Raw genomic sequence first — 72089 nt, 5'->3', positions numbered from 1 at the left:
ATAGTGGCGCGGGACCAAAATTTTGACGAGTGAGTTATTATTTTAATATTTATTTAATGTCTACTAGATTTTTTAAGGTTGTATTAAAGTTTCATTAAGAAATTTTGAAGTTTGAATGGTTAATTAGGTGAAAAGGACTAAATCGTAAAAGGTGTAAAAGTGAGTATCTATTAGTGTAAAGAGCTTAATGGCTATGGAGATGAAATCTAAAGGATTTAAATATTAATTATACCATTCTTAAAGTTAGTGGACAATTATAGGTAGGATTTTGTTAACTTATAAGTTAATAACTAAGGGTAAAGTGGTAATTTAATAAATAATCTTAAACTAAAATAAAAAAATGGATACCATCATCTCTGATTTCCTTATCCACTATAAATTGAAGAGAAAAACACCATTAGAATAGGGTTGAGCATTCGTTCAAGCTTTTATCTTGCATGTAAGTGAATTTAAGCCTTGTTTTTAATGATTTTTTATGTTTTTGAGTTCATTTTAGTTTAATCTAGCTAGCTTGGGGGTTAATTTGCAAAACTGTTAAAGGTTGAGGGACTTGCCAAGGTTGATTTTGAGTATATTTTGAATTTATTTGATAGATTATTAATCTTAGTTGTTAAACAAACTTGTTTTGTTAAGTGATTTTTGATGAACTTTGAAATAGGAATTAAATTGTTGAAAGTGTAAATCCATGGGTTTTATTGTGAATTTTTGATAATTATGGGTTGTTCCATGGTCCCTTATAGTTTTGGTTAATATTTTTTTAGTTAAAATGGTTGAATTTCAAGTTATGAGCTTAAGGTCTAAATTATGAAAAGTTAAAATATTAGGGGTAATTTCATAATTTTACATAAATATGAATTATGGATTGGATTGAATACTTGAAATACTTAATTGAATGAAATTATCTATTTAGATCAAGATAAACCACAATCAGACTTAAATCGAGGAAAGGCTAAAGTTTCAGATTAGTTTACAACTCTACTTCTACGACCATAGTTATTGAGGTAGGTTCGTATGGATTATGATCTTATTAATGTTAGTTAAATTGATTATTTGCTATGTTATGTTAACATAAATGGACTTAAAATTGTATATGTATTGATGTATGAATAATTAACATATAACAAATCCCGTTTGAGCCTTAAGAATTCTTAGGATACGAATGACATTTCATTAAGGATTTCATGTTTCGGGTGCTGGTCTTGAATGTCCTACCGATGGTTAAGATCCTGCATTTGTTGCGGATTCTCCACAACTCATGTGAGTAGCATCGTGTAACTTACATTCCAACCCACAACTCGTGTGAGTTATTGAAAAGAAAAGGTTACAATTATATGGAAAGGCACACTATGTTTGTGAACATTCTCATGTATCCTATGTAATTCTAGATGGTTTAATAGATAAGTAAAGGAAATGACACAGTAAGTATACAAATGAAATGATTCATGATCATCTGAAAAGGTTAATGAGTTAAATGATGTGTATATGAAACTTATTTACTATATGATTGAATTCATTTGTATCATGGATAAGCCTACTAACTTGTGAGTGATGGTGTTTGTATAGGCTTATACTAAGCTTATGGTCTTGGTAATAACATTATGCATATTTTATAATTTGTCCTAAAGAAATGGTAAGTTAGGTTTGAATTTATACTAGCTTACTAAGCACTCGTTCCTTACGTAGTTACTTTCTTTTGTTTTATAGATTATCGGAAGCTCGATTGGTTGGAAGCTTATCAAGGATCAATCACACTATCTGTAACGCGTAGGTTTGTGCAAGTGTACACAGTCGTTATCAAGTAATAAGTAAGTATCGAGTTATCATCTCCACAGAGATTGTATTTGTGCTAAGTCAGTTAATTTGTAAAATTATATTAACAATTTGGTTAATAAAAACACAATATAGTTGAAAAGTGGTGATTAAAATATATTAAACTAAATGCAATGATCCCTAATGCCAATTATCCTAAGTATGCAAACTATATGATTGAAAAAGATTTTAGTAAAATTAAACACAATTTTGCAACAATTATAACATAAATAAACTAGGACAGTTACTTTAATTAAACTCAATTTATTATCAACATGCTTAACAACATTCGGAAAAACATTCCATGGCAACTCGATCTTTCATGAGTTTGGAAACCACATTAGGTCCTTTCGGAATCATTTACTTAGTAAATATGCATTTTACTGATTCTTATTTACCAAGGGCTTCTTAGCATTCGTGTGAAGTAACAGGGATGTGTTAGGTTTGAAACAATTTAATCACACAAATCTAAAAACTATGAAGATAATAGAGCTTGATCAGGGTTGTTATGCAACCTACAATTTAATTGGGTCAAGATCTAAATTGAGCATGCACATTTCAATTATGTGTCCATTAACCATCGTCTGGTCAGGATCGCTCAGCTAATTCAAGTGCATTCCAATCACGTATGAACGAAATACAGACTTGATTTTAATTGAAAACATGATCGATTGAGGCACAAACATTATAAGCATGAATCAAATAAATATTATTTAATCAAAGCAATCATCCTAGCTTAAATAAAATTAAGCTAACATTGTTGTAAACAAGAACAAAGAATACATAACAAACATCTTTAGATTAAATTAAAGAAAAGAAAGATTAAACCCAATTTAAAGTGGCTGTCACCTAAGACTTTGACTGACGAGGCTCCTTCGCTTCTTTGCTTTGCTCCTTTGCTGATGGTTCTCCAAGGTGGCCGACCAAGGGTTCTTTAAGATGATAATTTTGCTAAAAATCCTTATGCAAGGATGATGATAGGCATGAGGGGGAAAGATAGCTAAGAGAGTTGAGAGGGGAGAGAATGATGAATGAGTGAGGGATGATTGAAAAAGTGAGAAATGAGCTCTTATTTATAGGTGAGGCAAGGGGCTAGTTTGCTAAAAATAGGAGTGTCCATCTTTTGAAACTTCTTCCAAGGATGGATGGCCATGAATTGAGGAAATGTGGTTGATTCTGCTTTATTCTTAGTCAATTTGAGTGCCACCACAACTCAGAACGAAGACTCGGTCACTAGCAAATCTTCGGGAAAATATTTGATTCCTTTAACTCTTCAAGGACCTTGTGTAATTAAACTAAAAATTGATTTATGATCTGCCATGTGCATCCAAAAATTGGGTTGACTTGGTCCCAATTTGGACAGTTTTGCAATTAGAAGAAAACTCACAGACCTGTCAAAAAATAGTAGATAGTTTAGAGAACCAAATAATATAATTTTAACCACTTCAATTAATTAATTTACTTAATTAATTAAAACCCAATTTATTAATGAAATATTTAAAATAAATTATTAAAAATAAATTTATAGTTTATTATTTAATTTAATCATTCATGGCCCACTTTATAGCTTAAAAATATAATATGCTCAAACTAATATAAAATAAGCCATTTTATGCATGAAAACTATATAATAAAGCATAAAATCACATTTTAATAATTTCCATGTCCTAATTTCAATTTTTCGATATTTCATTAATTTATTAAACAATTACTTGGTTTTAACAACAAATTTAAGTAAAATGGTGATGAATTATATAGGAAAAATCCTATATATTTCTCAATTTACACTATCCAACAACTATTTCAGTAGTTTTTGAGTAATTTGGCCTAGGTTATATATGGCATGTATATGATCTTTTGTAATGGTAGTTTATGAATGTGTAAACGGTTGATTTAGTATGTTTATGCTTTTGAAGTTTATGTTTGTTTTGATGAACTTTTAATGCTTGTTCAAGTTAGGTCATTTTGGTCATTCTTAAGTGCTTGTATATAAGACTCTTTTGGTATGTTTGTGATGGCTTAGAAGTGGTCATTTGTGTTATCATGTGGTAGGTAAATGAACTAGGTTTTGTACTTGAATATGACATTAGGGACTTGTTTTGGTTAATGATGTTTTGATTCAAATCTGGTGCCTTTGAATGGCATATTGGTTAGATGAAATAGGATATTTGAAATGGTATGTTTAGGTGTGTTTAAATGATGTTTAAATCTCTTGAATGTGTGCACAAATGGAATGGTTGGTTAGGTATGGTTTGGCCTTGAAATAGCTTGAATTTAGTGTCAATTTATGGATCACACAGCTTGGGACACGGGCTGTCACATGGCTGAGTGACACACATAGCCTAGCTATACGGTCGTGTGTCATTTGTAAAATCCTAGTGTTATAAGTCAGTGAGTTATACAGTCTAGCACATGACGTACGACACAGCCGTGTATGGCAAGTCAGAGAGTAACACGGCCTGCGACACGACCGTGTGACCTTACTTAGTGAGTTACATGGGTGAAGACACGGGCTGGGACACGGTCGTGTGTCTTTTTGTGTGATTGTTACACGGCCTGGTTTATGTCACACAGCTTGGCCACACAGTCGTGTGATCCATGTTTTCCAATTTTTGCAACTGTTTTTTTTTAAATCTTCTATTTTGTTTCAAATTAGTCTCGAATTGCTTCTAAACTATTTTTAGGGCCTCGAAGGCTCGATTTAGGGACCAAATGCATATGATTAATTGGTTTTTAATAAGTTTAATTTATTTAATGTTATGATGTTAAATGTTTCCTAATTATTGGGTAATATTTATAACCCTAATCCGGCAAAAAAGCTGGGTTAGAGGTGTTACAGAGACCCACAAGGCCCTAAATTTCAATACTGAGTTGGGTATCGCAATATCGAAGCCTAACACAACAAAAAGTGACTGCATGAGTAGTTTTTGTCCAACAGCCATACCAATTAAAATTAGACACCTAGGGGCATTTTGGTCCAAAAGTTAGGGTTGAAATAATCTATTTAAATCCAGTTTTGGCTGAATGAAAATTGGAGCTTTGTACTTTTGTTTTTATCATTTTTCCCTTAGTTTTAGGTTAGGGTTTATTTTCTTTTTCTTTTTCTTTTTAGTTTAGGTTTCCTCTTTTCTTTTTAGAGTAGATTTTAATATTCTACTTTCCTTTCTTCTTTATTGTTAAAGATTTTGTAAACAAGGATGGACAAACTCTTGGGCTTCAATAGAACTTCATCAATTGAATGAGAATTTTCTTAAACCCTTTGCTTTCATTTTATGCATACCATTTGTTTGATAAAATGTTTGTTTGGGATTTGAGTTTGAATATGGGCTAAATTTGTTGGATGGTTGATTGTTTGGTTGTTTGTTAGCTTAATTTGTTGATTATTCTTGATTGATTGGTTGTTTTATTATATCAGAATGCTTAATATGCTAGAATTGACGCCTCTAGCGGAAAACCTAGATAAATGAGACAGGAAGGAGAGCTTATCCTTAGATAGTTCGATATGATGGTGTCGAGTAGTGAGACCAAAAGGTAATCTATATGCCTAAGTGGGACCAAGAGGTAATCTTAGGTGGTATCTTTGAGTCTAGGATGAGATCGGAAGGATATTTCATACTAAAAGTGGCAACTAATACAATCGGTATAGGTTCATTAGTTTAATTAGCACTCAACTAATCAACCGACCATCGTTTAATCATTTACATTATCTAAAACATTTGGAAGAAAGTTTAGCTTAGTTTAATTTTAGTTTATAAATAACTTTATTTGAACTTACACTAATAATTTCCAACTCGATTAGATTAGTAACTGATTAACTTGTAATTAACTTGATAAACACATTTCCCCACTTGAATATCCTTTGGGTTCAACCCCTTGGAATACTTCATGTTCCATTAGAACTATAAATATTACAACTGACATTGTCCGCTTGTAGTTAAAACCCGCTCTTTAAATTGTTTCATAAAATTGTTCATTTTTACGCGCAAGCGCGTGGCGGGTCAGAAGACACGGATTTTGTTCCTAATTTTGGAAATTTTCAACTTCATTGTAAACGAGGGAATTGTTCTGGGGCGTTACATTTCTAGGAAAGGTTTGGAAGTTGATAGGACAAAGATTGAGGTTATATATTATTAGCAGTAGATTATGTTTTGAAATGGGTGGAAGCGATAGCATTACCTACAAATGACACCAAATTTGTGGTAAAACTATTTAGGAAGAATATTCTTTCAAGATTTGGGACAACTAGAGCCTCATTAATGATGAAGGATCACATTACTGTAGTAAACAATTGGAATCTGCACTAGCAAAATATATTGTTAGACATCACATTACTAATACATATCACTTGCAAGCCAGTGGCCAAGCAAAGGTTTTTGATCGTGAGGTAAAATAGATCTTGGAAAATACTGTGAATCAAACTAGTAAGGGCAGGTCAACAAGGTTAGATGGTGCATTATTGGCTTATAGGACAACTTACAAAACTCTTTTGGGAATATTCCTTTATTGTTTGGTTTATGGGAAAAATTGTGAGTTGGAAAAACGTTCATATTGGGAAGTAAAAGAACTAAACTTAGAGCCTAACTTGGCTAAAGAAGAAAGATTGTTCCAACTTTATGAGTTAGAGGAATTTTGATTTTTGGCATATAAAAATGTGAAGCTATAGAAGGAGAAAAGAAAATTACACCATGATGCCATGATAGACAAGAAGAGTTTTGCACCAGAATAGCAAGTACTTCTATTTAACTCCAGGTTGAAGTTGTTTCCAAGAAAGTTATGATCGGGACGATCAGGACCTTACATTGTCAATCGTAGACTCACTTATGGAGCCATGGAATTGATAGCAAAAGATTACCAACTTTTCTTAGTCAATGGGTAGCAAGTAAAGCAATATTTTGGGGGAAATTTTGATAAATTCTGTGAAATACAATATTTAATATGTATTGTTCCAGAGAGCAAAAAAGGCAAGGTAGTTGATGAAGAAGATAAGGATGTAGGATTCTGATGCTTAGTTATGGTCGAAGTTTAGAAAATTTTTATTGTGAAAAAAAATAGTTTATTGTTTCTATGTAGGCCACCCACACAAAGTTCACACAACATTTTTGAGCTTTAAAAAAAGAGAGGAGGAAGTCCCTAACACACCTCGCAACACGTCATGAATAAGAGAAGCCTTAAAACTCTTTCTATTAAGATGGAAACACATTGAGAGCAATGTGCATTTTAAAGTGTTGGGGTGTACATAGAATTTAATTGTTTTGTTTGTGTTTAATTATTTTGTTTGTGTGGTTTATGCTTTTAAATGGTTAGCTTTAACTGCATAGTGCTTGAGCCTTCATTAGTGCAAGTGATTGGTCACTCGTGTAACGGTATTAGTGAATTCTTATACACATGTAAAATTTGGTATGATAGTAGAAGAATTTTCTTCTTTTAGAGTTAAACTAGTTAGTTCAGATTATTACACCATGTAATAGGGTAAAGTTAATTATTGCCTACTGAAACTCATACCATATGATGAGTAGTTGTATAGATGGAATATATGTATTTGTCTTGAACTTTAATATAGTAGTGAAATCATAAAAAGATCATGAATTGAATTCATAAATTTTGAAATGTTTAAGGATGACCTAAGGAAAATGATCGGTTAGCTAAAGCCTAAATGAACTCACCTATATGCTATGAACCCTTAGCACCGTGATTTGAGCCTGTTTTTTACCTTTATTTCTTAACCTTTTTGCTGAGACATTGAACTAAAAATTTGTGTATAATCATCCTATCTTTGTCCCATTTTTCTTTTCTATGCATGGAATTAGACATCGGGCTATATATATTAAGGGTAAATAGAAACATAATAGGGGCCTTAAAAGAAAGAATTGTGAGAAAGCTAGTGAAAATGATTTGATTCCATAAGTAAATATTGTGGATTGAGTGCCCCATATGTCAAAACTGAAGAAAAGAAAAGCTTAAGTAAGGGATGAAAAGAGCATAGAATGGACAAAATTATTGAGACTGAAAAAAATGCTAATATTAGCTCAGAGTTGAAAATATTTTTGGTCACTCAGTAATACACAAAAATGCTAAGCTCTCACACTTATGGTATTTGAATTGAATTTATCTAGCAAGTTGGAGAAATAAGGTGGTGAGGATATGGGTTACATTAGGGGGTGATTAGGGGACAATATCATGTGTCAAACTAATTCTTGTGCTTGAACCATGTTGATGCTCATTTTCCTTGAAACTAAACTGTCCTTAAGCCATAGAACATTACAAGCTAGGAAGTCATATATGACATTGACAGGTCAATTTATGGATGATTGTCATGTTATTTGTCTGAGGAAGCGACTACTTTAGGTTATTTTGGTATCAATATTATATGTACATAGTGAATTTTGATGGAATCAAATGAAACACAATAAATACGTATGATTACATGTTCACCTATTCACTTGTTCATGTTGTAATTCTTTGAACTCTCATGCTTTACTGGTAGAAGTTGTGAGTTCCCAAAGTACCATACCAAGGTTGCATGATAGAAGAGTCATTTTTATTGTCTATAACTTTGACTAAATATCTTTACTAAGCATACTCAAAGGTCTTCGTGTTGCATGTTTTCTGTTAGTCGGTGTGTTCGCTTAAGGATAAATAAAGACTAAAGTATAGGGGAATTTGATTTGTTATAATTTAATATGGTAAATCGAGTCCTTTTTTATACTTAACGTGCTTCTAATCAAGCATTTTGAAGTTATTCCAATGGCTTTATCATTTATGTGCTATTTATGTTTTTGTTGAATAAAAGAAGCCTTGTAGGATTTTTATCGACTAATGCTGAACTCAATTTGAATTTTTTTTCGAATCAAATTGAATTAAGTCAAAATATTTTGAGTCAGCTCGAGTCGAGTTAACAAATCCTATTATTTATACTCAATTTTGCATTTACATGGACCGATTATTTAACTAGTAGACGAAGTACAAGATTATGTAACCATATAAACAATATGATGGTTTTGCCTTTTAACTTAATGTGTAAAAATTTATCAAAACGACGTAGCTTTGCCTTTTAATTTAATGGTTTTGACTTTTAACTTTAGAAAAGGTAAACATTTATCAAAACGACGTAGTTTTGCCTTTTCTAATTCAGATTTTTGGATAACCCGAATTGTGTAATTCATATTTGAGTTAAACCGAAAAACTTAATTTTTTATTCGAGTTGATTCGAATAACTTGATTAACCCAAATAACTCGAACTAATTAATTCAAAATTTAAAATTTTTACTGAATTTTTTGAATCAAATCAAATTTTGCTCACCCCTAGCTAAAAGTCGCAACATCAACAAAGTAAAGTCGCAACATCCATGAAAGTAGCTATAGGTGAAAGTCGATCATAAAGTTGTAGCAAACTTGACCTGTCGCCAATTGTGGTGGTAGTTTTAGTACATTTTGGAACTCAAGGAGCTTGTTTTATAGGTATTTTATATTTATTTATTGCATTTTTAGCTTTTGTAGTTTAGATTTAATTACTTGCAAAATAAGTGTTTTTACGTAATAATTTGTGTAGTTGACTTATTAGGCCAATACAAGCATTAGGTAGTTCTAATCAGTTTATTTGAGTGTACAGGATGTGTATTTCTAAGCCCAAAGCCTTAGGAATGATACCCGTGTGTAGCACAAGTTTCCCGGGTTGCAACATGTGGAAAGGAACTTCAATTCCCATATTTAAGGTTTCGTGTAACGACACACATGGGCTATGTCGAGACACAGGTTGGACGTGGGGCAAAAGATCATCAAGGCTAAATTCATATGCACAATCCATATTTTAGGAGTTTAAGGCTTGTAATAGACATAATTAGGGCTACTAAACACCTCTATAAATAGCAAGGTTATTGCTAATTAGTAAGCAAACCTTTAGGAGGCGTAGTTAGTAGATTTAGGGTTTTAATTAGTTCTCTTTTCATTTTCAAAACAATTTATTTTTCTTTCTTCTTTCGACTTGAACCCAAGTTCTTTTTATTAAGTAATTCAGTAGTTTTCTTTTTCTTTTACTTTTGCAAACATCAAGATCAGTCTATCTATTAACAGATTTCACAACTCAGAGCACATTCTATTCATCCAACGGATAAATTTTTAAACCTTTCTCTTGTTTAATTTAATTTAAGAGTTATGGCATCTAGATCCATGAGAGGATACTTTTCTAGGGAGATTAACGAGTGGATGTGGGAGTAGTTAACAGAAGAATAAGGGTTCTTTATAAGAATTAGTTTGTTTAAATTATGTATGCTTAAACCCTAGGACTAACGACCCTAGGAAGTAATCTATGTTAAACGAGGTCGAGAGATAAGTTTGCCAAGTAAATCATAGTTTATCATAGTGGAGAAAGTGAGGTTGGGAGATAAGCGAGTATCTGTTGATTTGTTAATTAGTAGAGGCCGAGAGGTAATACTAGTTAATTAATAACTAATTCAATCTAAACCTGAATTCTTAAGTTAATTACAACCATTGAAATGAGTTAATCTTTTGTCTGTTATTCTATTTTAGTTTTTTTTTAATTTACCTAGTTTATTTTATGATTTTGATATATTTTATTACTTTTCGTAATATAGTTTTTAATTCCTACTATTTAGACTTGTTATTGTAGAGGTAATTTTTTGTTTAATTCATCCTCCCCTGGGTATGATCCTCGGAATACTTCCTTGTGTTCTATTTTACACATCTATATTACAACTTGACATGTATACTTGCGGATATCGCGATTTAATTTAATATATTTTCTGTGTAGTACTTTCAAGTCAAACGTGCATGCGTTTGGTAGTGGTCACGTTGTTGGCATCGTTGTCGGGGAGGTTTCAACATTAAAATGAATTTTATTTTCTACAATTAATAGGATAAAAAGGAAAGTTAGAAATTATAGATAATTTTTTATTAATTTTGTAACACCCTATACCCGACCCAATCATCGAGCCCAAGTACCAAATGTCACAATTAAACCATTTTACTTAACGACATACCTTTAATTCATTTAATTCTTCGCTAGACTTAATCCTACGTTTACATGCAAATTTAACCCAATTAATTAACTAACCAAAGTTCTTCCATAAATGCACATCATATGAAATCTCTTATTATACGAATAATTAATTAAGTAGAAAAATGTTCTTTACAACATACCCATCTACTGTATATTCCTATATACATAAATTTGACAAATTGGATTCTTTTTAGTTACATTTCCAATCCTCGAGGCTAAGCCTCTAATGGCACCCCTCTATATGCATGATATCGCTTTGAAGAAACCCACGTGGATTTCACGAGGTTTGGTGTAGTCCTTTCCCATAGTTTAACCTTTGATCCTGCATTCAAGGCAAATCACTCATAAGTTCAAATGAACTTTTTGAGATTCCATACATAACTTATTAAATAATAACAAATTAATGTTATGAGAAATAAGGATTAATGCATGTAAATAACTCCATGAATCTCATTTAAGCTCTTGAAGTTTCATTGATGTGGTCGACACCTATAAAATCTTCTTGAATAGATTGTTGGTAGATATATCTGTGGCAGGATTGCTCTAAGTTTTATGTGTCCTGAAGACTCTTACAAGATGTTACACCCCAAGTTTGGCAGACACAATATTTTGGCATATAGTGGCAAAATAATTTCTTTGGCGAAGTGTAATCCACCCATATGTTTCTTTTGGCCTATAGGTGTGGGCATATAGTAACTATCATGTAAGCAAGTGAAGATTTTATTTTAGGATACTATTTAAAGGAAAAGATAGTATTAAATGAAAATAGGTAAGTATGATATGAATTATTGCCAAATGTATAGTAAGCCTTGTTTGTCTAAAGTACTATGCTAGTTAGGTTGTAAACTAACTTGGTTAGGAACCAACAAGATAGACTAGCCTGATATTTATAATGCAGGCTTCTCATTTATAATTCTCTCGAAAACTATAGACCATTAAGAAGGTAAATTCTGAAATGTGTGACACTTGTTAAATTCCACTAGGTAGGATGGGTCATTTATATGGGTGAGAAGGGTTTTGAGAGCGATTTTTCGTCTTCTTCCTTTGAGAGTACTTTCTAATTCTTTTTCTTAAATCCAATGTTATCTTTTCTTCATTAAGCTGGAAGTTAAGGGTTCTTAGTTTAATCAGTGACATTCTATCTCTAGGTAAGTATTACAACTTTGTATTTAGATGTTTTTGAAAGAGTGAGTTTGTATATGATATATGAACAGTAAGTTGTAAGTATAAGGCTCTGCATGGTGGATTATCAGTGATTGAGATGACAGTAATTTGTATGTAAATGAGTTTTAATGGTGGTCCTATGTTCTGTAAGCAGCTGTTGCTGCAGGTTCGAGAAGGATGATTGAGTTTGAAACCTTGAATTACAGTAAGTGAGTATCAAGTGAGTCTTTACCTTGACTCTTAAATGTGAAATGTTTAAGTAGAAGTATATATATACGAATATGAAGGATAAAAATATCTAAAGTAATTGGTAAACATATGATATGATGATATGTATTAAGTTCTGTTGAATAGAATAATGTTTGGTAAGCATACATGTAAGGTCTAAGATACGAGATGTATGAATCAGTAAAAGGTGAAAATCTGGGAAGTAAATATTGAATAATGTCCCTTTATGAAGCCTCTAGTAGGGTAGTTATATTGCTAACCAGACTGATAGGTCATGGTATGAAAACAAGCATAAGTCCATGAGGTTGAGACCACCCATGGTATCTTAATATGACTTGGAAACACTCATGGTGTAGCCTCCAGTAAGATAAAGACTAGATTCACATATCACGATACATGAATGTGTGTATAAGTCCATGTGGCTGAGACCCATGACAAGATATGTTTGTATGTAAATCGAATTGGCAGATCATGATACATGAAATAATGTATAAGCCCATGAGGGAGAAAACCATGGCGTCGTCTGTGAGAGTCCACTGGAATGGTAAATACCTGATTCTGTATGATGCCTTCGTGGCGTATTCTGTATGACACCTTTGTGGCATATTCTGTTTGACCCTTGTGGCATAATCTACTTAGTTTGAATGATGGAATGTGATTATTCTCCCTTATGGTAACTTTTAGCTAAGTTATGATAATTCTTTGGTAAGTAATTCTATGATAAGATTATGACACATTAGAAGTTAATGTGGTTGTGTAAGATCTGTGATTTAATTAAATAAGTCTAATAGGAATTTCTATGTTTAGAGAGAGTATCTGCCATGATAATCTGTTAGTTTGAGATTTGGGTGTATTCATAGATATGAATGAGATAAGTATCTATTAGTCTAGTTTTCCTATAAAATGTAGGGTTGAATCTAAAGTTATCCAAAATTTTTCCATATTTGAGTTGTATAATTTCTTCTTCTGGAATCATATGGAATCTAAGTTATTGTTATCCTGAGTATCTGGTTCTAAAATATAATTGTATGGAATTCACCAGAATGACCGGTATATTTCATTATTAGTAAGAGATTGTATGGTATTCAAATCTGCATAAGTATCCACCAAAACTTTTTGTACCCTCCAGTGATCAGTATCTATGAATAACCATTCTAGGTTAAGAGTATGAGTGATGGGATGGTCTATATGAAGTGGGTTCTAAACATGTATTCATTAAATAGTACTTTTGTATCTGTAAGAGAGAGAATTGGTATGCTAAGCATGGAAGTTGGTGTAAGTGTGAGCCTAAAATTATGGAAGTATTTGCCAAAACAAAAGTAAAATGTTTAGGATGGTAGCCGTGTATGGATATTCACTCGTTGTTATAAAAGTATCTGCCAAAGTAATCCTGAGTTAACTCTCTCTAAGTTCTTTTTAACTTACAAAGGTTATGCTTGTGATTTCGGGAAGCGTGGTACAAGATTGCGCTAGAAGGCATGATGTGGGGAGTACACTAAGGAAGCGGTGGATCGGATTATTATGCAAACAGTGGAAAAGTGGTGTAGTTTAGGGTTAACCCCTAAGATTCTGTCTATAACAAACTTTTATATTGTATAAGTTGTAACAAGTTTGATATAATGATTTACTTTTAATATTTTCCATTGTTCTTAGATATAAAGCCTGCCAGTTAAATAATGAGAAAAATGTTTTCATTAAGAAGTTTATGTCAAATATTTTGATGATTTTTGTTAAGCATTTTGTGTTGTGACATTCGAGATTCGAAATCGGTGAATTGGGTCGGGTTGATGGTGTTACACAAGAGGCTTAAACTTCGTTTCAGATTTGGAGCTTTTCTTTCCTGATAATCTCGCCTCATATCATTGGTTAACTCTGGTGAACTAGTACACACTTCATCGCATTGGTAGATTCTTTCCATTACTCTTTATTATCTAAAACTTTCTAGTAAACTCACGGTATCATTCGGAATTCCCCGTGTATAAACCATAGCTAACTTTGATACTTGTCCATAAGGAAAATCCTTAGGTACTTACCTCGACAGAAAGCTTCTAAATCAACTACTTGGCGGATTGTCATACGAATAAACCCCTTTCTTATAAAACCATATAAGATAATCCAAATAGACATTTCCTTCAACAAGGTAGTCCTTAAAGATATTCTCGTCTTTTAGATAGCCCTTGGCGGACTTCCCACGTAAAATAGTCCTTGGTGGACTTCTCCTCCATTAAATAATATTTAACATATTTCAATAAATAAATAACCCTTAGTAGACTTACCTAGAGCGAATAGCCTTCATGGATGTCCCCCTCATTTGGTATTCCCTAGTGGATTTTACAAAACGGATGGCCCTTGGTGGACATTCCACGTAAGATAGTCTTGGGCAGATTTCCTTTTCTTGGTGACTGTTTTACCAAGAAACACTTAGAAATAAAGTCCCGAGAACTATCTCTCTTTATCATAACCAATGTCAACTTGTTTGTTACCTTTAACAAACCCTTAATGGCGGATGCATATTCGTAAGGGTTCTAAAGAAAAATTAGGTTTCCACGTATATTCGTATACATGATGCTCTCACATATTCCTCTTGCCTTCATGATTGGGCTAGACCTCTTATCAGCACGCTTTCCTGCATTCCCATTAACTGCCGCCAAACGTGAGATCGTTTGACAAGAAGATACCACGCCAACTATATATGAAATTAAAGCAGTGGTGTCTGCAAGTATACGGGTGAAATTGTAATAAATTATTGTGTTATACTGAAACATAGGAAAGCATTCCAAGGATCGTACCCAAGGGAAGATGAATTAATCTTTGAAAACCTCTTTACAATAATAATTCTAAATAGTTATAATTAAATTCTATATTACAAGAAATCATTAAAGAGATAAATATCATAAACTAAATAAACGTTATAAATAAACAATAAAATAAACAAACAACTAAACCAATCAAGAAGATTAACTTGTTTCGGGGTAGTAATTAACTTCGGGTCTGGATTTTAGGGTGAATTAGCTATTAACTAACCAACTAATACCTCCCGGCCTCTAACTGATTAATTAATTGATTGATACTTGGTCATCTCCTTACCTCACTTTCTCAAGCAAGATAAATTACGATTTACTCGGAAAACTTATCTCTCGACCTTGTTTAACTTTTGATTACTTCCTAGGGTTGTAATTAACTTCGGGTCTGGCTTTTTGGGTGAATTAGCTATTAACTAACCATCTAATAACTCTTAGCCTCTAACTGATTAATTAATTGATTGATACTTGGTTATCTACTTACCTCACTTTCTCAAGCAAGATAAATTACGATTTACTCGAAAAACTTATATGTTGACCTTGTTTAACTTTTGATACTTCCTAGGGTTGTCAAGCCTAGGGTTTAAGAACATGTAATTTATACCAACTAATTCTATAGGAAACCCTTAATCCTCCGTTAAGCACTTTCCCATCCACTCATTAATCTCCCCTAAGGGAATTAGCTACTTATTGTAGTCATAATCTGAAACTCAATTGATGTAAACATGTAAATAGCACGAATAAACTGAAAGAGAAGCGAGATGTAGAATAATCCTTATTTGTATCGGTTAAGAGCAGGATAACGAATCTCTCGATCGGGAAAATGAATTCTATCACTTGCAAAGAAAAATAAACTGAATAACTTCGATTGAATAAAATAAATATTTGATTGAAATTGATTCCAAGAGAAAAGAACAAAGCGTTTAATAACAATAAAGGAAAACTAAACCTAAATCCTACTCCTAAACTACGAGGGTTTTTCGATGCATTTAAGACGACTTAGTTACATTAAACCCCTAAGGTTTTATTTATAGAAGTTTTAGTGGCCCTAATTAGATCTCTAGCACATTATAAGTCTTCGTATAAGTTTGATTGCATAGATGAAAATAGCCTCAAAAGACTTGGGTTCCACGTTGTTCCTATGTCACGTTATACACAAGCTATGGCGCGACATGACAATTATATTATGGGCTTGGAAGTCCTTGTTGTGTTTTCGTGACTAGGGAAGCTTAGTTCAAACTTGTAGTACCTTAAAAAATTGAGGGTTCCTACAAAGAAAAGCTAAACACAAAAATATATAATCCACTAAAATACTAATGAAACTAACAAAATAAAAATCATCCAAAAATAGAAAAATCTTAAAAATATAAATCCAAAATAATAATTAAAAAATGTTTAGAACTAGTTGGAATCAGGCCCCTCCTCTTCCTCGTCCTTCTTGCCCAGCGGTAAGAATCTCACAAACATTTCTGGAAGTGGCGTTGACATCATCCTTCCATTTTGTTGCGCAAGGCAAATCAAAATATCACCCATGAAATGCATCCAACACGTTTGCCATTTAGAAATTGTCATGTCTGTCAATCCCATCATCCATGATGTCTGTGCTTTTATCTTCCTTTTAGTAGGCTTTTGGGGAACCATCCTATGTTTTGTTCGTTTTTCAGCTTCCTAATTTTGCTTGCTTTGGAGCTCAACAAAATGGTCGTACCTGTTGTCTCCGCTTAGGCTCTTCATCGGTCGCGTGAATGATTTGACAAGAGACATGGGAACTTTCGCTTGTCTACATAGGGTTGTGATCAAGTGCGGGAGTACATACTTAGCTTGCGGCTCCATATGCATTTTAGCATTTCTTTGTAAATCCAATGGCCAATGAAAATCTAATCTTTCTGTAAAATAGAGTAAATCATAACCGCTCTATACGCGATGATGTTAGAGACATTACGTGTAGATGTTAGGTGGGTGCAAATAAATTGCATTCACATCTTCGTCATCAGAAACATGATGGTTTGGTTTAACTTGAGGGGCACCTCAATGTTGGCATGGCGAGCCCACTCGCCACAACCCTCCGTCAAATAATTAATTATCCCCTCCATATCTAGTTCCTCTAATGTAAATAAATCTAAATTTACTAGATAATCATGGGTATAATATGAGGCATCATAAAATCTTCATATTTTGTGAGGCACAATCAACACCTCTTTTCCCCCACTAGTAACGTGGGTAATCGTCTCACCCTTTTGTCTATGACTCTTCCATTCTTTCAGTGAGGTATAAAATTCATAAATTATTGTGTCGGCCTCTTTTCCCCAAATAGTAATGTGGGTAATCATCTCACCCTACTGTCTACGATTTTTCCAATCTTTTAGGAAGGCATAAAAGTCATAAACTATTGCGCCAATCGCCGGTTTGATTAGGGTTGCGCAAAAGTTATTCCAACGGGGTTATTGCACCAAATCCCAAATTTCTTCGCAGGCAGACATGGTGGGGTCGAACCCACGTTCTTGAATGAATGATCGCACACTTATTTGGAGATACAATCTCACCACTTACAAATTAGGGAAGCGGTTGGCATTAAAATTAATCGGTGCCTCAGTGGTGCATTGTTGTTTCCTTGATGCCATTTTAAAATTACAACAAAATAACAACCCAAATGGTAAAATTAATGAAAAATAGAGTTAAAACATGAAACCTCAAGTTATTATCGATGAAAATCGTTCCTTAACCGATGTGAACTCTACAACTTGTAATATGAGAAGAAAACTAGAAAACTATAAAAGAAAGAAATGAGGAAGATCTTACTTGTAGAATTAGGAGATTGGAAACACGAAAAATCAAAGCTAAAATTTGGGGTTGAGGTGCGACGGCTAGAGGTTGCTTGCTGCTCTTTTTGGATGTTTGAAATATGAGTCTTTTATGTTAGGACCGATGCGTATAAATAGAAATTTCGACAAGCTTTTAACCTGAATATGGTTCAGACCATGCTGAAAAACACAGTCATGTCACACCATAGCATCTGTGTTGTGTGACACGACGGCCTAATTTTTCCCAGGTTCATATCGAGATGGTCGTGTCGCGGTAGGGTGGTATATGGCACCATGACGACTAGTTTTTTTAGGGTTTTGCATTCGAAATGGTTGTGTCCCACATGGTCTTGGTGTGTTGTGACACGACCTTGCTTCCACTTTTTCAGGGTGTGTTGATGTCCTCCGATTGTCCCTTTTTGTCTCAATTAGCTTCGATCTCTCTTGTTGCTCCCGAAAACCTATTTTCTCCTAATTCTAACATGCAATTTAAAAACTTGATTTCTAAAATCTAACTATGAAATAAAAATTTAACTAATTTACAATATTTACAAATTAATTTACGTTTTTGGTTCGATATGTGTGATGCTATTGGACTCGTCCATCGTTCGATTCCAATGGTCCTCAAATTCCCATGCCTTTCCTTTCATTTTTGATATTTCTTTGCATTCTAAGGCTTGTTTTTTTACTTCTGATTCAAAAGTACCTCTAAAGAATCATTTCAATTGTTGTCTATTTAGTAGGAAGTTCTTGCCATCTTTGGTCGTAAATTCCATAACACCATGGGGGAAGACTCGGTCTAACGTAAATGCTCCTTACCATCTTGACCATAACTTTCTTGGAAAGAGTTTTAGTCTAAAGTTAAATAGTAGTACTTGTTGTCCTGGTGAAAAGGATTTCGTTTTGATCATCGCATCATGCCTCTTTTGATCTTTTTCCTTGTAAAGTTTGGCATTTTCATATGCCAAAAATTTGAACTCTTCTAACTCATTTAACTGGAATAGTCTTGCTTCCTTGGCTAAGTTTGGATCCAAATTAAGTTATTTGATTGCCCAATATGCCTTTTTTCCTAGTTCTATTGGCAAGTGACAGTTCTTCCCATAGACTAGTTTGTATGGTGACATACCTAACGACGTTTTGTATGTTGTTCAGTAAGCCCATAGAGCATCATCCAAATATATACTCCAATCCTTCCAGTTTGTATTTACCGTTTGTTCCAAGATTTGCTTGACTTGTCAATTGGATACTTTAGCTTGCTCATTGGCTTGAGGGTTATAAGTTGTGGTAATTCAATGCTTGACACTATATTTAGCTACTGCAGCTTCCAATTATCGACTGCAAATTTGAAAACATTCGTCACTGATCAAGGCTCTCGGGGTCCCGAATCATGCAAATATGTTATTTCGAAAGAATTTCACTTTTTTTTTCATATTGTTTGTTGGTAAAGTAGTCACTTCTACCCACTTCGAGAGATAATCCATCATGAGATGAATATATTGGTTTCCAAAAGAACAAGGAAATGGTCTCATGAAGTCTATGCCCCATACATAAAAAATCTCCACTTCCAAAATCCCATTTTGCGGCATCTGATCTCTTTTTGAAATGTTCCCTGTTCTTTGGCAACTGTCACATCTTTGCACAAATTCGTAGGCAACTTTTTTTATAATAGGCTAATTGAATCTAGATTACAATAACTTTTGTGTTGCTTTCTTCCTTCTGAACTGGCCTTCGTACAGGGATTTATGGCATCCCATTAGAATATCTTCTACCTCTTCCTCAGCCACACAACACCTAATTAATTAATCAGCACATTGTTAAAAAACATATGGTTCCTCTCATGTATATTTTCTCGAATCATACTTAATCTTTTTTTCTTCCCCAATGTTGCGTCTACTAGAAAAATGCCTTGGGCTAAATAATTGATAATGTTTGCATATCAGGGTGTTTTGGAAATCGCCTTGAGTTGAAATAATTGTTTATCAACAAAGATTTCATTAATTTCCATTTTCTTGTTGCCTTGAGCTTCTAATTTCAATCGCAATAGATGATTTGCAACTTGGTTTTCTGTCCCTTTTCTACCAAGATCCATAAGTCTGCTTGTGACACTCCTAACTCGAATCTGACGCCAGAATAGGGTTACAGAGCATTACCAATAATTACAAATCAAATAGACTAAAATTTTAAACATTTCATAACATATTAACAATCACATCAGAATCAATCAAAATCACATATATTTTCCCTTATACAAGCCTCCGAGGCCCTCAATACGCATTAGAAACAAGTCGGGACTAAAACGAAAACTCAGAGAATTTTTTGAAAAACATTGAAAAATTTCAAAGCTGCAGGGGTCACAAGGCCAATGACACGGCCGTGTCTCAAACCGTGTGGGCATTCAAAATAAGGACACACGGTCGTGTCTCGGCCTGTGTCCGTGCCTGTGTAACTCATTGACTTGGGCCACACGACCAAGCCACACACCCGTGTCCATGCCCATGTGGACAAAAATAGGTCATTTTACAAGCCATATTTCTCACGTAATTTGGCATAAATCTACACCCAACATTATGCATCTAAATAAGCCATATTCAGAGATCCAAAACAAGTATAGTCAAGACTTAAACATATGGTATATTCAGATAAAACCAATATGCCATTAAGCACCTCAAATGATAATTCATATAATGTATAATTATGTACATAATTGGACCAAATAAGCCAACAACCTTCCAAGCAATTTGCATCATTTCATGCCACTTAGCGTACTTACCAAAACATACCAAAACTCCCCAGTTGGTACAAATTATACTATTCTAAACTAGCATCAATATACATATATGCCTTCCACAGCAAAACACCAATTCACATCAAACTTTATGACATGTCTAATGTGCACATTCAACAACAATTTCATTTTCCATAATTCAACCACAATTTACACCATATATCAACCATATTAAGACAACTTATACACATCCAAAATATACCAAACATAAGCCAAATAAGTGACCATAATCACAACAAAACATATAGGCTAACATTAGCCAAAATAACCTATACATGCCATTATAACCAAAATTAAACAAATGAAAGTACCAAAAGAGCCGATGGATAGTATGATATAGCTCTAACCAGATTCCAACCCAAACGAGCTTTCGATTCACTAAAAACATAGAATATACACAAAGTAAGCATTTAAGCTTAGGATGTTCGTATAACATAAAATTTAACTTACCATTTTGTTACAAATTAGGTAAGTAAACATAGCATATCCCAACTCAATTTGGCCAAATGCACATAGTCAATGACATTTTAGCCATGTAAAACACATATAATAGCCAATAAACATGGATGAACATAACCACTAAGCAAGTTTCATATACATGTATCATCCATTTCATGTTTCAATATATCATGTAATATCATTTCCATGTATCTCATGTATATACCTGTAATAGTTCGTATTGGACTCATATCATTTCGTAACAGAACATTGCCCATTGAACATTTAGAATATTGTTGGATACTCGGGATAACTCACACATAGTATGCTAAGCTGTAATCCGTTAATTCATGTACATGTATGCTCATAAGAGCTGTGAATTGGTATACTCTTACGAGCTGTAAATCGGTAAGCTCATAAGAGCTGAGAATCGATAAGCTCTTACGAGCTGCAATCGGTAAGCTCATACGAGCTGAGAATTTGTAATCCCTAATGACATGTAATTTGTATCCTACGAATTTCTAAGGTTCAAATGGGACTCGGTAATTCTCGTACGTCATCGGATATGCGATCGATAATTATACATGGCAATTATACAAATTGCATACATATAACTCAATTAAAACATATAAATACACAATTTAATTACACGAACTTACCTTGACGAGTATACGTAGATACAGAGGTGATTAATATGAGATTTTCTGTTTGCCTTGATCCAACTCTGTACGAGGTCTTACTAGATCTATATGGATAAATTTAACCCAATTCAATATATTTCACATTCAATTTAGTCCAACACATATTTTTCACAAAATTACCATTTTACCTTTATACTTTTAATTTCTTTGCAATTTAGTCCCTAGTTCATAAAAATGGAAATTTACTCAATTTTACCACAATCCACTATGGCCGAATATCCAATCCTTAGTAAGCACTATACTTCATTATTACAATTTCACCATGTAATAACAATATTCTTCCTTACTCTGTATAGATCACAACTCTATGTCTAGAGTGCTAAGTGTATTCGCTCGAGTACTCGCTCGTACCATTCAATCCCGATGCAAGTTATTTTACCTTTTCAAAATTAAATAAAGTCAAAAGATATATCATGCATTCATCTATGTCCAGAGTCTACATGCATATATTTAAAATAATCCAAACAGAATAAAATAGTAGATCTACTCAAAATATCACCCTGATCAGCAATATATCAAGATAGATCTAGTAATACCAACCCAAATGAAATTAGCTCATGGGTTGGGATTTAAAATCCAAAATCAGAATAACATTTAACATTGTCATTAACAATTTAGAACTCACAAAAATTAATTAACAGAATGAAGGTCGAACTATAGGAAGCTTTCGCCACTTCAGCTTTCACTTCAGTGCTGCTAAATCGTGCAGGACCAAAGGCTGATTACTCATCCCTTTCCTTGCATTTCTGCTTTGCTCTTAAGCTGCTACCCTCTCCTTTTTTTGTAACGGCCTGATAGTCAGAGGTGTCGAGAAGTGCATTCTTGGGACTCCGTTCCCATAAATCGAACTCGTAAATATTTTAAATAAATATTTACAAAGTTATTTGTGTAGTTAATTAGGTTTTGGTTAAGTGAATTTAATTGAATTAAAAGTAATTAGGTATAAGGACTTAATTATGTATAGGGTGAAAGTTGAATTATAGATTAAAAATTAATTAAAGGGCCAATGTAGTAGTGATACCTATGTTATAAAAATGTTAAAATATGTTATCTTAATAATTAAGTAAATATATCTATATATTATATAATATTAATTAAAGTATAATAAGTATTAAAAGAAAGAATAAAAAACAAAAGAAAGAAAGACATACAAAATTAAAAGAAAAAAAAAGAGAAAGAAAGGGAGAAAGGAGACGCACGACTAGGGCTCTAAATCTTTAAGTTTCAATTGGTTAGTCAATTTAGTCCCCTTTTTCTTGTAATTGGTATGTTTTTGGAATCCTGGTACCTAGGGATTGTCAATGCTGAATAATTTTAGTATTAGAGATTAAATTGATAGATTTTTATGTTAGAAATGGAAATGGATTAAATTGTAGAACAAATTATAAAATTTGAGTATTTGGACTAAATTGTGAAAAATTCAAATTTTAGGGTTTAAGTGAAAATAGGAGTTAAATTTAGTTTAAAGTGGAATTTGTATGAAAATATAGAATTAATTATAAAGAATAAAAATTAGTCTCGATTTAGGGACTAAATTGAAATTTAGGAAAATATTGAGTAAAAATTTAAATATTCAATATGAAATTGAATTTTGTTGTATTGATGAATTTTAATTGTTTTAATTCCGTAGCTAACGTCGTACCGAAATCCTCGACTAAAAAGGGGAAAGATAAAATCAACACGGAATAGCTCAGAATTCACAGTTTTTATTTCTATAATCTGAACTTAGTTGTTAATTGTTATAATTCAATTTAATGCATATGGTAAGTGTTGAGGTGAGTAATTGACATTTTGATAATTGATTGAAATGGATTGAATTGGTAGATTCATATTGAATGTATTGATTATTGAGTTTAAATGAATTCATGTAGATATATGTGATTATATGAAAAATTAGTATTGGATATTGGTTATATCTGAAATGTGAAATTAAACCCTGTTAACTGTATCAGGCTGAGTTGGATATAGATGGCATGCCATAGGATAGGAAGAGTTCAGGGATTTCTTTGACTTCAAGTCGATGAGGCATTGGGTGCCAATTTACTTCGGTTTAACCAATGAGACACTGACTACTTCGAATTTATCCGATAAGGCACTCAGTGCCAAATTAGTGTGTTGGTTGGATCCGTGTATCTGTCCTAGTTAGAGTTGTGTTAATAGGGTAATTAAATAAAATGGTACTATGATTGATATTGGATTATATTGTATGTGAATTGAAAATGGGATAGTGATGTGAAACATGAAAATGAGATACATGAGTTATGTACTCATGAATTGGATATGGAATGGATAATGTTATTTTTTAAATGATATGTGGATCAAATTGTGAAAAGCTATTATATAGCAAGTGATGAGAACTGAGTACGGTATGAAATGATTTTATAACTTTTTCCTAAGATTTTCAAATGTTTCTGATTTGTCTCAAATTGTTTCTAAAGTGTTTTCAAACCCTCAAAGGTTTAATAAGAGACTATATGCATGTTAATGATGAATCATTTTATGATTTTTGAAATGTTTGAAATGGATGATTAGATTACGATTACTCGATAATGCTCCGAAACTCTATTCTAGCGATGGATACGGGTTAGGGGTGTTACATTTTCTCTAGACTTTTTCACGAGTTTTTTTGAAAGAAAACTGCTCTCCAAATCCCTCTCCAAAATCCTCCCTTTTTCTATCTTTTCTCATTCCTCTTTTATAGGAGAGGTCCCCCTCTCTCACTGCACACTTTTCCCCCTCTTTTTCAAGTGTATTTATCTGGTACACGTTCAGCTGGCTGAAAGTGACGAGGTCTGAGTGCTTCGTCAACATATTCCTAGAATTTTCATGGCATTTGTGTTAGCAATCCATCAAAACTTTTTCCATGGAAATATTTCACTTCCTTCATTCACTTCCTCCTTTTTCTCCTTTTCTTCATCCTTCATGCACTTGCTGCATGCAAAAACCAATTCCCTTCTTTCCAATAGTAAAAGTAACATAAAATGACGCTTGAGATACAATCCAAACGTTATTAAGCAATGTTCTAAAAATAACCTAAAAATGGAAATATATCTACTTAAGTACAGGCATTTAATCAAGCTTAGAGGTTCGAAATATAACTTTTTTCAAGAGTTATCACACCCCCAAACATGAGTTCTTGCTTGTTTTCAAGCAGAATATGTATGAATGCATGAATTTGCCACAACTACACAATTGCCTCTTGTATTACTAAACCAAACGAAACATATTTTATACCTCCATTCTCAACAGTCTTCTGTATAAAAAATTGGTTCAAATTTTATAGGTTTGTTAGCATACGAAGTGTAGAAAATGTTACCTAAAATTATAAGTTCCTAAATATTCATGCAATTTTGACTAGAGCAAGCACCTCCTAATGTACTTTGTTTATCTTTCCACTAAACTCAGGTTTTCTTCTCATACTTATTCTGTCATTGCATTATAAAAAATTTTCTCTAAGGAATTCATCTTGTCACATGATTTCTTTACTTGACAATCTCAATGGAGCATACACTAGATTGCCAGGTATTACATCACGCCACAATTGGAATGTAATTCCCTCATGAAGCTAAGGTTTTTGACTAAAAAGATGGATAGAGCAAACAACTACCCCCTTAGCTACTCAGCCTACTACTATAGCGAAGTGCCCTCAAACTATTTTTTTTACTCACTCTTATTTGATCTTGCTTTTCTGATCAATAATACAATGGAGAAAACAGAGTATTACTAGCCTACTCAACAATTTCAAACATTAGAGTGCTTTATAATGTATTTTTAAATTTTATTTTATTTATTCATTTACCCTCAGTTTTGTCATGGTATTTATTATTACACATTGCTAATTTACTGATCTCAGTTTCAAGACTTCTAAGTGTATTCAAAGAAACCTGCTATAGATTAATTGCGATTATACTTAGGTCATTCTACTTTTAGGCATCAATTTTCACACAACTATCCTAAGCTAAACATACCTAATCAATTATCACAATTTCCACAGTTTGAAGATTTATTATCCTCATCGAACATCATAGATAACAATATACTTCTCATGGTCTAACAGTCATTTAGCATTTTTATGCCATGGCAAAATGAGTGATAAAATGATCTAATGTTCAAACAAAATATCTCATGCATGCAATATGTGCAATACACCCCCAAACCTAAGGGATGCATTATCTTCAATGCATGATCAAACACAAAATTTCACTTATGCAAAAACAAATAGATATGTAGAAAATGCAATGAAAAACACATGTAAAAATGAAAACAAAATATGCAAATGAAAATTAAAAACAAAAGCTTGGAAAGTATTTGTGTTGCTTTAGTTGGATCGAGTGGATTTCCTAGTAGCGTGCTTGTAGCGCTGCTTCCATTTGAGCAGATTGATTGGCACCTCTTCATCATCATCATCTGATTTCATAAGATCATCAATCAGTTGATTAATCTCATGATCTTGCTCTAATATGGGTACAATAGCTTGAGGTGCAATAGCAGGTTCCTGTGGTGCAGAAGTTTGACTCATGCTATCTCTTTCCTTATTTGAGTCAATGTTCACCGATTTTGTTTTCTCTACCTCCCCCTTTGTTTCTTTGTTCTTTTTTTCTATAGCGGCTAGATGTGTGGTAGTGTCTATCACAATGGCTTCCACTTCATCCTCATTTTCATCCTCTGGATCTGATAACAACTCTTTGGGAAAAGTAGGAAATGGAGGCATGGGCCTAATAAAGTTTTTCTGAAGAGATTTCTTGATAGAATTATCCCTCCTTTTGACATAGCCCCAAAATAAAGTTGTTTCTTCTTGAGCCTTTCTTAAATTAGTAGTTTTCCTCAGTTGTTGCTTCTCCATCAAATGGAACTGTTGTTTCAACATCTCAAGAACACCGAGCACTTGCTGCTAAAAATAATTGTGAGATGTTGATAGAGTGGCATGGGTACTAATAGGTGGAGAATAGTTTGATGCAGAACCAGATTGTCGTGGCACTTCTTCCCCTGAAATCCCATGGCAGTCTGTTTGGTGATGGCTTTTTTGTTAGGTATTTTTTGCTTATTTGCTTGGATAGGGACATTGACCCGTTGACAAAGAGCAATAATGAGAGATGGAACATTCAGATTGCCTACATTCTTTTGTGCACAACAATGAACTTCTCTAAAAATAATGTTTCCAACATTTATCTTCCGTCCAGTCGTAATAGAGTGCAGTAACAACATGCGTTCCTTTGAAATAGTAGATTTATGAGTTGAAAAGCTAAGGCGAGGTTTAAGAAAATGGTATCATACCCTACAATGAGGCTTCAAACAAACACGATCGATGGTGTAGCAGTTTTTTCGAGAAACTATCCATTTAGTCCTTTCCACGCATAAATCTGCAAGAACTTGATTGAGTCCTCCTACTGTTATTGTCTTGAAAAATTGAGAATGTTCATCAAGGCCTTCAAGTAAACCATATTGTGCGTTGATGGAGTATTCATTGAATAACACCAACACACCACATACATAGATGAAAGCATTATCTGGAAAGGTTAAATGGGTATAAAATTTCTTTACAACTTTCATAAGAACATCGTCAGGATAAAGGCAAAAGAGTTGCCATCCATGTTTCTCTACCATAGAAGAAATTGCTTTAGTGTATCCCATAAAGGCTGCATCTTGAAAAAGAAAGCATTTTCCATACAAAAAGGTCGCTTTGATGTGTTCATGTTGTACTTTTCTTCAGCAACTTTGCTTAAAAATGTTTTTGGAGGCATAAAGGTTGACAGAGATGGCATACCTCGAGCCATTTGAGAAGAAATAGTAACTGTAAAAATAAAAAGTTAAGACCTTTACAGTTATGGAGGAAAAATTGAAAATGGTGAAAAAGAAGAAACTGAAAATAACTTGGAGAAAGAAAATGAATCAACTAGGGTTAATATGACAGAGAATATAGTAGTGACGTGGGGGATAAGATTAGCCTGAATTTATGGCCTAACACAGTAAAGTAAGAATTAGACGGGAAAATAAAAAAATAATATAAAAATTAAGCTAACAATTTGCAAGTATGCTAAGTGGGTTAATTATTACAAAGCTTGGGCCAAAATCTACCTGCAACAAAAGAAAGAAAGAAAAATTAATTAAATCAATAAAAGAAAGAAATCAAAAGCGAATTAATTAAATAAAACTAGGCAAAAGAAAACACTACGCAGTTCGAAGAGCAATGGAATGTTTATCATGAAGTATGGGAGCTCCCCAATAATGCTTCAAACGTAGGCCATTGACTTTGAAATTAAAGCCAGTCTTGCCATCTTTGACCTCTACAGCTCCATGAGGGTAAACATGCACTATCTCAAATGGGCCAGACCAATGAGACTTCAATTTTCCAGGAAACAATTTCAGCCTGGAATTGAACAACAACACTTGTTGTTCGGGTTCAAATTGTGATGACAAAATCTTCTTATCATGTAATCACTTTGTCTTTTCTTTGTATAGTTTAGCATTCTCATAAGCTTGAGATCTGAATTCCTCCATCTCATTCAACTCTAGTAGTCAGTTTTTGCCAGCATTAATCCAATCCATGTTCAATTTCTTAATTGCCCAAAATGCCTTATGTTCAAGTTCAACAGGAAAATGGCAAGGTGTCCCATAGACGAGCTTGAAAGGCGACATTCCAAATGGTGTCTTGAATGCAATGTGTTATGACCACAAAGCTTCATCCAATCTAGATGACCAATCTTTGTGGGTCGAATTGACCACTTTCCCCAAAATCTGCTTAATTTCTCTATTCGAGACCTCAGCTTGTCCATTTGTCTGGGGATGGTATGTCGTGGCAATTTCATGTTTAATCCCATATCTGTTCAAGACGATAAAAACTAATTTGTAGTCGAAATGGGAGCCTTCATCACTAATAATGGCACAAGGTGTATCAAACCTAGTGAAAATATTCTTATACAGGAACTTTAGTATCGATTTGGCATCATTTGTAGGGAGAGCGATAGCTTCAACCCACTTGGAGACGTAATCTACAGCTACAAGGATGTATATATTGTCCCAAAAGGGTGGCAATGGACCCATAAATTCGATTCTCCACACATCAAAAAATTCAACTTCTAGAATATTTTGCAATGGCATTCATACCTCTTTGATAAATTTCTAGTCTCTTAACAACGATCGCATTTTTGGAAAAATTCATGTGTATCTTTAAACATGCTTTGTCAAGAATAGCCAAGTTGGAGAAATTTTGCAGTAGTTCACATTCCCCCCAAAGTGTCCTCCATATAGTGCTGAATGACAGTGGTGTAAAATACTTTGAATCTCATCATCCAAAACACACTGCTGAGTTATTTGATCTGCACAATGTTTGAATAAAAACGGCTCATCCCAATAATATTGATTGGCATCATGGATAAATTTTCTTCATCTTTGACTATTGAGATTAGGTGGCAGTAATCCACTTACTGAAAAATTGATGAAATCAGCATACCAAGGTAATGTCGTGGCAACCAGTAATTGTTGATACGGAAAATCCTCCTTAATGAGTTGAATATTTTCTTCTTCATTTCCTACTCCTAATCTCGACAAGTGATCAGCCACTTGATTCTCTGTGCCTTTCCTATCTTGAATTTCTAGATTAAATCCTGTAGCAGCAATATCCACCAAATTAACCGTAGAATGATTCGTAAAAATTTTAACTTTGGTGCCAACTAAATAGGATATGAATTTGTCAATCGCAAACAACACAACCAATAGTTCCTTCTTAGTAGTGGTGTAGTTCAATTGTGTATCTATCCGCATTCAACTTGCATAGTAGATGGCATGAAACACTTTATCCTTTCTTTGCCCAAGCATTGCTCCTATAGCGAAATCACTGGCATCACACATAAGTTCAAAAGGTAATGTCCAGTCCAATGCTATCACAATCGGTATTGTTACCAGTTACTTTTTCAATACCTCAAATTCTTGCATACTAGGCTTATCAAAATTGAAAGCTCTATTATGTTCTAACAATGCACACAGGGGTTTGGATATCTTCGAAAAATCTTTAATAAATCAGCGATAAAATCTTGCATGGCCAATGAAACTTCGAACCTTTAACTATAGTGGGTGGTGGCAATTTCTCAATAACCTCAATCTTTACTTTGTCTTCGGCAATCCCTTACTATGAAATTTTATGTCCAAGAACAATGCCTTCACAGACCATGAAATGACATTTTTCCTAATTTAGAACAAGGTTAGTCTCTCCACACCAACAAAGAACTAGCTCTAGGTTTTGTAAACAACTTTCACAAGTATCGCCAAACACCAAGAAGTCCTCTATAAAAACTTCCAAAAATTTCTCCACCATGTCCGAAAATATTGCCATCATGTAACGTTGAAATGTTGTAAGGGCATTGCAAAATCCAAATGACATTCATCTGAAAGCAAAGGTTTCATAAAGACAGGTGAATATAGCCTTTTCTTGGTTAGTAGGAGCTGTGGCAATCTAGTTATACCCCGAATAACCATCCAAAAAGTAGTAAAAGGCTTTTCTTGCTAATCTATCTAACATTTAATCGATGAATGGAAAAGGGAAATGGTCATTCCTATTTGCTTTGTCGAACATTTGATATCATATACAAACTCTCCATTCCGTGACAGTACGAGTTGGAATGAATTCATTGTTATCATTGCTAACCATAGTAACACCCCCTTTCTTAGGTACACATTGAACAGGGCTCACCCACGAACTATCAAAAATAGGATAGATTATTCCAGCATCAAGCCATTTGATAATCTCCTTTTTAACGACTTCCTTCAATATAGGGTTCGGTCTTCTCTACTGCTCAAATAAATTTCCATGGCAATCCTCCATTAAAGTCTTATGCATACAAATGGCCGAACAGATTTCCTTGATATCCCTGATTGTCCATCTCAACTCCTTCTTAGATCTCTTCAAAACTTCTAGCAATTGAACCTCTTGATCAGATGTTAATTCTACAAAGATAATTACTGGCAACGTGTTGTTGTCTCCTAAGTAGGCGTACTTTAAATGTAATAGTAAAGGCTTCAACTCCAAAGTAGGAGGGTCGTTCATAGAAGGTTGAGGAGGTTTAAAAAAATGCTCTGATAAATTTAAAGATTCAAAACCCCTCCTTGCTCCATTTTCAAGTTGCTTATCCACTATTAGTTCACTAAGTTCTTCAATCAGTTCCTCTTCATTCAACTCAACTAAGTCTGCTTCATTATCAAAATTGTTCCAACAAAATTATGCCAATTCTTCCTTCAGTGTTGTGTCAATAATCTCAATGTCGTGACAATCTTAATCTATATCTACACACTTCATGGCATCAAAAACACTAAAGGTTATCTACTAGTCATTAACTCTCATTGTTAATTCACCCTTCTATACATCAATTAATGTTCCACTAGTGGCTAGAAAAGGTCTTCCAAGAATAATTGGTACCTCTTTATCAGCTTCGTATTTTAGAATAATAAAATTTGCCGAAAAAATAAATTTGTCAACTCTTACCAACACATCTTCAATTTTACCTTCCGGATGTGCATAGGAACGAGCAACTCGCTGCAGCGTGACAATTGTAGGTGTCGCCTTCCAAATATCCAATTTCCTGAAAATAGACATATGTATTAAATTTATGCTTACACCTAAATCACATAATGCATTGCCAACATAATAATTTCCAATTGAGCAATGAATAGTAAAACTCCCCGGGTCCTTCAATTTCAGTGGCAATTTGTTCATCAACATTTCTTTGCACACTTCAGTGAGAGCAACAGTTTCAAATTCCCCTAGTTTACGCTTCTTTAACAATATGTCCTTCATGAACCTTACGTAATTGGGTATTTGCTCCAATGCTTCCAGTAGTGGTATGTTGATATGAAGTTGCTTCAGGACATCCAAGAAATTTTTGAATTGAAAATCTTGCTTTGACTTCTGAAATCACTGAGGAAAATGTGGCGGTGGCCTTCCTTCAACTTGTTGAGGTTGTTTTGCCATGGCATTCCTATTAGCGACAAGAGCTGATTCTGCTTCAACACGTTTTTGTTTGCTCTTCTCAATTGTAGATTGCTCCACTACTGGTTCTGAATCTGCCTTATGTGTGAAATCTGAGCTATCTTCTTCAACAACGGCATCATTAACAACTCCAAGTAGCTGAGTAGCACTTCTGAGTGTAATGGCCTTGCAATGTTCCTTCCCTTGAGAACTTGAATTTTCAATATCACTCGCCAATGCTCCTTGCTGTCTTGAGCTTAATGCACTGGCAATTTGCCCCATTTGGTTTTCTAAAGCCCTTAAAGATGCAGCTTGACTTTGTATTACAGCATCATTCATAGCCATGTATTCCTTCAATAGAGCTTCAATAAATGAAGATGATGAAGAACTTTGCTAAACATTTTGTAGGGGCATATGTTGATTGTATCCAGGTGGTGCACTTGTAACATTTTGTCGAACAACATTACTGGAATTTCTCATTCCTTGATTACTCTAACTAAAATTAGGATGTTGTTTCCATCCTAGATTGTATGTATGAGAATATGGGTTATTGTTTCGATTGAAATTTCCTATGTAACATACTAAAGTTAGGTTCGGTAGGCATTCATCAAAAACATGATCTTCCACACAATAAACACATATTAATTCTGTTGCTTTCATTTCCTGCACTACAGCTGGTCTCTTCAGTGTTTTAATCATATTAGTTAGGGATGATACCTGAGTTGTTAATGAAGTGATCGCATCAAGCTCTATAGCTCCAGCAACTCTTCTACCAGTACCCACTCTTGTAGTTGGATATTGATAATCATTGTTAGCTATCCTTTCCAAAATCCCATATGCAATATTATATGATTTATCTAGCAAAGTCTCATTGGTAGATGCATCAACTACAATTCGTGTGTATGCATTCAGTCCATTATAAAACATTCCATTTGTTTCCAATGTTGGAAACCACGCATCGAGCATTTTCTAATCATTTCCTTAAATCGCTCCTAAGCTTCATACAATGTCTCATCTTCAAATTGCCAAAAAGATGTAATATCGTTCCTCAATTTGGCGTTCATGTTTGGAGGGTTGTATTGCAAAAAAAAAAAAAAAACCTTTGACAAAGTTCATTCCAGCATGCCACCGTTCTTTACAACAAAGCATTTAACCATGCTCTGGCATGATCTCGCAATGAGTAAGGAAATAGCTTGAGTCTTAGGGCATCTTCAGGAACACCCTACTGCCTAAATAAATCACAGACCTCTAAAAAGAGTCTTAAATACAGTTGCAGATCTTTAGTAGGTAATCCATTGAACTGTCCTACTGTTTGTAGCATTTGAAACATCACTGGTTTCAACTAAAAGTCCTGAACTTGAATATGTGGCTTAACAATCCCTAAATTCAAATCATCCAAGATTGGCACTACATGCTCTCTAATGGTTCTATCTCTATCATCTACCACTTGAGGAATATCAACGTCCCTACCATTCGGATGTAATGGCTCTTCTTTGCCTGGATCATTTCCAATCCTTGCCATTTCTCGCAATTCTTTTCACTTTCTTCTCAAAGTTCTCTCAATTTTAGGATCAAAATAATACTCTTTATTCTTGGGAATACCTCTACTCATAAACTAGCAACAAACTTGAAAAAGAAACAACAACAACTAAATAAGCTCAAACAAACAAAATTAAATCGATAATATAAACCAAAATTTACCAATATTTTGATCCCCAGCAACAACTCCAAAAACTTGTCGCATGTGAATATGTAATGTGAATGTGCAAATATACACGTCGAATCAAGTAATAAAGTGATAAGTGAGATCTTCTCCAAAGGGATCGAAACAGGTAAAAATATGGCTGAGTTATTATGATAAACTATACTAATTAGGCTTATAGCAAAGTAAATAGAATAATGATTTGAAGTGAGGTATTAATGTATGAAATATAAAAATCAAATAATGAATAAAATTTTGTGGCAATTGTACGAGACAAAGTTGAGAGGACTGATGTTGTTGAATGGGAAGGTTGGAATTACTTGGATTATATCTTAATAACATAATAACGTCGTGGAAAAATCTTTACCAAATTACTGCTTAGAGTGTAACTACTACATTCTTCTTCTTTCGAGAGCTACAATTAGACCTATCATTCTAAGTCTTTGTATGTCTACAAGTCTCAAGAACAATACCTAACAATATTCTTCCTTACTTTGTATAGATCACAACTCTATTTCTAGAGTGCTACGAGTACTCGCTTGAGTACTCGCTCTTATCATTCGATCACGTCCCAACTTATTTAATCTTTTCAGAATTAAATCAAGTTTAAGGATATACCATGCATTCATTTATGTCTAGAGCTTGCATACATATATTTAAAATAATCCAAAATGAATAAAACTGTAGATCTACTCAAAATATCACCATGATCATTAATATATCAATATAGATCCAATAATCCAACCTAAATGAAATTAGCTCATGGGTTGGGATTTAAAATCCAAAATCAGACTAAATTTCAACATCATCATTAACAGTTTAGGAATCACATAAATTAATTAACAGAATGAATGTCGAACTGTAGGAAGCTTTCGCCACTCTAGCTTCCACTTCGATGCTACTGAATCGTACAGGACCCAAGGCTGATTGCTCGTCCCTTTCCTTGCGCATTTTCTCTCTTCTTAAGCTGCTACCCTCTCCCTTTTCTCTGGACTTTTTTCACGAGTTTTTTTGGAGAGAAAAATGCTATCCAAATCCTCCTCCAAAATCCTCCTTTTTTTATTTGTTTTTTTCTCTTTCTTCTTTTATAGGGTAGGTCCCCCTCTCTCGGCACACAATTTTCTCCCTCTCTTTCAGGTGGATTTATCTGGTACACATCCAACTGGCTGAGAGTAACAAGGACTGAGTGCTGCGTCAGTATTTTCCTAGAATTGCCATGTCATTTGTGTTGGCAAGCCATCCAACCTTTTTCCATGGCAATATTTCACTTCCTTCATTCACTTCCTCCTTTTTATCCTTTTATTTATCCTTCCTACACTTGCTGCATACAACAACCAATTCCCTTTTTCCCAATAGTAAAAGTAACATGAAATGACATTTAAGGCACAATCCAAATGTTATTATGCAATGTTTTAAAAATAACCTAAAATGTAAATATATTTACTTAAGTACAGGCATTTAATCAAGCTTAGGGGTTTGAAATGTAACTCTTTTCAAGAGTTATCACAAGACTAGCTTAACATTGAATGAACCATGTCAAGCAAGGTTCTATTCCTTCTCTCACCTATGTCATTCTGCTGTGGACTGCCCATCGCAGTTAACTAAGATAAAATCCTATTCTCTACGTGGTATCTTAAGAACTCATCGGACAAATATTCCCCACCTCAGTTAGACTGAAGATTCTTTATGGATAAATCTAATTGCTTTTCCACTTCCACACGAAACTTTCAAAATTTTTCAAAGGTTTTGCTTTTGCGGAGCATTAGATACACATATCCATATCGAGAATAGTCATTGATAAAAGTCACATAATAACCGTAACTTCCTCGGGCACTGATGCTCATGGGACCACATACATTAGTGTACACAAGTTCTAAAGGTTGGTTGGGCCTTGTAACTTTTGCATTAAAAGACCTCTTAGTTATTTTACCTTCAAAGCAAGATTCGCATTGTTGAGAATACTTAAGGGACCATCTTTCATGAGTCTAGTGATTCTTTCTTCGTTAATATGAACAAGTCTTAAATGCCATAGGTACCCCTTATTAGAGTGAGAAGTTTTAAGCTTTTTATTCACTATTTCAGTTTGAAGCATCAAGTATTTATTTGGTTTGATAAAGTAGAGATTACTTTCTATCCATCCATTACAGATTAAAGAAAGATTTGAAATAGCAATCCCTTTATTGAATGTCACGGTATAACCGTCATAAAATAAACATGCTACAGAAATTAAATTCCTCTTAAAATTAGGTACATAAAACACGTTCTTTAAAACAATCTTCCTAAAATTATCAAAGTATAAAATAACTTCTCCCACTACTTCATCTAAAACATAGCTTCCATCTCCGATTCGCAATGAGAGGCTTCTGTCACGCAGGCTTTTCATTTCATTTGTAACACCCCTAACCCGAATTTGTTGCTGAAATAGGGTTACGAAGCATTATCGGTAATTACAAATCAAACAGACAGAAATTTCAAACATTTTATAACATATTAACAATCACATCAGAACAAATCAAAATCATATATATTGTCCCTTATACGATCCCTCGAGGCCCTAAATACGCATTAGAAACAAGTCAGGACTAAATCGGAAACTTAGAGAATTTTTTGAAAAACATTGAAAAATTTCAAAGCTACAGGGGTCACACAGCCAATGACACTCCTGTATCTCAAGCTGTGTGGGAATTCGAGATAACGACAAACGGCTGTGTCCCAACCCATGTCCGTGCCTGTGTAACTTACTAACTTGGGCCACACGGCCAAGCCACATGCCCGTGTCTCTGCCCATGTGGACAAAAATAGGTCATTTTTAAAGCCATATTTCTCACCCAATTTGGCATAAACCTACACCCAACATTATGCATATAAACAAGCCATATTAAGGCATCCAAAACAAGTATAATCAAGACTTAAACATATGGTATATTCACATACAACCAATATGCCATTAAGCACCTCAAATGACAATTCATATCATGTATAATTATGTACATAATTGGACCAAATAAGCCAACAACCTTCCAAGCAATTTGCATCATTTCATGCCACTTAGCTTACTTACCAAAACATACCAAAACTTTCCTATTTGTACAAATTATACTATTCTAAACTAGCATCACTATACACCTTCCACAACAAAGCACCAATTCACATCAAACTTTATGACATATCTAATGTGCACATTCAACAACTATTTCATTTTCCATAATTCAACCACAATTCACACCATATATCAACCATATTAAGACAACTTATACACATCCAAAATATACCAAATAGAAGCCAAATAAGTGGCCATGATCACAACAAAACATATAGGCCATCATTAGCCAAAATAACCTATACATGCCATTATAACCAAAATTGAACCAATGAAAGTACCAAAAGAGTCTATGGATAGTTTGACATAGCTCCAACAAGCTTCCAACCTGAACGAGTTTTCGATTCACTAAAAACATAGGATATATACATAGTAAGCATTTAAGCTTAGTAAGTTTGTATAACATAGAATTTAACTTACCATTTAGTTACGAATTAGGTAAGTAAACATAGGATATCCCAACTCAATTTGGCCAAATGCCTAAGCACATAGTTAATAACATGTTAGCCATGTAAAACACATATAATAGCCAATAAACATGGATGAACATAACCACTAAGCAAGTTTCATATACATGTATCGTCCATTTCATGCTTCAATATATCATGTAATATCATTTCCACGTATCTCATGTATATAGTTGTAATAGTTCGTATCAAAATCATATCATCTCGTAATAGAACATTTCCCATTGAACCATTTAGAATATCATTGGATACATAGGATAGCTCACACATAGTATGCTAAGCTGTAATCCGTCAATTCTTGTACATGTATACTCATATGAGCTGTGAATCGGTATGCTCTCACGAGTTGTAAATTAATAAACTCAAACAAGCTGAGAATCAGAAAGCTCTTACGAGCTGCAATTAGTAAGCTCATATGAGCTTAGAATCAATAATCCCTAATGACATGTCATTTGTATGCTACGAATTCCTAAGGTTCAAACGGGAATCAATAATTGTTGTACGTCGTCGGATATGCGATCGGTAATTATACATGGCAATTGTACCAATTGCATACATATAACTCAATTAAAACATATAAATACACAATTTAATTACATGAACTTACCTCGACGAGTAGACGTAGATACGGAGGCGATTAATTCGAGATTTTCTTTTTGCCTCGATCTAACTCCGTACGAGGTCTGGCTGGATCTATACGGATAAATTTAACCCAACTCAATATGTTTCATATTCAATTTAGTCCAACACATATTTTAGAAAAATTACCATTTTGCCCCTATAGTTTTAATTTCTTTGTAATTTAGTTCCTAGTTCATAAAAATGGAAATTTACATAATTTTAACACAACCCACTATGGCTGAATATCCAATAGGTCCTTAGCAAGCACTATACTTCAATTACTTCACAATTTCACCACGTAATATTTCATATTTTTCAATTTAAACCCTATTTGACAATTTCACTAAAAATTCATTTACAAAAGTTGTTTATCTAACAACAACCATTCATTTTCTATCATCAAACTTCAAAACTCATATATATTCATCAATGGTAAAACCCTAATAGTTAAACAGTTTCACAAATTAGTCCTCGGGCTAGCTAGATTAAGCTACAATGATCCCGAAAACATAGAAATCATTAAAAACAAATTAAAAATGCATACATAATTGAAGAAATTAGGGTTTCCAAAAGTTAAGCTTCAACAATGGCTTCTCCCCTTCTAAATTTGGTTGAAAGCAATTAAAAGAGGATGGCTTTTTCATTTTTTTTATTTATTATAACATATAATTACTAATTTCCAAAATTAACCTTAATTAACTTTAATAATTACAAAATTGCCAAGCCAACATCTACCACTAACTCATAAATGGTCTAATAACCATATAAGGACTTCCACTTTAAAGTTCTATAGCTATTTAATACATTTAGCTATTAGAACTCAACTTGTGCACTTTATGCGATTTAGTCCTTTTTATCAAATTGAACATGTAAACTGTAAAATTTCTTAAAGAAATTTTTATATAGTAATACTATCATGCGGTAAACCATAAAATAATAATAAAATAAAATTTTTAACTTCGAATTTGTAGTCTCAAAACCACTTTTTCAGTTTAACTAAAAACAGGTTGTTACATATTTGAATCCCTGTAAAGAAACACACACATGGTTAGTGGCTCCAGAATCAATAACCTAGTTGTCAATTGATTCTTCCACTAAGCAAGATTCAACTACAAAGAGTTCCATACCTTTGCCCTTTTCGGCTAGGTAATCCAAGTACTCCTTGCAGTTTGATTTGAAATGTCATTTTCTATTGCAGAAGAAACATTTGATCTTTTTAGGATCTTTTGACTTCTTAGCCTTCTTCCTATCCACAGAGGTGGAACCGAAGACTTAGTCGACTTTTTCTTTCCTTTAGCTTTCTATTTCCCCTTAGAGGACGAGGGGCCCACAGCTAAGTTTGCCTCACGTTTCTCCTGAACCAGCTTACCACCATTCAACATCAACTAATAGGATTGTAATTCCTTCATGAGCTGAGTCAAGGTAAGCGCCTTGTTCCCCAAGTTGTAAGCGACCCTAAAACTAACAAACTCCTTGGTTAAGGATTTGAACACTTTCAATTTGAGTGTTCACGTCTAGTTCAACCCCATTGACCTCCGCTTCTACAAAGAATCTCATAAGCTTAAGCATATGTTCTTTGACCGGAGTGCAAGTTTTCTGTTGAGAAATCATCAAATTTGTAATAGCAAATTGTCGAGCTAATGCAACTGGGCCTCCGTACAAATCTTATAAATTTTTCATGATCTCTTTGGTACTATGGACTCGTGTTGCTTTTGCAACACACTACTCATGCTCACTAACATAGAACATCAAGCAATCAAGTCAGAATCTCTCCAGTGATATCTTGCTTTGGGCTGAGCTTCAGGAGGGCACATTTCGTCAATAATGAATTTGTGTTTCTCACAATTAAGAACTATCAGCAAGTTCTATTTCTATTCTCAAAAGTTATCCCTATTTAATTTATTCTCAGTAAGAATGATAATAAGAGGAGTAGAAGACATATTTGAACTAAAAAAATAAATATTTCACTAATCACTATCTTTGTATTAAGCAAATATTTTTCATTTCAGTAATATATCAAGAATGCAATATGATGCATGCGTCTTATATTAAAACCTTGAAAAAAATTCGTTGCTACAATCATTCTCACATCCATCAACCATGTCGCATTGGGGTCCCATGATTAACTAGCAAGAACATAGATTACATCCAATCAGTTCGTGAATCTTAATTCTCAAGACTCCACATGAACTAACGACCTTTTAACATTCGGCTATCATCTCTAGCTTAAATATCGTTTCTTGGGAAACTATTTAATCAGATATGATCTTGAGTTTGTAACCATTGACTCAACACCTATCATGAACATGCTTTCATTTGTGAGTCATCTTGGGATAATCTCTCTGAAAGTCATGCATGACTAGTTGTCCTTAAAAGGAAATCTCATCTAGTGAACCCACATGACAAAGTTTACCTTGGGTGCGGCCAGGGTAGGAACCGGCTCAAAATTTTATCATGCTATCAGTTAGGGACCATCAATGGAGGGTGTAGGTCTTGTTCAAGGGCCTTCTCCCACTCAATATTTTAAAAACATGCAAGGCTTTTTATCCCAATTTTTAAGAATGATCATACAATAGTCTTAGTGGCATTCTTACCTAATCTAAATGACATGCTTTCAATATATACATGGCATGCTATGACAATTTTATAATATTCAAATTCATTTTCAATAATCAATTAATCATAAAAACAAACAATTTTGATTCGCCATAGTTTTTCTTTTAAGGGAAAACTGAAGAAATAAAAGCGAACCGTACACCAGGTAGGGTTCCGAAAAAGGGACGTGAGTCAAATTTGACCGCTTAAAAACCAAGCATTTCTTAGCCAAAGTCAATCCTAGACATGCACCTTCTCATTACCACATTTCTCACAGTTATGGAATAACCTAAAGAAGTTAATAGAACAATATAACAGATTTATTTTCTCATTACCACACTTCTTATTTTTAATCAATCAATTGTGGATCATCTCACATATATATCACAATTATAACATTACATAATATAAATATTATAAAAAGCTATAAAATAGATATATAATGAGATAGGTAATTAAAATAAAATTGTCAGCCAAGGTTTCTATGGTTCTAGTTCTAGAAATAAATGGAAAAATAAAATTAAATAATTTTTTGCCACAAGGCATTCCTTGGGTATTCAACTGCCATCACACCTTTTTCTCGTCATGGACTCCTTTTGAAAAATTACATTTAAGTCCTATATTCGTTTTTGGCTCACAAGAATTCTATGAATTAAAAATATATATGGCCCTACGTGGAGATGATAGTCCACGGTTTATTTCCTAAGAACCACAACCTCGACAAAAAATAATTATATAACAAATATATAATATCACATTCATTCTCGTATATAACTCAAAGCATGCATAAGATCTAAACAATTTCACTTTCTATGTAATCAAATCATTCAAGAAGAAGAGAAAATTATTTTCATTATCTATTTATACTTATAGATAGAACATAACCTAGCTCTGATACCAATTGTTGGAAAAATAGGTTTGACGAAAAATAAATTTAAGGAAAAATCAGAGTTTTAAAAAAATTTTCCAAAACAATATCTTGGTTATGATATCTAAAGTAGTAAACACTTAATCAAATTTGTACCTTTTCGATTCGTCTTGGATGAGTGATTCGATCGAGTAGTCTTCTCCGCTATCCTCAATCTACATCTGTTGAGTGTGAGCTCGTTTCGAATCAGAAAATTTTTCACAAAAATTACCAATGGGGTAATTTTGAAATTCCTCTAAACTTTTAAGTCATGATGTAAATCAGAAAAATATCTTTAGAAATTTTCTAGAATAATCTCTTCTGAGAATTTTCTCTCTACAACTTTCTCTTGAGTTCAAGTGTGTGTAAATAATGACCCAATGCTCTCTTTATATAGGGAGAGTTTAGAGAGCTCAACTATGATTAAACTTAATCACTTTAACATTAAATTAATATAATATTTATCAAGATAAATATTAGATTAAATTTAATATTAAATCTTATTAAAATAATAGAAAGTTTATCTACAAGATATAAACATTAAATTAAATTTAATATTAAGATAATCACTTTAATATTAAATTAATAAAATACTATTAAAATAAGTATTAAATTTAATTTAATATTAAACTAGTTAAATATTATTATTTTTTGGAATAATTAATCTGAAATCAAATTCTCTGATAGAGTCCTAGTAGGAGTATAACTCTTCCACTACTCAACCGCTGGCCACCAAGACACCACTGTTGCAGCCACTGCCACCGTTGTGTTTGATGATATAGGTTCGACACCCTTACGGCACCCCAAGCTAGTTTAACTGTTGTCGATTCAGTCCGGGTCAATGACGACCCGATCGGTCTAGTCTAGCCACTAGTTGGACAATCGAACCGGTTCTACATATTGGGCCCGACTCCACCAGCTTTCAGGTCTTGGTCTCAATTTTGGGCTCCCGAGCCCAATTTACGATCTCAGGTCCAATTTTCAAGTTCAATTAGCCATTGAGCCAATTGTCTGACTTGAAAATTAACTTCCAAAAAGATCATATTAGTTTTAATTAATTTGATTAATTTAATTTTACTGGATCAAAATTAATTTTTTCAAAAATCACTTAGATTTTCCAAATTAATTTTCAAGAAAATTCTTTAATCAAATTCTCTAGTTGAACAATTTTTCGGCCACCTAATTTAATTCCATATCAAATAAATCGACTAAATTAAATTTTCCTAAAGTCGTAGAATTTTCTTCTGGTTCAAATGTAGTCCAATCGAGCTTTGTTGAGTTAGCGGAGGGACCAATCGGACATATACAATTAGGCTCTAGTGATTGCAATTATGTCCAGAAGCATAGTCCTATTAATTCGAAATTACTTAATCATGGAGTCAATCTACAAGAAGTACCATAATTGAAAACTCCTTATTGTATACGCTTTACGAAAGCAATTCATCCAACTGCTTTGTCTAATGACCTCGTCATGTGTGTGTTACCCTCATCTGATATCCTTGATTCCTTTAAGTTAAATCTGTTCACTCAATACAATCCTATTTTATCTCATTGTCACCATTGTGTCTTCTTAATGATTAATATGATCACTGTCAACAAATGACTATGATAAATTGCTCACTCGAGAACAAGCAATCCATGACCACGTTCTATATTTATCAATCCACACAATGTCAATGAGAGGATATCATTAACTCTTTAATTGAGCTATGAATTCCACTGTTGCTAGTAAAGTCATGACATACACAAGTCATGTACCCAACATACTAGCTATGGGCTTGATCGTCTTTAGAGCATAAGCCTCCACTTATATTAAAGCACATGAGTTACATACGCATAGTCAGTGACTAACTCAGGATTTAGGTAAATCACACCATAAACGTCACAAGTGAATGAGGGTAAATAAAAATGAAGTAGAAGAACCCAGATTCTAAATGAAGAAATTCAAACTTGAAAAATATCTTTTTGATTCTCAAAGAATGAAGGGCAATGGATTGATCGAGAAAGATCTCTTGTTCCTTTTATAAGATCGTGTGAATGGATCCGCAGATGTTTGGTAAAAAAAATATTCTCTTTTAAGAATAATCAAAAATGGAAAGTGTTCAATTGGAACATGAAAACTTGACTAAATTTGTCCTAGTTACTCTTAGAGATAGAGTGGACAAAGGGAGGAGATTCTTGAACGAGAAAAAGGACCCAATGACTTCGAAAGAATTGAATGAGGAGTCGTACAAAGTGAAAATCTCATGTAAGGTTCTGTAAAGTGGCAAAAAGGGTGACTTATCTGTCAACTTTTCCACTATCACCCCTAAAAAAATCAAACTCTGTCTTACATAAAGCTGCCAGATTACAATTAACCTCTGGGTTTGAAATCACTGCTTATATACCTGGTATTGGCCATAATTCACTAGAACATTTCTCCGATAACCAAGACTAGTCATCTGCCCAATTGGAATTATAGATGACATAATAATCCTTCTCAGTATTTGAATCAAATGCTCACTTTGATTCTTTTATGAGATTACAGACTCATTTAGGTTATCTACTGAAGTAAGTTCTATTTCTTGCAATGTAAACGTTATTTACAATGTCACTTATCTTCAATTAGAACTTTAGACAATCAATGAGCTAATATATGTTTTGTCACAATTTTGCTATGCATGCAAAATATAAAAGATGTAAATACAAAAGACATAATAGTGAAATGTGAAATTAACCTTATTTATTTATTTATCGTTCAAATAAATAGAAAATAATTACATGTTTACTACAATATGGACACATTTCCCAATATCTAGGGCAGATCTCCAAGAGGTTCCATCCACCGATAAGGTGTGCCCTATAATGCCACTGATGATTTGGTCGCCGTTTTGGTGGGAAGGAGAGATGAACCCCCATAGCTCTTTTATACTGCTTGCAAGCTGTGTGTAGGACGATGGTCTTCCTCGCCAGCTGTTGTCATAGGTGAGGTGAGTCTTCTGGTAGAGATTTGATTCCCCACAAGGCTTACTCTAATCTTTCTACTGTAGACTCTTTCCATCTCTTAAGCCCGTCACAGTCCTTTCAGCCGAGGAACATGGACATGGAGGCCTTAATGGAGAGGGTGCAAAAGGTTGTTGAAGTGGCTGATGCAAGGGCATAGATTGGTAGTAGTAGTTGTAAGACGCTAAGGGCTGAAGGGAGTTCGCAAAGCACTAGAGAGAGTAGTGGTACAAGATTGATCTGCCGAAGGCAAGGCAATGAGCCAGTTAATATAAAGAGGGAAGTTACTTAGCCAACCATCCCTTCCCAACCCAAGACACAATCAAAGTCTGCCACTCCTACGGACGTAACTCCTATTGCCTCTCCTCTTCCTGTAGAGCCTAGGTTCAGCATGGTTTGCTCAATACCACCTTCCTCTCCCTTTGGCTCATTATCCAGATTTTAATAACAAATGGGCTATTTGCTCACATGCCTTTGGGCTAATAACCTCTTAGGACCCTCACCAATTCCTAATTTTAATTCCCAATCTAACAATTTGGCACTTAATTTTGATTTTCTTACAAAATAGTCCTTACCTCAATTTTCGAACTTCTAAATTCTAACTAAATTAATGCAATTTTAATAATGAAAATTTAATTATATCGAGTTATAAAAACAATATGCTACTTGTTTTCGAAAAACCTCTTAATTTAACTTCCTAAAACAAATCGAATTCTCGATTTCCAAAACTATACGAAATTTTTGTCATCGAAAAATTCCAAGCCGTTAAATCAAGACCAAAGGAATTACATTTGGTGCGATAGTAATTTAAACCTTGTTGGTTTGAAATGCAATAGTATAATGAGTTTCTTTTAAATGATGAGTTCAATTTTCATCTTTTTTAGCCTCTTTTGTTTTGTTTTTTTTTTTTTGCATCAAAATAGTCTCAAATTAGTGTTTTTTAAATAATTTTTAAAATTTTAAATATATTTTAGAATTATCTAAATAATAAGTATCAACTTGGGAGAATATACCCAAATTAGGGACCAAACATGTATTTAAACCAAAAGAAAAATAAGAAGAATTAAATTGCTTAAAAATTATAGGAGTACACCATTAATGGCTAATGACAGTTTAGTAATCTAAATGTAATAAATCATTAACGTTAGTGAACATATTGTAATTTTCAATAACATTAGTGATCACATTGTAATTTTTAAAGTTCAATGATAAAATGTAATTTGAACTAGTCCTAAGTGACTAAATGACTAAATGTGTAGTTTATCCTTTCATAAATTTTAGAATTTTTTTTATATTTTTTCAAAAAATAATAGGAAAATTCCCTAATCCCCAATACAACCGTATACATACATGAAGAAGATAACGGAATGGGGTTTAGTTTACAGTGTAAACCATACTCCAGTTTCCAGTTCAACCACCACTCCATTGTCTTTCCTTGAAAACTCATGAAAATTTTAATTTTTAACAATCTATCAACCAAAAAGTAATAGCAATTAATAGTAGAAGAACCAGAAAAATAAAAAAAAATGTCTGCTTTTCATGTCTCAAAGTTAATCATTACTTCGCAAGCCTCAGCAACTTATCCAAAATTCCCCCCTTTTTCTGTTTTCAGAAAATCTCTATCATTCCCTCACTCTGTTTCTCAGTGCCAAAGGAAAATTGCAACCTTTGTTTCTTCAAAATCATCAGAAGCTGGGGAGTTGCCGACCGCTGAAGATGAGTGGCTCAGCAGACTCCCGGATAAGAACAAGCCACTTTACTCTCACAGCTTGCCTTGCATTGAAGCATGGCTTAGGAGCTTAGGGTTTTATCAAAGCAGAGAGGACCGTGCTGTTTGGTTGATTGAAAAACCTGATTGGCATGCCCAGCTATCTCTTGATGTCACTGATCTTTATATAAGGTAAATTTATGGCCTATTTTAGGATTTTTAAGCGATTTTCTTTGTCTAGTGTTTGTTTTTTTGTTTTTTTTTCCATTTTAATTTGAGATGGGTATGTTTATTTAGTTGATCGTTGATTGAGTTTAAAGAATTTCTTCTGTTAAGGGTAAAGTTATCTGGTGTCTTCTTTTTTTTTTTTCCTGCTAAAGGTTGATGTTGTTTAGTTTCTATTTTGGAGCAAACATTCTGTTACTTCTAATGACTACCATAAGCTAACATATAATTTCTAAATTGCAGGTATTGCATCCATGTATAGAATAAGAAGGTTTCATTTAATATTGTTGTGATTAATGTGAAATACTAGCAATAGGGGTTGATAATGACAAATTTTAGTTGACTTGACCAAGTTCTATTTGGTTAAACAGAGCAGGCATTCAAAAAGTAGTGATTAAGGATAGGGATAACGTTTGGAAGGTTTGGCCATTTCTACTTTCTACAAGTGTTAGCAGGATATCATAATCATTGGTGCAAGGATGCTGGTCATGCTTCCTGCTTGCGTATCAACCTTAGCATTAGACTTAGGAAGCAAAAAACCATGAATGTTAATCCCCTTCTTACAGTTCTTTCTTGCACAATATCTCGTTTTTGCATAAATTAAGAGAGTGGGATAGAAGTCCATAAACTAAGAGAAAAAAAGATATGGTGGAAAATTGATGCTCTTGGTTAGAGAGAAAGAGCAAAAGATTTTGGATGTTTACTATAGGTCCTCTTTTAGAGGAGGGCTCAAGTCCCTCTAGACCTTGGCTGATATATACATATCATTGGTTCTTAGGTTGAATCAAGCCTTATCTTCCTCTGAGACGAACTGCTAAAGCAATCATTTCTGTTTAGTCAAAATTCATTAAGACCTTTAAACACAATTGATCTTGCTGCATTTGATCGCTTGATGATCCTGGTGTAATTTAATTAAATGCCCTCAAACATTATATATATATGTCGGGCGGAGCGGGGATTGGAAGGAAATGAATAAAAATAAGTGAAAAGTGTTATACATCATTCTTCCCAACCTCATCCAAAATTTTATCTATGATTGGGCTGAGAAGATTGTATCATGTGCGGCAGGTACTTGAAGAGTGGACCTGGGAATCTCGAAAGAGACGTGGAAAGGAGATTTAGTTATGCACTGAGTAGAGAGGATATTGAAAATGCAATACTTGGGGGACCATAAAGACCTATAATTAGTTCCTCGTCATGTATAACTTCATTACAGCAGTTGCATAGTGTTTTAGATGTCAATTACTTTATCCACTTGCTAAACTTTGAGGATATCAGAGCACTGCAAATTTCCAATCTTATGCGTTTTATCCTTTTCTGGTTGTTATTTTTCCACCCATTTTTTTCATACCCGTGTTGCTGTGATGCCATAGTGATCTTGTCCTAGTTTCTTGGATTGAGCTAAGCAAGTTATGGGCATTTTATGAGTAAATTGTCATGGATTTCAGATTGAAAGATACATAGCCCGTTGTTATTATGATGCTTATTTTCCTATTTTCCGAATATGTGCCACTGTGATAACAGTACAATCTGCAAACTGTGCACGAATAGTCTTTTGTAAAATCAAGTCAGTTGCATTATCAATGGATGCAGCTGCTTCATCAAGCACCAAGATTCAACTTCTCATGCTCCAATTTGATCCATCTTGCCCAACTGCGCGACCACTTGGTCACCATAAAAGGGTAGGATCCTTCAGTATTATTCCAATCTTGTGCCCTCCTTGAAATATGCAACTAATGACTCAAAGAACTAATGGTGCATCAGGCCGATATGTGATCTGTTCCGAGTAAGTTTTCTCAGTATACAGACTGGTCCTATATAATAGAAGTTAACTCTATAATACATAAGCAAAGAAATATGATACCAGCAAATCACAGATATCCACTTTATCCACAGCAAGCCAATCTGATGGAGGAGGATTCTCCTCTATCAATTCAGGGGTCGCGCTTGTTATATACATGTATTGATTAAGCCTTTCTAGTAATTTGCTATGGTGCATTGGTTTTGAACTGGATATACTAGGGACAAATTCATATGGAATTATCCGGTAGCTTAATATTGTTCGAAGACTTTTATCTCTTAAAAAGAATTTTCTTTTTGTGTGAGATAGTTGAAGAGTGACAGTTTCTTACGCTAACCAGAAGTCTAGTAGGAAGCAAACCAATGCAGGGTGATGACGTTTTGCTTGACAAAGTGAAAAAAAAAATTAAAAGGTCGAAAGTAAAGAGGATAGAAAATATTTTTTTTCGCCGTAATTATGCTTGCTATGAAATATAGAAGAAAACTGGATGAAATATTTATTTTCCTTCTCTCGCTTGGTAGGGTAGAAAGTAGAAAGAAAATAAAATAAAATTATCATTTTTATTGACGTTTATTAAGATTATTTTTTTCAATAAGAATTTTCCATACAAAATTTTATTATAATATTTAAAAATAATTATGATATATAAATAATTTTTATATAAATATAAAATATGTTTTTTGATGTATAATATTTACTAAAAATATTAAATCATATTATTCAACCATAAAATTTCCTAAAGTGACTTGACAAAGTGAACTCGTTGCCAACTAAGGCTCACTCTCCACCTATTGGAAAAAAGTTCCCTAAAGTTCCTTTTTCTAGATTCTCAGTGCCCTCTATCTAACTCACCATAGCCTCTATTTGATTACCCTATCTAATGGTTGTTCTAGCTTAGGCCTAGAGTCCAATGGTGGTGAAGGTTGTTAACTAGATTGAAAAGTTGATGGCTTTGCACTATGAATCTTAGAGGTAATGTTTTCTTCCGAGGCTAATTTTGATTTCTTCACTTGTATGTATCATCGTCCTTCCTTATACTTAGGATTGCCCTACTTACAGCCAATTTCTTAAATAACCTTGACATATGTCACATAGACTCATATCTTATCTTGCCACTTTATCAAAATGTGATCTTAAGCTCTTGAATTGTGTAACTCTCTACATCTACATCTTCAATATGAACAATCGTAGGTCATGATATGGAGTGACTCTTATCAAGACTAGGGTAAGGCATCTTTTTCTTAGATCTTTCCTCCAAATGAATGGTTGTGATAGAGGATCGCGCGCGGACCAAGATCGAGTTGCCAAGTCACGGAAAACTCCTATGAAAACGCTAGACGCTTGGATCTGAAACGAAACAGAAAATTAAACTTAGAATCAACAGATCTGAAACGGAACACCCAAAACAATAAAGAATCAACCAAGAATTGAAACACTTATTAATAAGGATTCTTGGAAGCCAAGAACATGAAATTGAACTTCAAGAAAAGTCACCAATCAGCCGAATCTGACAAGTAAACACAAAACAGAAAAATTAGACTCAACAGATCACGAAACCTCAAATTGAAGTAGAACTAGGTTTTGTTCGACAAGAAAAAGAAGAATTATGAATCAAGAACGATTCTTGATGCCCAAGACACAAGGGTGAGTACTCACAATCCTATGACATGCCAATTATATCCAACAGTTCAAGAGATCAAAAGATCAAAATATCCACAATTACACAATTTTAATTATTGATTTAACATACATCATCTCTGTTCACATTCATCAATTTACATCACAAACTTGTTCACAATGCATGCTTATTGAATTCACATTTAATTGCACTTTAAGTGCCACAATAATGCTCATTGAGCCATCATATATCTGACCACATATGTGTGAATTAAAATCAATACATCATTTATCACATACATGTATTCTCACATATTACCTGTCATCATAATAATATCACATTCCACAATTCAACACATATGTACTTACCGAAATTCCACTCACTTCCACTGCATATTTGAGTTATTAGCATGTCTTTATCACTGTCATTTGGCATATGTATCATGCCCACAATACAACACAATTTACAATAACCATCACATACATCTCATGTCACAATATCGCATCATAATACTCAATCCATAATTATTCACATAATCACACATTTTGTCAAAATAAATCAAGGGGAATAGAAAGTTTGCACTCGGAACTTAGGATAGGGGTTTAGGATATTCCTAAGCTCCCAATTAACACTATCAATTGTGTCTTCTAGTAGCGATTCTAAACACTCACCGATCACGCTTTCGCTTAGTCGTCGAAAGCTCAAACTAACTTTTCCTTTCCTTTTGCCTTCCTTGTAGAAGACCCTAATGAATCTGAAGCTTCAAACAAGTAAATCACACATCAACACAATCAACATTCAACCAAAGACTCACCTCAATTAACCAAAAACACAAGCCTAAGCTAGATTCTTTTAAAACTAAAACTTTCGACATAGTAAACTTGAAACTCAATTATCTCAATCTCTACTTATTCCCTTTATCTAAAATTGATTTCATTCATCTAATTATTCATATACGATTGATTCTCAACCTTCAAACTACACAAAATTACCCAAATTCGTGGTTCCAAAATTTCAACATAAAATAGGCATTTTTCATGAAAACTCAATAAAAACTTAAAATCTTTTAAATAAAAGTTTAGAGAAAGTTTAGAAACCTTCGATCATGTCAAAAAAGTTTAAAAACACTTTGAAACATCAATTTTATTCAAAATCCTAAATTTCACCATTAACGACCAATTTTTTACTTTTATTCAAATATTTTGACTCAATGAACAAAAACTCAATTTAAAAGGCTAGATATCATTAAAGACCAATAGGAATACAAAAAATTACCTTAGTTGATGAAGAATCAAGTGTTTGATTGAAAATCTAAAAAACCCAAAAGTTAAGCAATAGAAAAATTTATGGTGTTTTTGATGGTTTTTATGGAATTCTAAAGAGATTTGATATTATGAGGATGAAAGAAATCAAAGGAATGAAGTTTGGGAATCAAAACTGAAGGAATAGGGTGAACAAGAAAAAGATAGAGAAGATGTATCGTGACTCAGATGGAGGGAGAATTAGGGTATTTTTAAAACGTTGGTAAATTTACCTTAATGGTACTCTTAATTCAAACATTTTTACAAAATAGTCCTTATTTAAAATTAAAGATCGTTTCAACCTTATTTTCCAAAATTGACTTGATTTTCAAAAAGATATAGTCAAAAATAATTTCAGGTTACCACACTTCAGAATTTTTCGAACCTACTCCGAGCCAAAAATCTTAATTTGCCCTCAAAACTTCTATGCCCAATTTTGGGGTGTGACAATATTCATACCTTTTTTAGCGACTAATATTCATTTAGCCCTTGTACCTTTAGAACCAAAATATCTCTTAATCATTTTTCCCTTCCAATAAATATTCACATTGTGAAAGCTTTATCTCTTTAAGCAAAGTTAAAGGACTATCTTTCAAATGTCTAGTGTTTCTTTTTTAGTTAATATGATCAAGCTTTAAATGTCAAGGGCTAAATGAATATTAGTCGCTTAAAAAGGTATGAATATTGTCACACCCCAAATTTGATTTCATTCATCTAATTATTCATATACGATTGATTCTCAACCTTCAAACTACACAAAATTACCCAAATTCGTGGTTCCAAAATTTCAACATAAAATAGGCATTTTTCATGAAAACTCAATAAAAACTTAAAATCTTTTAACAAAACTTTACAGAAAGTTTAGAAACCTTCTGATCATGTCAAAAAAAGTTTAAAAACACTTTGAAACATCAATTTTATTCAAAATCCTAAATTTCACCATTAACGACCAAATTTTTTCCTTTTATTCAAATCTTTTGACTCAATGAACAAAAACTCAATTTAAAAGGCTAGATATCATTAAAGACCAATAGGAATAAAAAAATTACCTTAGTTGATGAAGAATCAAGTGTTTGATTGAAAATCTGAAAAACCCAAAAGTTAAGCAATAGAGAAATTTATGGTGTTTTTGATGGTTTTTATGGAATTCTAAAGAGATTTGATATTGTGAGGATGAAAGAAATCAAAGGAATGAAGTTTGGGAATCAAAACTGAAGGAATAGGGTCAACAAGAAAAAGATAAAACAAGATGTATCTTGACTTAGATGAAGGGAGAATTAGGGTATTTTTAAAACTTTGGCATATTTACCTTAATGGTACTCCTAATTCAAACCCTTTTACAAAATAGTCCTTATTTAAAATTAAAGATCTTTTCAACCTTATTTTCAAAAATTGACTTGATTTTCAAAAATATATAGTCAAAAATAATTTCAGGTTACCACACTTCAAAATTTTTCGAACCTACTCCGAGCCAAAAATCTTAATTTACCTTCAAAACTTCTATGCCCAATTTTGGGGTGTGACAATATTCATACCTTTTTTAGCGACTACTATTCATTTAGCCCTTGTACCTTTAGAACCAAAATGTCTCTTAATCATTTTTCCCTTCCAATAAATATTCTCATTGTGAAAGCTTTATCTCTTTAAGCAAAGTTAAAGGACTATCTTTCAAATGTCTAGTAATTCTTTTTTAGTTAATATGATCAAGCTTTAAATGTCAAAGATAAGCCTGATTTGAAAGAGAAGTTTAAAGTTTCTTATTTATAATTTTAGTTTCAAGAAGTGAGTACATCTTTGATTTGATGAATTAGGTATTATTATCGGTCTATCCATTATAAATAAAAGACTTATTTTTATGAACTTCTTTATTAAATGTTACGAAATAACTATTATTAAATAAACATGTTATAGAAATCAAATTCATCCTAAAATTAAGAACTGAAGTAACATTTTTCAACATAATAAATCAAAAATTATCAAAATAAAGATGTACTTTTTCGACTACTTCCACCATCATAATGCTTTCATCTCTAGTTTGCAACAAGAGGTTTCTATCATGCAGACTTTTTGTTTTCTTAAACCCTTGCAAAGAAACACAAATATTATTAGTGGCTCTAGAATCAATGACTAAAATATCTTTTGAATCCTTTACTACATAAGTTTCAACAATAAAGAGTTCATTACTTTTCTTTGCATTGGATGCTAGGTAGTCCTCATACTATTTGTAATTTGCCTTGAAATCCCCTTTTCTTTCTACCAAAGAAGGATCTAGACTTAAATACATCCATGGGCTTTTTAACCTTCTTTCTATCCACTTTGGGTGAAATCGAAGATTTAGCCACCTTTTCCCCCTTAGCTCACTTCTTCTTACCCTTTAGTTAAAATGTTGTCATTTCTAGGTTGGATTCTCCCTTTACTTGTATAGGGTGTTCATCATTCAACATCAACTCATAAAATGAAGTTCTTTCATGAGGTATGTCAAATTCAATTGCTTGTTTCCTAATTTATAAGTGCACCTAATGCCTACAAAGTCCTTACATTGGGTTTTGAATACCATTTGGATTCGGGTATTATTGTCAACCTCAACCCTAGTGTCTTTTGTTTCTACAAAAATATAATAAGCATATGACATTTCACTGGAGTTCCAAATTGTTTTTAGAGTTCAAGTTGGTTTTTGTGGACTATCAAGTCAAAATAGTTTGGCCTCTAAACATGTCCTCCAAGTTGTCCATCGTCTCTTTAGTAGTTCTATAACTCTCATATTACTTTTAAAAAGTACTACTTATACTTGCAAGTATTTAGCAACAAGCTGTAGCCTTTTTCCATCAAGTTAGGCCTCACATTGTGATTTCAGTGAGCATGGTTCAAAAAGCTCAAAGTTATGTTTATTGTAGCGTAACACAATGTGCAAGTTTTGTTTCTAGCCTTTAAAGTTGTTGCTAGTAAATTTGTTTTTGCTAAGAATATTGATTAAAGGTGTTGGTCTCATTTTCAAGCTAAAAAATAAAATAACAAAAAATAGTATTCTACGTAAAAAAGCAATATTATATTTAATTCTTTAGAAACTTTTATCACTACAAATAATTTGCTATATACCAACACTTACTTTTCTCGACAATCCAATCCATAAGTATAAGTTGGTCTATACCAACATATTACTTATCTGTTGGTAAATGATGAACCTATACCAACACATCCAATTATTGTAGGTATATGAGTATCTATATTGATGATCATATTTATTTATCAAGATGTGTCTTAAATATCTTGACGATTTTACTAGTACCCATTATAGGATGTATTCTAAAAGGTTAAAACATGTCTTAAGTCACTATACCTTTAATAAAACAAAATTTTAGTCCATGTATTTTTATTTCTAGGCATTTGGTGCCTCTACTTTTCAAAAAATTCATGTTCAACTATTAACACTATTAAACTTATTTTGTTAAGTATAGGTTAATTACAAAGTCTTTTCTTTAGTTACATGGCTACTAAGTAAGTATTTTCTTTTCAAAATGTTACACCAACAAATTTAACAAAAAAATTAATAGTGTTAACAATTTGACTTAAATTTTGAAATCTAAAAGTTAGAAAGACTAAAATCCAAATATGTAAAAAGAAAAGATAGAAAATATTTTACCTAAAAAAGCTACAGGGATTGAAGATCAAATTTCCCCTTTTTCCTTTTGCTTTTCTTCACGTGAAGGTCATAGATGGCTTTTGGTTCTTCCTTTCTTCAATGCTTCATGTGGGTCTAACCACTTTCCCCTCTTTACTTTTTTTTTTTATTTCTTCTTACCCTTCTCACATTTTTTTTGTTTCACTATTTTCTCTTATTCTTCTTCTCTATTTGCCCTAGTCATTGCCTTCACTCCACCATACGATCAGTCATTGCCAATGTCCCTCGGGCAAACTAAGACCACTAGATTGTAGAACTCTTCCTCCCCAATCTATTTTTCAGCTTAGTTTGGATGAGAATCAACTTGAAATATTGATGTGTCATATTTTAATATGTCAAATTAAGCCTTTTAAGCAATTAAAGAGCTTGTTTTCAAGTAAATTGGTTGTCTTTTATTTTTTTTGTAGGTTAGATTTCATTTTCAATTGCAATTTTTAGCGTATTTTATGTTTCTTTGAATAAAAATGTCAATTACATGTCTCGAAGAAATTAATTATGGTTAAGACATTTTCAAGGACTTAGTGGAGGAAAATGAAGAAGCGAGTGAGTAAAAAGCAATAATGTTGCAACCTTAGGTGAATGATGTTGAAACCTGGAGTACTTTGACCCCAAGGTCACGATATCACCTATGAATGTTGTGACATTGCTTGCTTTCCATCAGCCAAGGAGCCTATCATCAACGTAGCAATGTTCAACCTTTAATGTTGCAACATTGAGTTGCGACATTGCTCTATGAATGTCGTAACATTAGCCCCTGACTTGGAGTTTAAGAATCGAGCCAAGTCAAGCAAGGTCGTAACCACCACCTATCAATGTCGAGACCAAAAGCCTTTTCTGATGAGACTGTCATGACATAGGGCATAGAGGTCGCAACATTGAAGTTGACACAACCAAATTCAAAAGGGCAACATGAAGGAATCATGGGTCAAAGTTGCCTTAATTAAGTTTATTAACAAGGATATTTTTGTAATTGATGTATTAAAAATGTTTTGCCTATAGATTCCACCTTATATCAACTATTTAGAGGTGGCTAAGCTAAATAGAGATTAGAGTAGAGATGAGGGCAAAGCATATTTTTATTTTACTTTTCATATTTTTATATTAGGTTTTCTCTCACTACACCGAAACAGGTTTTTAGCGGCATTTTTTTATGCCTTTAAGCGCCGCTAAAAGTATTTGCGGCGTTTTTGAAAGCGCCGCAAAAAATGCCGCTGTTGTCAACGCCGCAAACGTTTGCGGCGTTTTTAGAAATAAACGCCACTATAGACCATGACCTTTAGTGGCACTTTTCCCACAAACGCCGCTATAGATCAGGACCTTTAGCGGCGCTTTCTCCACAAACGCCGCTATAGATCAGGACCATTAGCGGTGCTTTTGCACAAATGCCGCTATAGTCAAGACCTTTAGCGGTACTTTTTTGCACAAACGCCGCTATAGATCAAGACCTTTAGTGGCACCTTTTCCACAAACGCCGCTATAGATCAAGACCTTTAGCGGCGCTTTTTCCACAAACGCCGCTATAGTTCAAGACCTTCAGCGGCGCTTTTTCCACAAACGCTACTATAGATCAAGACCTTTAGCGACACTTCTCGCAAAAACACCACTAAAAACATAACGTTTAAAAAAATTATTTTAATCAACTAATATTTATTTTTATGATAAATATTATATTATGTTTTATTTTTTAAAATTTGAACTTTAAATATAATTTTAAGGATAAATAAAAAAATTTATTTAAATTAAATTTTCTATGAAAATTTTAACTTTAAAACTAAATATAAAAATTAATGAATTTAATTTTAGAATTTAAAATAATAAATTAATAACACAATTAAATCCAAAAGTGAGAACTCAAGTTGTCGTAAATATTAAAGTAAAAATAAAAATTTAGAATCAAAACTAAAATAAATAATACATATAAGAAACAAACTGACTAGTTGAACTTGCCTATGACTATACACATTGCAAGGTAATAAAAAATACAATGCAGTCTGCTGCACCATCTTTGCTCTGCAAGTTTCATTGAAGGCATTCCAAACTATATCCTGCAATATAAACATCCATTATTTATAAGAAAGATAAAAGGTACAAACCACACATGTAGGGAGAGGAAAACTGAAAGAAAACAGAAATTTATGCGTGTAAATACAAAATGCTTCAAACACAACCTAATTGTGATTCATAATAAATATTACCTCCACTTCTGCTGAAGAGTAAGCTGGATCCAAGTTCTAAAACAGAACAAGTTTTCCAAACTCGTGTGCATCCTGCAAACTTTCTTCCCAAGGCTGAAACAATGTAGGAAGCAGTTTAAGATCAGTTTAAAGAATGTAGACTAATTTTCCCACAAATAATAGCAATCAAAGTAGGCTATGAAAATAATTTAAACAACTGGTTTAAGAGTGACAGAGGAGTGCTTACGAGTTCTCCAAACCATTTGCTCCTATCCTGTAAGCATGAATAAACAACAAAATGTAAGTACTTCTTCACAAGAAATATCCACATCAAGGAGAATAACAGAGGGATAACAAGATAGTAAATCTGCAATAAGGAGGAAAGCAGAAACTTGCAAGCATGATATTGTACAGGATGATGAAGATTAAACAAATAAATTTATTCATCCAAAAGGAAATACGAGTAGAAGCAAGAACTAGGTAGGAGAAACAATCAAATGAGACCACATTATTCTTCCAATAAATTTTAAAAGAAATTGAAATATGAGATCATGTGATTTAAAAAAAAAAAGATCCAACGCAGGAGGGAAAAAAGATAGGCTATAAAGTGAGGTGAACAAAGAAAGAAAGGGTGTCACAAGATTTACCTATCACTTATATAGTAATACAAGAACTGCAACAAAGCCATCACGTCAAACAATAGCATAATAATAATTGAATTTTCCAAAGTAATCACATCTTTGTTAACAAATTAGTAATTGTCATTGTGTGTCTTTCAATGCAACTAACAATCAACTGTTAAATTACTAGCTTGAATATCAACACTTCAATATTTAATATGTAAGGAATTATCAAAATCAACATTTCAATAATTTATATGCAAGAAATTAACACAAATCAATCTTACAACAGTTTATGTGAAACAAATTACCAAAAATCAATTATTCATAGTTCATATATTTACCGGCAATAGGGCTAAATCTTCAATTTCTATAACGATTTATATGCAACAAATTAACAAAATCAATGGTTCAAGTTCATGTATTTACCAAAAATCAGACTAATTTTTCAATATTTATAACAACTTATATGCAACAAATTAGCAAAATAGATGGTTCAAGTTCATGCATTTACCAACAAGTAGACTAAATTTTCAATTTTCAATTTTAAAACCCTAAACCCATTTTAGGTAACATTAGTAGAACATTTCAATATTTAATATGTAAGGAGATATAAAAATCATCATTTCAACAATTTACATGCAAAAATTAGCAAAAATTAACCGTTCAAGTTCATGTATAATGTATTTACCAAAAACCGGACCAACTTGTCAATTTTATAACATTTTAAATGCAACAAATTAGCACAAATTAACAATTCAAGTTCATATATTCACCAAAAACCAGACTAAATTTTCAATTTTTATAAAATAAGAGGATGGAAGTCTAACAAAATAAAGTTTCAAATGAAATTCAGACTTACACCATTAAGTAAATAAGAGTTTTAAACTATCGGAGATCAAAACAAATTAGCAAAAACCAACTGTTCAAGTGCATGTATACACCAAAAACAGGATCAAATTTCCAATTTTGCAAATTAAGAGGATCAAATTCTAACAAATTAAAGTTTCCAACGAAATTCAAAATTACACCATTAAGATCATATTATTCAAAGTTTGTAATTTCAGTTTCAAGCCGTGAAGCATGAAATAATAGCCATAGTAGCGCCTGCAAAACCTCCATATGAATGAACAAATGTAGTTCTTATAATATAAATAATCAAAAGGAGCAATAATCTAAAACATATGAATGAACAAATGTAGTTCTTATAATATAAATAATCAAAAGGAGCAATAATCTAAAACATACCTTTTTTTAGTTTCCTTATTTTCTATGAAATCAAACAGCAGCACATCCATATGTCTATTTTTCAAAGGTTAATCTGAGACAAAACTAATGCCTTTTCCGATGTTTTTCTTTCGGATTTCTCATCATCAAATCCAATACCCAATTTTGACATATCGAATTCACTCAAATTTCTTCGTTTCACGATTCCAAATACGTAATTTTTGCTGTTTTGGTTAATTAGTCTCGGACTTTGCAGAAATCCCATGGACCTCAAACTTGCACAACAGAATGCGTGAAAATTAAGTTAGATTTAATAGATCTTAGAACAAAAATAGAATAAAACACAAAGGAGTGCATACATGTATGCAAGCATCAAAAGGAATTAATCCACAATGAGGCCACAGATTAAAGTGGAATCATTTCAGCTGATATCAGTTCCAGGCCCCCCAAAATGAGAGCCTCTTGATGTCCTGCTTTAAGAAAACATGAGTTTTATATAAGTTTTTGCATGTTTTAACTTTTAATATAATTAAAAGCGTCCAAGTTTACATAGGCAAACTGGAAGGAAACGACTTTGTATAAATTCCGCCATATCTTCAAGTGCATAACTGAAAGAACTTGAATTTTAAGAAGACTGTAACAGATCCACCTCAGAAAATTAAAACCAATAAACAAAAACACAATAACCAACTAGCAGTCAACTTGTCAAGTCAAAGCACTCATGCATAAATCATTGCAAATAAAAACTATACATAACTAAATTCATAAGGTAATCAAGATAAAGTATAACTTGAAATAAGCCACAAGAGTCTACCTTTCTGATACTGCTGATCAGTGACAGGCTTCTTATTAGCAGCTGGTCCAATCCGCATTGCCCTAGTTGAACAATAAATCCCATTCATTTCAGTCATTGCACGAATTTGTTCAGTTTCATCACCAAACTTTACAAAGCCATAACCTTTAGACCGGCCATAACCGAATTTAAGTACTGAGTTTTACAATAGTAGCATTGCTGCTGCAAGTCCAACAGACATAACAAAAGAGAAATTAAAAAGATAAAAAATAATAGCCAACCAAGCATCCGTTAAAATTAAGTCATGATTAACATTTATGTACTGAGTTTCATCTTGGACACCCCCTCACTTATAAATAAAAATAAAAACAATCAGCTTTAATTCATTCTTCGTAAGAATGGTTGAAAAATAACTAACCTGCATCATTGGGAGAATCATATGATAGGATTCTGTAGAAGTCGACATTCAAAGATGGTATACATATAAGACTATTTTAAATTTATAATATTGAATGTGGTTTCAAAAAGTTTCCACCACATAATTTGTAAAACAATCTTGGTTTCTTTCTGATACCGATGACCAAGGGCCAACATTAGATAATACTGTTAAGTGAAACAAAGCATAATGCCAAGGCAACCCTTACCAATAACCATAACAAAGAAAAAGTAAAAAGATCCTTAAAACCACAATGCATAAACATGTAAGATCCTAATATCCGACTCCATGAAATACTAATTATGTTACTCAGATTCAGATGTGAATATCCTAAACAGGTATTTGTCCAACACATGCTCAAATTTCCCAAGTTCTTCATATGCTTGGAGAGATCTAGGAGGGTCAAATTCCCACCATATTCATATCCATATATGTACTGGATACAAGTGCTAGACATGGGTGTTTCAAAAAAAATGAAAATCTAGAATGTCATAAAATACGAGCAAGTGAGCAAAGTAAAAAGAAAAAAAAGAACAGGAAAATTGAGAATATAGGAAAACTCGTTCTTACAGCTTGTATGTTCCTATCCTCATCATCAAAAAAGAGCATTGAGTTGAAGGGAATCCCAGTCCTTGAGTGACTTCTCTGAAATTGATCGATCTATTCAAACCTCAAAAATGAAGAAGAAATTGGGAGAGGCACAGTTTAGGGTTTGGATTTGGTTGAAAAATGAGAGCTTTTTAACTATAAGTGGGGGTTGTTTGACCTAGATTTGGTACGGCGCCCTTTTTCTTTTCTTGAAACGGTGTCGATTTTGATCTGTTTTTGGGGAAATAGCATGATTTTTTTAAACTAAAATGATTTTTTGTGGTATTTTTATGAAAAACGCTATAAAAAAAATATTTTATTTTGAACAAAACGACGCCGTTTGTAATAGTAACGACATTTTTTTGCTAAAAACGCCGCTAAAAATTACATATTTTTTATATTCAATTATTATATCTTTCATATAAATTTTAAATGAATAATTCTTAATTTTTTAAGTAATATTTATAAGAATTAGATAAAATATAAATTTTAGTTTTTATTTCATTTTATTTTTGTATTTTATTTTATTTCTTATAATTTGGTCCTATCAAATTAAATAATTACCTATATATCCATATCAATCTATTACTTTTTTAACTTATTAATTTATTAATTCTATTTAAAATAATATTTAAATATATCAAATGGTTTAGATTAAATATTTTTAAATATAAAAGCATTAATTAATTGTATAAAATTTTATCATTTAACAAATCTCAAGTAAACCTTAACCTTAAACCCTAAATTAACCATTCAATATATATAAAGTCTATCTATTATATATCTCTTAAATAATTTAATTTCAATATATTAAATTTATTAATATCTTTTTTACAATTATATAAGAACATATTTAATATATAAATTAAAAAACTAACTAATCTAAACCCTAAACCCTAAACCCTAACCCAACCCCTAAATCCCTAAACCCTAAATCCCTAACTCTTAACCCCTAACCTCTAACCTCTAAACCTTAAATCTCAACCCTTAAACTATAATCCCTAATCCATAATCCCTTAATCCATACTCCCTAAACCTTACACTATTAACTCCTAAACCGGCCTTAAATCTTAAATTAATCATATACCCAAATCAAAAACCCTAAACTATAGTGATAATTAATTCAATATTTTAAAATTAATACTATCCCTTTTACGGTTATATAAGAAATTATTTAATATGTAAATTAAAAAACACTCAGTAATGTACCAAAAAAACTTAAAAATTATTTTAAATAATAGTATTTTAATTTTTCCATTTTTAACAAATATTTTTCTATGTTTTTTATTTCAAATTATTTCTACGTGTCATTATTTTTTTTGAAGATTTTGAATATACAATTAAAAATAATTTAAATTTTAATTAATATAAATAAACTAATTAAATAATAAATAGACAGATAAAATATTTTTTGCGGTGCTTTTTCAAAAACGCCGTTAAAATAGAGCATTAGTGATGCTTTTCCAAAAAAACAGCTAAAGCCTCGAGCATTAGCGGCACTTTTCCAAACATGCCGTTAAAGCCCCGAGCATTAGCAGCGCTTTTTCAAAAACGCCGCTAATGCCCCATGCATTAGCGATGCTTTTTGAAAAACGCCACTAAAGCCCCGAAAACTCAAAAAACGACGTCGTTGGGCTTAGGTTTCTTGCGGCACTTTTTGGAAAACGCCGCTAATGCTCATTTTTAGCGGCGTTTTCCAAAAAGTGCCGCTAATAATCGATCTTTAGCGGCGTTTTTTTAAAAGATCTAGTAATGCTTGATTTTTAGCGGCGTTTTGTATCCAAACGCCACTAAAAACGCCGCTAAAAGCCTGTTTTGGTGTAGTGTCTTTTCTTTTCTTTTAGAATAAATTTTATTTTTTTGTTTTATTTCTTCTATTTTCTGAAGACTTGTAATTGGAGATGGATCAAGCTTTTCGGTCGAGTCTCACATCTCGCACCTCTACTAGAGACATAACTATCATGCCTTCTCTTAGACGATCGACCCATTACACTACCAGAAGCTCTCTGGCCAGAATAAGTAACCACAGAATGAGGCGGCTCAGCTAAGGTCTCCTCAACAACCTTAGCTCTCTCAACTAACTCTTCAAACATCTTTATAGGCTGAGCTACCAAATAAACTTGAATCTCGCGGTTTAGCCCAAAATGAAACCTCTTACAACGGTCTATTTCATAAATAATCATCTCAGGCGCATATTGACTAAGTCACAAAATCTCAGCCTCATAATCAACCATAGATAAATCACCCTGAATCAAGTCCTAGAATTCATGCTTATGAGCCTCCATATATTGCCTGGTCATATGCTGCTTTCCCATATTCTTCCTTTTAAAAGCCTCGAGAAAGTAGCTCCAAGTCAATCTATCAATAGCCGTACCTCTCCTAATTGTATTCCACCAACGATGAGCCTCACCGTCGAGTAAGGACATAGCACAACCCAACTTTTCCTCGTCAGAAAAGGACATTTGCTTGAGTATCCTTTCAACTCCCTCCAACCAGTACTCAGCTATGGTTGGGTCAATACCTTTCACTCTAGAAAACTCTTTAGCACCCAACGCCCGAAGAAGCTCAAGCGACAACCCTCGATTAGTCGGTGCAAGATTGGCAGGTGCAGGTGCAAGGTTAGCACCAACAATCCGCTGAAATGCTCCTATCATAGCTTCCATCAGAGGGCCTACACCCTCATCAGGTATGTTTACTCTACACAGCGCACAGGAGGTGCAGAGGATGTACCATCCTCTTAAGCACTAGCTCTCATGTTAACACGTCTAGGAGGAATATATAATAATCCAGCATACACAAACAAGTAAACGGTGTGACTGGCGAGAATGATCCAAGTCTTGTTCCTGCAATAAACTTTAGGATTAAAGGCAATGTGTTCCTGTTCCTACCCCACATGCATCACAAATAGAGATATCTCATGCAATTCAAGTAACCAACATAATTTAATCACTCGGGTTTCCAAGATTCATTGTAAAACCCTAATCAACACTTCAACAACAATCACCTAGGTCCGAGAATTATTAAACCTAGGCTCTAATCCTTAAAATGTAACACCCTATACCTGATCTAGTCGCCAAGCCCAAATACAGGATGCCACACCACCATCACGTCTCATGTACATCAAATAGGAAACTAGGTTCAAACAAACAGTTCGCTAATTGGTCATACATTCAGTCAAAATCATGCATAAGGGCTAATTAGCAAACTTTCATAAAAATGTCCATAGGTATCAATACTGACATTAAGGTATCAATATTTTCTTTAAATGGTATCGATACCACTTAGAAAAACGATACCAAATGAGCATACTATTTCTCGGCAAAATTCTCATTTGTTGAAAATTATTGATACTTGCTAAAAATTATCGATACTTTAGTCCCGAGCATCGATACTCAAGATAAGGTATCGATACCAAACCCCTATTATGTCTTCCTGTTCATTTTAATTCACAGAGCTATCAATTTTTAAAGCAAGCTATCGTACCTCTTCTACTGAAGCCAAAAATGCAGTATAAAAGAGAAAATAATTCAATTGTTATAGTCCCTAAGCAACATGCTTCAAGTACTTTATTTGTTTCATCATTCAACGGTTCATTTATTAGTCCAAAACGTCAAATCATCCAAACAAGAATCGTCATGCCAACATCAATGTCTATTATTCTAGCATAATAATAACATGAAGACCTTATAAACCAAACCAAAATGCTTAGAACTCAACATAGCCATAATAATTCTACCACATTGCCTGTCCCCCCAATACGAATAAAATAATAAAGCACCTACGATGAATAACCAGTCTTCCTTGGATTACTCCCTCAGAAACCACATCGCCCACACCGTGTGGTCACTAATCTTCATATGTTGAAATGAGTAGGAGAGCTTTAACAAGCTTTGTGAATGCAAGGAGTTTTCAGTATGCAAACATGTCATCATGCAACACAGCCCACCATTTACTCACAAGAACCTTATTCTTAAGTCTAACATCATATAGTATTAAATCATGTATCATCTAATAGTTCAGTCTCACAACTCATACATACTAATTCAAGCATAGAACATATTCCACACGATTACATAAATTATGATGAGATGGCACTTGAGATATGAAACATATAGTGAGCTCTATCATCACACATCGAATACACGGATCTCCATTACACCACATAGACTCATAGAGTCAAACATGTCCCAAAAGTGAAGCATTTAGCTAACACTCTTCTTATTTTCCCTCACATGTCTCATTGAATGGAGCTTAGCTCTCATTCCCTTATCCCTCCAAACATGTCCTAGGGCCTCAACGCCCAAAACCACTATACATATAAGTGTGTACTCACAATCCTATGACATGCCAACTATATCCAAAAGTTCAAAAATCACAAGGCCAAAATATTCGAAAATAACACATATTAGTTATCGGTTATCCATGAATTATCACTATCAAATATCATATTTTGCAAAACACTAACATGGTCATATAGCATATAAATTCATGAATATAATTGTACTTCAAACAATAGTCAGTATATCCACATACAACCTTTCATGCATAATACATAACCACAAAATCTCAAGATAATTATGGATTCAAGTAAACTTACACTCAAAACTTAAAGTAGGGGTTTAGGCTACATCTAAATTCCCAATCAACACATAACTCGTGTTTACGAGTAGCAATTCAGTACACTTACCATTTTATGTTTTTTTCAGAAAGTCAAAAGTTCAACTAACTCTTCCCTAACTCGTAGCAAGCTCTATCGAAACTGAAGCTTTAATCACAAAAATCAAACATTAACCACAATCAAATAATAACCAAAAATTCACCCAAACCAACTAGAACACAAGCTTTAAGCTAAGTTCCCATGTAACTTAAACTATTAAGATAACAAACTTTAAATACTAATATCTCGATTTATACTCAACCTTTTTCCCTAAAATAAGTTCTGTTCATCTAATTAATCATCTACGCCTAATTTGCAACCTTCAAACTAGAAAATTCTACTCAATTCATGGTATTCACATTTTTCGACATCTTTTAGGCAATTTTCACAAAATTCATTAAAACATGAGAAATCATTAACGAAACTTCAAGGTAAGTTTCAAAACCTTCTAATCATGCTAAAACAAGTTGAAAAACACTTTGAAACCATATTTTTATGCAAAATCTTGAAATCCACCATTAATGGCTTGATTTTTTTACTTTTATTTAAAACATGCGATTTGAAGGCTAATAATTCAGTTTTAGAGTCTAAATAACATTAAAAACTTATGGATAGATGACTGATTACCTTTATTGAAATAATGAACGAGTTTTGACGTAAATCTGAAAAAACCTATGTTTGGAGAAGATGATGAAATATATGAAGTTTTGGGTGTTTTTCTTGAAGATTTATGATGGTAAATGACTTAGGAATGATAGGAAATCAAGGTATTATGGTTTGGGTAAAAAATCAAAAGAAATAGCAAGGGAAAAGTAAGGGTTAGCAAGCACAATGAAGGGGAAAAGAAACTGACATGAAAACATGTTGATGGGGAAGAAATATGTTCAATTTTATAAATTGGTTAAATTGCCACGTAAATGCTCACTATTTTGACTATGTTACAAATTAGTCCTTTCTCTAAAATTAGGGGTTTCTAGAACACTTTTTTAAAAATTGATTTGACAGCTAAAATGTCATAGTCAAAAACATTACCAAGTACCAACCCTACAAAATTTCGAGCTCATCTAGGCCAAAATTCCTAAAATACCCCTAAAACTCCTAGGCCCTATTTTAGGGTGTTACAATTTAACTGTGTTTAAATAAATTGTCTCAAACTTAGAAGCCTTAGAGGTTTAGTATGATAAAGAGGATTTAGGTTTAATTTTGCTCTATTCATTGCCTCCGTCTTATTCAACTTTTAGAGGTACGATTTTGTATAGTTTCAAACCTCTCATAGTTAATGAAGTCTATGACGTCTTAACCTCATATGACAAGATGGAGCATCTTGTGGCTAGATTCGACTCTCAGGGAGGGGTCTCATTGTTTGTGGGAGGCAATAATGAAATACTAGTTATAATCGTGGGAGGTCATAAGAACGAAATCCTAGTAGTAAATCTAAGGGTAGATCAAGATCTTGAAATAGAGATAAAACTTGTAACTTCTGTAAAAAGAAAGGGAACATTAAGTCTGAGTGCTATAAGTTACAAAATAAGATCAAAAGGGAGGTTGCAAATTAAAAGGAAAAATAACCAGAATCCGATGAAGCTGATGTAAGAGAGGACAAAAGTGATGGTGAACTCCTAGTTGCTTCTGTTGACAACTTTAAAGTAAGTGAAGAGTGAATCCTTGATTCTGACTATACTTTTCATGAGTCTCAATCAGGATTGGTTTACAACATATGAAATAATGTCTAAAGGTGTTGTTTTGATGAAAAATAATGCTTCATGTAGAATTGCAAGTATCGGTATGATTAAAATTAAAATATTTAATAGAATCGTCAGAACACTTAGTAATGTATAACATGTACCAAAGTTGAAAAGAAATTTGATTTCTTTGAGTACTCTTGATTCAAAAGGGTACAAGTACATAGCTGAAAGTGGGATTCTATAGATTAGCAAGGGTTCCCTCATTGTGCTGAAAGGGTAGAGAAAGACTACCAAGTTATATGTTTTGTAGGCTTCAACTATTACTAGTGATACATTCCTCGTTTCCTCTTCCTTATCAAATTATGACATTACTAGACTTTTCCATATGCGTCAGGGGTATATAAGTGAGAACGACATGGCAGAATTAAGCGAAAGATGACTTCTTGATGGACAAGGTATTAGAAAACTAAAGTTTTGTGAGCATAACATTTTTGGGAAGCAACAAAGAGTTCGATTCACTAGAGGAATACACGACATGAAGGGAATGCTAGATTATATTCATTCTGATCTCTAAGGACCATCTAGAGTTTCTTCAAAGGGCGGCACTAATTATATGCTAACGATCATTGATGATTTTTTCATAAAATTTTGGGCATTCTTCCTAAAGAAGTAAACCTGATGTGTTGCCCACGTTTAAGGATTAGAAGACTATGATTGAGAAGCAGGCAGAAAAACAAATAAAACACCCTTGCACAGATAATGGCTTAGAATTTTATTCTGATGAGTTTAATGAATTGTGCAAATCAAAAGGAATCGTGAGACACTTGATAGTTCGTCATACTCCATAGCAAAATCGACTTTGTAGAATGAATGAATAGTACAAGAATGGAAAAGGTCCGATGCATGTTGTCGAATGCTTGTTTACCGAAGTCGTTTTGGGCTGAAGTGACCTTTATTGCATGTTTTCTGATTAACCGGCCTCCGTCTATTTCTATTGAGAAAAAGACTCCGCAAGAGGTATGGTCTAATACTCTTGCTGATTATTCTGATTTGAAGATTTCTGGGTGTCCTGCGTATGCTCATGTTGATAATGGTGAATTGGAACCTAGATCTATTAAGTGTGTTTTTCTTGGTTATAAGGCTAGTGTTAAAGGATATAAGTTATAGTGTCCTGAAACTAGGAAAGTTGTGATTAGCAGAGATGTTATTTTTGATGAAACTGCTATGATGTCTAACTTACCTCTTAAAGACTCTTCCGGTAAAGACACTATAGTGTGTTCATTGTAAATGGGTGTTCAAGAAGAAGGAAGAGACTCTAGGAGTTGAAGAAACCATGTATAAAGCAAGTTTGGTTACAAAAGGTTATAGTTAGGTTCCAGGTGTAAACTTTACAGATATGTTTCCTCTAGTTGTTAAGCATAGTTCGATTCAAGCATTGCTTGGTATTGTGGTCATGTATGATTTGGAGCTTGAGCAATTAGATGTGAAAACATCATTCTTGCATGGAAAGCTTGAGGAAGATATTTACCTGTAACAACCAGAGGGTTTTATAGTCTTAAAAAAGGAGAACTATGCTTGCTTGCTAAAAAGTCCCTATATGGCCTAAAACAGTCACTTACACAGTAGTACAAGAGATTTGATTCATTTATGACTACTCATGACTTCAAAAGAAGTAGTTTTGAAAGTTGTGTTTATTTTAAGAAAAATTATGATAGTTCATCTACATATCTACTCATTTATGTTGATGACATGTTGATAGAAGCCAAAGATAAATGGGAGATAAGAAAGGTCAAAACCCAGCTTAGTAAAGAATTTGAGATGAAATATTTGGGAGTAGCAAAGAAGATACTTGGGATGGAGATTTTCAGAGATAGAAAAACATGTAAATTGTACCTAAGTTAGAAAGGGTACATTGAGAAAGTTCTTTACAGGTTCAATATGCAGAGTGCCAAACCTATTAGTACTCCATTAGCACCCCACTTCATAATTTCATCAGCTTTGTCTCCACAATCAAATGATGAGATTGACTATATGTCATGTGTTTCATATTCTAGTGTAGTGGGATCTCTCATGTATGCTATGGTTTGATCACGTCCAGATTTATCATATGTAGTTAGCGCAGTTAGTAGATACATGACAAATCCCGGTAAAGAATACTAGAAAGCAGTTCAGTAGACTTTCATATGCTTACGAGGTACTACTAATGTTTGCTTACAGTTTGGAAGAACTAGAGATGGAATCATTGGGTATGCTGGTTCTGATTTTGTAGGAGACCTTGATAAAAGAAGGTCTCTTACAAGGTATGTCTTTACTATTAGGGGTTATGCCATCAGTTGGAAAGCCACTTTGCAGACTACAGTTGCTTTGCTAACTACTGAAGTCGAGTACATGGTGATTACTGAAGCTTGTAAATAAGCTATTTGGTTAAAGGGACTCTTTGGTGAACTCAGTAAAGACCATCAGATCAATACAATGTTTTGTAATAGTTAGAGTGCAATCTTTCTTACAAAGGATCAAATGTTTTATGAGGAGACAAAATGTTGGGAAATGTGCCCATATTGTAGTAAACATGTAACTATTTTCTATTTATTTGAACAATGAATAAATAAATAAAGTTAATTTCACTTTTCACTATTATGTTTTTTATATTTCTACCTTTCATATTTTGCATGAATAGAGAAATTGTGACAAGAAAATATTAGCTCATTGACTGTCTAAGTTCAAATTGAGGATAAGGCACTATAAGAACATTTACATTGCGAGAAAAACAACTTATCTCGGTAGATAATTTAAACGAGTCTGCAATTCTGTAAAAGAATTAAAGTGAGCATCTGATTCAAATATTGAGAAAGATTATTATGTCGTCTACAATTCCAATTGAGGAGATGACTAGTCTTGGCTATCAGAACAATTGACTCCAAGGGTAGAGACATAGATGTATTCATTGGCAGAATGATACATTGGACTAGACCCAAGATGAATTAATTCTGATTTCGTTTGTGAATGAATTCACTTATGACATTCATGGTGTGATTTACCTAAATCTTGATTTAGTCACTAACCATGCGTATGTAACTCATGTGCTTTGATATAAGTGGAGGCTTATGCTCTAAAGATGATCGAGCCGATAGTCGGTATGTTGGGTACATGACTTGTGTATGACATGGCTTTGCTAGCAATAGTAGACTTCATAGCTCAATTACAGAGTTAACGACATCCTCTCATTGGTATTGTGTGAATTGATAAATATGGAACGTAGCCACGGGGTGCTTGTTCTTGAACGAGCAATTTATCCTAGTCATTTTTTGATAGTGATCATATTAATCATTAAGAAGACACAATGGTCACAATGAGATAAAATAGGATTGTAATGAGTGAACGGATTTAACTCAAAAGAATCAATGATATCATATGAGGGTAACACACACATGACAAGGTCATTGGACAAAGCATTTGGATGAATTGCTTTCATAAATAGTATATACAATAAAGAGTTTTCAATCATGATACTTCTTGTGGACTGACTCCATGATTAAGTAATTGAAAATTATCATAACGATGCTTCTGGACATAATTTCAATTACTAGAGCCTAATTGTATATGTTCGATTGGTCCCTCCATTAGCTCAACAAAACCTTGATCGATCTATATTTGAATCAAAAGGAAATTCTATGACTTTGGAAATAATTTAATTGAGTCAATTTGTTCGATGTGGAATTAAATTGGGTGGCCATAAGAATTGTTCAACTACAGAATTTGATTAAAAAATTTTCTTGAAAATTTAATTTGAAAAATCTAAGTGATTTTTGGGAAAATTAATTTTAATCAAGTAAAATTAAATTAATCAAATTAATTAAAATTAATATGATATTTTTGAAAATTAATTTTCAAGTTAGACAATTGGCCTAATGGGTAATTGAACTTGAAAGTTGGACCTGAAATCAAAAATTGGGCTCGGGAGCCCAAAATCGATAACAATACCCAACAACTAGTCAAACCAAGCCGACAGTCCAACCGATTGATGGATCAGATCGATCGGAGTATCACTGGTCCAGACTGAACTAACAGCAACCGAAAGATTAGGCTGCCAACGGCTGCCACGACGACATTATGGTGGCTGAAAAATGGTCGATGGCGGTGGGTCTTCGATAGTTGAGCAGTGAAAGAATTACACTCCCACTAAACTCTACTAGAGAATTTGATTTCAGATTAACTATTCCAAAAATAATATTATTTTAATAGATTTAATATTAGATTTAATTTAATATTTATCTTAATAGTATTTTATTAATTTAATATTAAAGTGATTAAGTTTAATCATAGTTGAACTCTTTAAACTCTCGCTATATAAAGAGAGCCTTAGGTCATTATTTAAAAACACCAAGAGAAAGTCGTAGAGAGAAATTCTTTAAAGAAATTATTTTAGAAAATTTCTATATATATTTTTCTTATTTATAACTTGGCCTAAAAGTTTAGAGAAATTGTGAAATTACCCCACTGGAAATTTTTGTGAAAATTTTTCTGATTCAAAGTGAGCCCACACTTGGCAGACATGACCTTCAGGATACTGAAGAAGACTACTCGGTCGAAGCGTTCATTCTAAACGAATAAAAAATGTACAATTTTGATTAAGTTTTTATTATTTTAGATATCACAACCAAGTTCTTGTTTTGGAATTTTTTTTTAACTTTGATTTTTCCCTAATTTTATTTTCTGTTGCGTTTTTCAAACTTGATTTTCCATTACAAAGCACATTGATGTTCAATATCATTTTGCGTGTGATGTTATTACTCGTGGTGATATTATTGTAAGAAAAGTTAATACTCATGATAATCTTGCGGATATGATAACTTAGTCACTTCCTATAACCAAGTTTGAGCATTACTTAGATTGGTTGGTGTTCATTGTTGAAGAATACCCCTTTAGGGGTTTTTGTGGGAAAGGTGGAGAACTTTTTCATTAAAAATTCATGCCACGGTGGAGATTGTGTAACTTGAATCTCGTCACTTGTTGAAGAAATAAATATAGTGGCAAAAAAAGGACATCTGTAGGGGCGAAAGGCTGAGGGATGTACGGGGTTGTGATTGGTACGGACCAATCCGTATAGAACTATTCTTCTACTATTTGACTTTGGTTAGAACAGGGTTTTTCAACCCTTAAATAAATGTAGTCGAACCTCTTCTTGTATCATTCATTTTCAAAATTTGTGAATTTTTCCTCCTCTGCCCATGGTAATTCCCGAAAGGGTTTTCACGTAAAATCTGTGTTCTTATTTTTCTTTTCTTATTTCTTTGAAATATTTTTATTGCCATTATCGATGTTTATTATATCACTAAGTTATTATCTATACTTTGATGATTTTCTTGTTCAATTGTATTGAATTACGTATTAAACTAGAATTGACGCCTCTAGTGGAAAATTTAGATAGAGGAGACTGATAGGAGACTCTATTGTATAGGAATTTAATACATTTGTGATGAATAATGCCTTGGTGAGATCGAG

At 33.2% G+C, this 72089-nt stretch overlaps 1 protein-coding gene, 1 long non-coding RNA gene and 1 other non-coding gene across 12 annotated transcripts; 2 read left to right on the top strand and 1 right to left on the bottom strand.

Annotated features, from left to right (window-relative positions):
- Positions 1-32649: 32649 nt before the first annotated feature.
- LOC128032281 (small nucleolar RNA R71) lies at positions 32650-32756 on the top strand. Its single transcript, XR_008188409.1, has one exon. It is a non-coding gene; the product is annotated as a small nucleolar RNA R71 (small nucleolar RNA).
- A 12643-nt stretch (positions 32757-45399) lies between these two features.
- LOC105791142 (uncharacterized) lies at positions 45400-47485 on the top strand. The gene is made up of 2 exons (XM_012619068.2): positions 45400-45975; positions 47077-47485. The coding sequence occupies exons 1-2, from the start codon at positions 45602-45604 to the stop codon at positions 47180-47182; spliced, it is 480 nt and encodes a 159-aa protein (XP_012474522.1). The 5' UTR covers positions 45400-45601; the 3' UTR covers positions 47183-47485.
- An 8753-nt stretch (positions 47486-56238) lies between these two features.
- Positions 56239-60436, bottom strand: LOC105791141 (uncharacterized). 10 transcript variants are annotated; one of them, XR_008198764.1, is made up of 7 exons: positions 60228-60434; positions 59640-59671; positions 59243-59443; positions 58788-58898; positions 56829-58703; positions 56603-56695; positions 56239-56452 (listed from the first exon to the last, which is right to left on the bottom strand). It is a non-coding gene; the product is annotated as an uncharacterized LOC105791141 (long non-coding RNA). The 10 variants fall into 10 exon arrangements; XR_008198765.1 differs by having other exon boundaries at positions 59243-59440; XR_008198759.1 differs by having other exon boundaries at positions 59243-59671; positions 60228-60435.
- Positions 60437-72089: the final 11653 nt, after the last annotated feature.

The sequence above is a fragment of the Gossypium raimondii genome, chromosome 8 (genome assembly GCF_025698545.1).
Source record: "Gossypium raimondii isolate GPD5lz chromosome 8, ASM2569854v1, whole genome shotgun sequence".
Taxonomy (NCBI): Eukaryota; Viridiplantae; Streptophyta; class Magnoliopsida; order Malvales; family Malvaceae; genus Gossypium; species Gossypium raimondii.
The sequence above is the reverse complement of the archived record's forward strand: the minus strand, read 5'-3'. Positions and strand labels throughout refer to the sequence as shown.

Bases quoted from the DNA above. Each gene is read 5' to 3' on its own strand.
- LOC105791142 (XM_012619068.2), top strand. From the start codon at position 45,602: ATGTCTGCTTTTCATGTCTCAAAGTTAATCATTACTTCGCAAGCCTCA. The intron at 45,976-47,076 runs GTAAATTTATGG...CATGTGCGGCAG, and splicing joins GTCACTGATCTTTATATAAG to GTACTTGAAGAGTGGACCTG.